Here is a 72,089-nt window from a genome sequence, read left to right as displayed (position 1 = left end):
GATAGGCCAGTAAGGTTCGATTGCCTTGCTGTAAGTTCAATAATTCTAGCTCCGTGGCCTGGCTAGCGTATCGCATATCGAATACCTTAATCATTGCAGATAATAGAGCGTCACAGTCGTACAACAAAGGACTGTTTGATTCGAGTAATGGATTTGCCCATGCTGCAGCAGTACCACCTAGATGCGACAGTATGAATGCTGCTTTAGTGGTCAAGTCTGGGAACGAGCTGGGTCGACATAGGAAATGAAGTTGACACTGGTTTACAAAGGTACGATAGCTCCAACACCTACAAAGAATATCAAGGTAAAAGGATACACGTAGGATCTATTCAAAAGGATACACGTAGAATCTTCCGGAGATGACTCGATGTACAGCGTAATCCGTTGAATTCAGACCTTACAACTGATGTCACTCTTTGACTATTAAGGAGACAGCCAAAGGGAGGAATCAGTGGAAAGGGCGTGTACTGAATAGGAACCACCAGCCTGTTGGAGGAAATACAAAGGAATTTTAGGAACTGAGTGAAAGAAACCAATATAGTTCTGTCTGAAAACCACTAAACTGCTAACTAGGATTGTCTCTATATATTACCCCCACCGCTTTTCATCCATCTATATCCATGCATCTCTATTTCACGCCATAACTATCTCTATGTCCAATATGATTTCTGAAATTAATATATATGCAAGTTTCAAAAAACTTTATTTTGTATTTGGTAAAGTTGGGAGACTTCCTAACCGGCCCTTACACTGGAATGGGAGTAGTCTCAACCATTAGACAAATAAGTCCAAGTCTGTGTAGTCAAAATAAAAAGGTCTATATGAAAAGAAAAAAAAACTAACCTTACCCTCCTTGTTAAATGACAAATGTGTGAAGGGGATATAAAAAGGAAAAATAGTGTGTCAAAAGAAATGTCAGAATGGCTTAGGTAACAACTCCCCATCCCATGTTCACAAATACAGGGCCTCAAAAGTTTCTTAAAAGGATAGGTGGTTGGCACACTTCTATCAATTTGACACACTTTGACTTACTGGTACAATTCAACAGTTCAGGCTTCAAGCTTTTGACAGTTCAACACGTTTTTTAGGCTTCATCCGCCTTGCCACAAATGCACAGTTCAATTCTTAACTTGTACTTTACCAAAATTCAACACAGGCTTCCCTCCGCTGGGCTTGAGCCTGTCTTTCTTTTCAAGAACTTTGGTAATTTCACTTCTCACCTGGGTCTCCCACTGCCAGGCTAAAATCCTCTTTTCTCTTTGTGGGATTCCCTTCCTCAAGTTTAGTTTCATACAACTTGAGGAAGGATTTTACGTAGACCTCTGCATGACCACTTCGACCTCTCTTTAAACTATTTAACAATCTTCATCAACTCTCAAAACCAATGCTCCTTGGTAGTTCCTTGGATTCATAATGTCTTTACTGTACCCTCTTGGCGTGCTTTAAAGTTCATACTTTGCCCTTTTGGCATATTTTAAGTTCATATACTTTGATTTTCCACTTCATCAACTTTCCTTCAGGATTGCAGTGATTCCGCCTCGCAGGACCACTCTGTTACTTTGTATACTCTCATCACAGTTTAGCAATTGTCTTTTCCATTAGGAATGTATTGACACACGCGTCACCTTCAACTCTTGTTAGAGTTTCATTTGCCTTTAACAGCAACCGGGTCTTTGTTGCCTTTGATAAATCACTGGTCATGTTAATTGGGGTTTTTTCTCCAATGCCTTTCATGTAACGGTCAGGGCCATTACCAACACCTCGTCTGATCCTCTCCGACATCGTCATTCACCCAGAAGGGGAGGGGGCTGCCTTGAAGCACTTTGAAGGTATATCCTTTCTTCTCTATCGATTTCAGTCTTGGAATGCTTACAGCTTTCTGAAAGTATGGAATTCTCGTCTGGCTCTCTCTCATTTTTTGCAAGTGCCGATCAGCCCTTTTGCCTTCCAACTTCGATAGCCTGGTTCACGTCAGCCCTGGAAGAGCTGCTCCTTGTCAGCCTTCCTCAGAGTGTGCCTGGATGTTGCACCTTTTATCCTCACAGAAAGTGTTAGCAAGTGGCAGGTGTGTGTAGTTAGTATTACGTCATGACTCTGCCTGATCTCATTAAAGGGACAGAGCCATTGCAAGTCATTAGAGGTAATCTTCCTGGCCTCATTCCTCACCTTCCTCGGCTCAGTAGTGTTGTCATTGTAAAGTGAGTAGGAATTATGGGAGCTGTAGTTTCCCATAAAATAGGTAGGGGCAGGTGTTTCAATGGGCTGTGGGAAAAGGGGCATACCATGTATCACCATCAGGTGCTTCTCTCCCAATCCCCGAGGACCCCATACCCAGATGATCCTCCCTCGCTTGTCCACTCCCAGAGACAGGATTCAAAAGCGATGGCCTTTCCCTGGCCACCTGAGTACGGGATCCCCGGGCACTAGGCTGCGAAACACCCTTAGGTTTTTCACACCACCTTCTCTAGGTGGATAGTTTCCTGCATCTCCGAGGCTTACTCTGTCAAGGTCTCCAACCACTGGAAAGTCTCCATGCACACCTTGCATGCTCTTAGGTAGCCATCCAAAAATATGTTCCCAGGGAGTCGATTGCAAGAGCTGCCACTTGGGTTATCCCGCCAGCCTTCTGTAAGCACTAATGCCTTGACATGAGTTCCAGAGCTAATGCTGAAGAGCAGCCTAACTGTAGGTATCCACTAGTAGGAAAAATGATTTGCACTGTTGATCTACTCCTTGTTTGAAGGTTGTGTTAGTATTGTTCTTAGCAATGCTGTCCAAAGCCTTCTTGTAACCTGCATGGTGGATGCTGTAAACCTGGAGGGGCAGCTCGCTGATAGGGCTGCAGCCAGAGAAGTCCAGCTCAAGTATGACATGCTGTAGTGGTGTGGGAGTGGCTGGTAGAGATGGAGTGAAACAGGACAAGTGAGGCACAGACTCTGCACGGGCGCTGCTGTGACAGTGCTGGTGTGAGCAGAAGGCAGTCGTCCCTGCTCTATGCTTGTGTAGAGTTGATACGCCTGAGCATGGAGATGACGTTGAGGCCTCCTGCTGGGGAATAATGTTCACGCATGCTGGACCACAGCCTGGGTGCCATTGTTTTCATGCTGTCTGGATGCAAGGGCCCGTGTGGCAGTGTTGGAGCTTTCTGGTGAGGAAGTCTAGCTCAGATCATGGCAGCATAGACTGCCTCACATTTCCTTGATCGTGTGCGCTTATTTTTTTCCAGCAACAATTTCTGGAGTGATCATCATGCCCAAGGACAACCACAGCTGTGAGTTTGAACTTGGCTTGTTACTTACTTTTATCATCTGAGCCGCATTATCATATGGAGCAGTTTCCCGTGTCTGTGACTGGTGTCGTTGTCCATGTTGGCCTTCTACTGTTTTTAGAATCTTTGAGACTGGCTCCCCTTCAATGGTGTTATTTTGGGGTCGCATGCTTTTGTCTTGCAATTGTTCATAATGTTGCTTGACTTTCATTTCAATGTTTATTGGATCACTAATTAATTTTCTTTCTTTTTGGCTTTGTTCTGGTTTTTGTTCATTACATTCTGTTTACAGATTGTTACATTATTTCATGTATTTTACTATCTCATTATTTATTGCACATTGCCTTGGTGTACAGTGCTAATGAAGCAAAACAGACCCTGCCCTTGAAGATGGCATGGGGTTGTAAGGTTGTGTGGTCTCTTCAGCATGCAATCTTTATTAATATTCACAAACTATCTAATACCTCTGACTAGGGGTAGGATCTCAAACCCATTTTCATTAAATCTTTTTATATGCAAAAGCCGCAATCTGCCACTTTTTTCCATGTTTTGTTTTTTTTTGTTTACAATGTGAGCTTTATAGAAGTGGTTAAGATTTTCTGCTGATACAGAAGTCACTTCTTATAGGAAATAATTAGACCTAGAGACCGTTTATTAGCTGAAGGGAAGGTGTGAAAGGAAAGCGTCCACCTAGAAGCCTCTGGTGTCGCATCATGTAATGTAGTGACATGTTGAGCGCCCAATTTTTCCACTTTGGGTCAAGGATATCTGAACACAGATTTTCAAGCATTTTTTACTTAGCATAATAACTTGGATTTCATTATCTTTTCGATTGTAATACTTTTTGCGATGAGTACTTTATTACATATGTGTTCTGACTTATTTGGTGGGCCTCACCTTTCCTTCATTTATGCTCAGACGTGCTGTTCCCCTTTCTCCAAGTCTATCCTGTGATGACTGTGGCCGGATTCTTTCGCAAAGCATGCCCTCAATGCAGGTCATGTGGGGAATCTCAGTGCGTGCACAGGTTGTGCCCCAGACACACTAACTTTGCCATTAGAGGCAGACCCTTCTTTAGAGCATAGAAGAGAATATTTTTCTTTGTTTTCCACTAGTTCTCTGTTTTTTTTGTTGATTATTTCAAAGTAATTGCCAGTTCTCCCTAGATATGTCCAGACAAACCAGTTTCTGGTTTGAAGCTTGTACAATTTGCATACTCTTACGTCCCGTCCCCTTTCCTCCATACTAATGTTATGTTATGTTGATTTATACCATGCACAGCTACTACCCAAGGGCAGTCTCCAGGCACTCGCGTGGCTCTGCAAGAGAAGAGGTCTGGGTGTGTTAGTGGAGATAGGATGATGGGATAAGTTTAGAACCAGGAGGAACTTGCGTCTGAGCGTTATCTTGCACCTGAGAGTTGGCTCGGGAGGCCCCTGTGTGTTGTAACTGTATGGGTAGGACTCAGTGCCTCGTATGTGTGCTAGTGTTTGTTTTGGGTGTGTGTCTCGTGTGATGTTAGGATGGGGTTTGTGGCACACTGGTTAGTTGTATCCATAGGGGCCAGAGTCGCGGATGGCTGTTAGGTTTTGAATATATTGTGTTGATGTGCATTTGTGTAGTGTTGATGGATGTGTGGACTATGTGCAGGGGTATTCCCTCCAGTGTTGTTTCCAGAGTCTCTGAGAGTTGTTAGGGTGTGAGCATTAGATTGTATGAATATGGATAGCCCGTAGTCCTGTGTAGTTGCGTTGGTTATGTTGGAGGAGCAGAAGGGGGAGAAATAGGACATTCAGTCCTTTTGGACAGGACTGGAGCACACACAAATTACTGGTTTTCTATGTATGTGAGGGCTGGTGCATGCACTGCCTTGGCTCCACCTTCCTTTGGGCCAGGAGGGTAGTTCTAGGCTAAAGTGTTAGTCTTGGAAGCAAGACAATGCAGTCCTGTGCTTAGAGACTGGTCTCTGGTATTAAGCGCTATATAAAAGCTCAATTTCATGCCCGGTATCCGCAGTTGGCTTTTTTCCCCCCTGTTGCTTAGCCAGATTGTACAGGGTTTGCATTATGTGCTTCCTTCAGTTGTACGTATGTGGCAACCCAGCAGTCTGCCTCGAGTGTCTAGAGCCCGGACTATCGGCGGAGCTTGTGTTTCGTCTGCAACTCCCTTTTGGGAGTTGTGCTTGAGAGAAGACTTCAGGGGTGGGATGTTTTTTCAGTGTACTGCTTCCAGATTGTCTACTGCAAAGCCATGCCAGAATTCGAAACTCTTCAGGGTGCTTGGACTGCAGCATCAGTAAACCCCTACAAATTCTGAGATTACTCCTCCACCAAAGCCAGAGGAATCTTATGTTGATTAATACAGCTGCCATTTGCATGGACTCCAGCTGCTCATGTGGCTCTGGAAGAACGTGGGTAGGGTAGGTTAGGGAGGGATAGGATAAAGGTTGTGTTCTTCTGGTGATGCTTACAGAACCAGGAGAAACTGGCGTCTGTGCATGTCGGCTTTCTGAGTGTTTGTAGCTGTTTGTTCTTGTGGCGGGTGTGTGGCTTTTGTGTATTATGGCTGGCCTTTTGTCAGTATGTGGTACTTGGGAGGTATGCTGGAGAGGAGCAAGGAGCAGTGGGTGGTTAGAAGTTTAGTAGATTTTGGCTCAGCTTTTTTTATTGTCACTTCCACAATCCGTGTTGTCCCATGGGTTGCCTTCGGTCTGGAGTGTGAGTTGTAGGGGTGCCTGTTTTTATGCTTGTCTCTGTGCATTGAATGGCCAGGTTTTCAGTCATTTTCTAAAGATTAGGTGTCGCTCTTCTTTCCTTTGGTAACTAGTTCCACAGTTTGGCTCTCAAATGGAGAATGTGGTTCTTCCCAATTTCCTTTTCTCATAGCGTTTCGTTTCGATGTCGTTGTTTGGTCTTGGGTTTCTTCCTGGTTGGTAGCGGGAGATATTGGCTTTGAAAAATTGGGCTCCTTGTCCAGGTAATGAATTGCGAGCGATGCAGAGGGCTTTGAAGTTAATGCATTTCTTTTAGATGTTGGCTAATGTTTGTGGCGCAAATCACAAACTTGCCAAAACCATTGTTAAAAAAGAGAGCGAAATGGGGTTCGAAGACAGATGTTCAGGTTGGCATAGCAACCAGCAATGCCATGGAACGAAATCACCAGCCACCAAAATCTCTTTGACCAAACTCCTTCGCTGTATTGCCCAATGAGGAGCTTCCTAACCAGATTTGCTGCAATCAGCAGCTTTGCAAGAAGCAAGTCGGTCGGCTTCCCATTTCCCAGCTGCGTAGTGATTTGCCTTTTTTGGGCTATTTGGATATTTCACGTACCTCTTTTGTCCGATGGGCCCCGGGCGTGAGTCTGCTCTCTGCTCTCATGTCTGCCAGCACCATTTTCTTCAGGCTTCATGCTGGAGTATATGAAAGGGGCAAACCTGCCCTCATACGGGCTACCTTTGGGGATCGTGCTTCCTTCTTGCTGTGACTCAGCACTCGGGGAAAGGTGCTCGGGTGCCCCCCTGCCTTTCCCAGAAAAAACGAAATTACAAAATAAGAAATGACCCGTTTGAAACTGCACTTTAAATCCTCCTGGAAATGCAGCTGGCACAAAGAATAGTTAGTTTTGCTACACAAGTAGGGACAGAGGAGGCATTAGCTTGCACAATTAAGTGTGTACCAAGGATGAGGGACTCACAACACTAGTAGGGCAGTATTTCTATAGGTAGAGATGAGGTTGCAGCATACCCATATGTAGAAATGTTATGTGCCAGGCATGCACCAGGTGTTGGTAGGCAGCAAATAAATGCAGAGTAAAGGTGTCCTGCAGAAAAAACATAATGTGCCATTTTTTAAATTGCACTAGCAGAGAATTGAGCGCTGCTGCTTTAAGAAAAGCCCTGTTAAGCACACTTGAACAAATCAGGGAAAATACTGTAGCCGGCTAGATGGTAGCTACATTAAAAGCAATGTCAACAGCCCAAGGTCTTCAGAACAAGAAATGATTGTGTGCGGTCAGCTGTCAGATAAATTGAGTTGCCAAGGCACAGCAAACCGTCTCAAGTTTATGGGACGACCTGGGCATCCCAGAAAGTTAGAAGCAGTTGGCAGATTAATGTCTCTACAGTCGGATAGGTGTGACAGAAGGAACAGGAAGCAATTAAAGAAAAAACAACTAATTACAGCAATAAGATCTTAGCAGGGTAAAAGCAGGATGACTCACAGAATAATTATTCATAAATATGTCAAGAACAGGATGGCGATCATGGATTGCGAACAAGGCCTTGAGCCTCGGTGACTCATGGCATGTGAGTTTAACATGGGCTATTTGATTTAATTAAAATAAGGAGATGCAATTGTCTCTCTCTCTCACCTACATAAATGTGTCATTATGCAGTCAGTTCATGGATAGTGTGATCACATTCTGACCGATGAAACACATGTTTCTTTTTCACTGCAGAATTAATTTAGGGCCTACTAATTCATTTCCAGATATGATGAAGTAGCACTTTTTAGGGGAAGGTCCATGGGTGGGATTTTAGGTAACGATTGTCCAATCCGTAGTTGTACATATATAGGATTCCATATGTAGATTAGTAGAGGGAGCCAATTACCAGGAGTGATAGGTTTTCATAACTGGAACATCAAAATGACTCATTTGTACTATATAAACTCCTGTTTTCTGTTCAAACGTTGGAGAATGTTGGAGTGAGAGCTTGGCTTTTATCTTGCTTTTTCCCCAGTTTATTGCAATAAACTGGTTACCTTGCATTTGGCATACCACAATCACTCTGTGTTGTCTCTTTTTTGACAAATACCAGATAGAGGGCTATTCGGCTTTTTGACCTCTGGTTTCACTTGCTGCAGTGTTTTGGATGCATTGGAGTTTTTTTGTGAGGTGTTCTGACATTCCAAGGTAGAGGCTGTTTGGGTAGTCTAGTCTTGATAATGGCAAGCAAATGATTGAGAGGATTTTGTGCAGGAACATGAGGTAGGGAAGTATCCCTCTAATATGTCCTGTCCCCTTTCTGCCATTCTTGTGGGTGTCCACCAACATGGGGACGGTACTGGAATGTTTGACAGCTAGAAATGTGATTCTCCTTTCAATTTAGCATAGCATGCATAGGAGTGGTTTTGGGAAGGCCCCTGAGGCCGTGCCCTCCCATGCCTCACCTCAGTCCCTTTTTCCGCATGGACAGTGTCGACCTGGCAGCTAGGCACGGTAACCTTTTTAGTGTCCCACGTGCCCCTGCTATTATTTTCTTCTAATTTCTTAAACACCCTTCAGTGCCTTGCCTCCCCCGGCGCAAGTTGGCTGCAGGAGGCCTTATGAGCTGCACATCCTGCGATCAGTCATTCCTGGCCTCAGAACCCAATGCGCTCTGCCTTGAGTGCCTGGGGCCTGACCCCCGCTGGGACGCATGCTTGTCTTGCAGCCCTCTGGTTCACCAATCCTTGAAGAATCGCCTTTCACACTGGAGAGAAATCTACCATTCTTCACTACCTGGTCATCTAAAGGACTTCCTTCATTCACCATGGCCCCCCACCATGGAGACTCCTTTCAGAGACCTCCGGCTGGGAAGGTACCTTGGACTCTGGTACTGGTGGCAAACCCAGGGTCTAAAGGAGCTTTCTGCAAGGTCGGAGCATCTGCTTCTGGTTTGGAGTGCAAACCGTCCTCGATGATGATGGACCGGCTGTCATGCCAAAGTGATGGCGTTTATGGAACAGATGGAAATTCACATGTTAAGTCCCTCCGCGACTATTTTGGAGAGAACCACACTGAGCGGTCTAGTCCTACACCAACATGGCCGGCCGCCACTTGAGGAAGACAATGCTATATCAGGATCACGTGACCAACCCTCTACAAGTTCTATCCATCTTTGGTGCCCTCTGCAGTGCCAACAGCTTTCACACCGTTTTCCTGTTTTCTGCCCGCATCTTGCCTTCCTGTGCTTCCTACCTGGGTTGTTATCTCTCATAGTTCTCTCTGCCCTGTTTCTGCCGCTGTTCTCTTTTTTTTCCAGCATTCCGCGCTAGCTTTGCTTACCCACTTCTGGGTTGGCCATCTGTATCTTGTTTCACCGGCTTACCGCTACAACGACTTGTTTTTCTACTGATGGCTCCATTAGGAACCGTAATTTTGTTCTATCCGGTCCTATCCTTATATCCACACTCAAATTCACTCTTTTACTTACCTTATGCTGCTTAGATCCTGTCTTTGCCTTCTCTGCTCACTTTTCCTTTCTGTATTTGGAGTACCTTTCCTGCGATCCTCTGTTACTCCTTTCCAAACCCCTTTCCGCTGAGTCTGGACATATGCTATGGCCACTGAAGTCTCCGCTGTGGTGTTTAAGGACCTTTACAAGGACTGCATTCAGGGTTTTTTGGTGCCTCCGGCTTTTTGCCTGACTTGGGGTTGGCTCCCTGGGGTTCCCTTTGGCGTGGGCTTTCATCCCTGCCAGGGTGGCCTCCGGAGGAGCTAGACCCTACCTTCATGATAAAAAGGAAATAGGTCAAGAAACCAAAGTGTGAGAGGAGAGAAGAGAAACGAAGAAGCAAACAAAAGGTATCTTCTGGAACCCAGCAAGACTTTCAAACACAGACAGTGAGGAGGGGTCCTGGGAGGGTATGCCAACTCCTACAGTACAGGATACCGGCACAGGGGTCAGCACCTTTGTGCCCTCCCACCCAGGGCATGGTGCAAGGCTCCAAAATGGCAGACAAGCACGTGGTGGAGCTTGCATGGCCAGCGGTCATCTTAGATTCTGATTCACGGCCTCAGGCAGGCACATCGTCTTCAGATTGGGGTCCACAGGGGGCCTTCTGTCCTCTTCCTTTGGGGAGCAGAGTCAGGCCCCAGGCAGGTGGGCCCCGTAAGGGTACATTTATTCCTTCCAGCCATTCGGATACCCCTCCCAGGTTCCTCAGGGTTTTGACCAAGACAGAAGGCCCAGCGCAGCAGAGGGACAATCATCCTCTGGTGACGCTGCAGCCTATGAAGATCACTTTTTTTGAGCGCTTCCTCCTCATGCGCTCACCTCAGATTTCGATGTTTCTCAAGGATCTCATCCAGGAAGTAGTCCCACAGGTTGTGCCTCCAAGGCCCCCTCCCCTCGGTCCTCCCCCAGTTCCCCCAGGGGTACTGGTGCCGGAGCCTGTTCCTCTACGGTCCAGATCCCGCTGGTGCCTCTGAGCCTTCCTTCTGCAGTGCCACTGGTAACACCAATACCTCCCCTCCTCAGTCACCTTTTGATGCTCAGCTGCCTTCTGGAGTTGACATGGGGTGTGCCTCCTCACATGCAGGATCCGGGTTCCCCTCCGTCTGGCAAAACATGCAGGGGACGATGACAACACGCAGGAGGAAGAGCCTTCTTCTTCAGTGAAGGTGTTTCATGGCCATCTTCAAGGCCTTGCTGAGTATTTGGGGGTTCCCCATCTGTAGCCAGGGGTGCTGGCGTAGGTCCTGGATATTTGTGTCACAGGCCGTTCTTGCATCCCCCTTCAGAAATGTGTCCTTTCTTTGGCTAGGAAGGTCTGGGAGAAGCCTCGGGCCAACGCCCAAGTAAACAAAACACTGGGAAGCCGGTTTCGGTTATTGGATGGAGAACCGGTACTCCTGGTGTCTCACCCTCAACCTCACTCTTCAGTTGTGGTTGCATCCTTGTATTCAAAGCCCTCCTCTTCTGCGAATGGGGCCGCCTCCAGCTGCATGTTCAAGGCGGACAAGGCCCTCAAGTCTTTCAGCAGGAGATGTTGCCACAACGATGGGCTGCATCTTCAGCACGCTGACACCCCCGTAGCTGCGGTGAACCAGAAGCTGTGGTGAGAGACTGGGGAGTTCTTGCCAGACCTTCCCCTGTAGAGAAAGGCCTCCTTCAAAGCATAGCTAGCGCAGGGCCACACGGTTGCGCAGGATTTTATGGAGTCCTCAGTCGCCCACATAGACACGGCCAGGAGAGGTCTCTGCCTGGAGTCGAGATGAGGCAGACTGCATGGATGCACGCTACACCATTCTACCCAGATGTGCAGGAGAGAATTCTAGACCTTCCGTTTGAAGGGCGGATCTGTTTAATTCATCCAAGGACAACAAGCTGACAAAAAAAGAAGACCTCAACGCAGATTGCTAAGTCCTTGGCCAGCCTGACAAAGCCGGAGCAAAAGACCTTTCCTCAGACCAAGGACAGGTCAGAGTTCAAACCCTGCTCCTTCAATGGGTTCAGGGACTGTGGTACGTGGTGGCCATACAGGTGCCCTAGCGACCACAGGAGGAAGCAGCAGAGGACCTTGCCAGGCTTTTTTTTGCTCCCCATACTCCGCTTCCGCCTCACACGCCAAAAAGCAATGATGTCTCAGTCAGGGAACACAGCTATCCTCTGGGGGTCCAGCTGGCTCTCTTTGCAGACAGCTGGAAGCATTTTACAGGAGTCCCTGTAGTCTTTTGATAGTCTCCACAGGCTTCAGTCTTCCTCTACCCGCTTCTTCTCTGCAGCAGACTGGGTCGCATGCACTGTTGCGGGACATCCTTCTTCTTTTGGAAATTCAGGCGGTGGACCTGGTACCTCAGTCAGGCAAGGGCTCCAGTTTCTACTACAGGATTTTTGTGGTACGCAAGAACAACCAGGTTGGCCTGAGGGTAGTCTTGGACCTGTCGTTCCTCAACCTGTCTTTTCTGGCGAACTCAACCACCTATGCATGGTGGTTCCAGCACTTTCTGGGCCTAATGGCTTCCTTCATGCTCACAGTGCGGCATGCCTGCCTCAAATTGAGGCACCTCTAGTGCTACCTGGTGGCCAATTGGGACCAGAAAATGGGGCACAGTCAGACAGGCTTCCTATTCATCCTGCCTTCCTTCATTATCTTCACTGGTGGCTTCTGGATGGCAATGTGGGAGTGGGAGTCCTCTTTGCTCAGCCAGAGCCTACTCTGGTTGTGATGATGGACTCCTCACTTACGGGCTGGTGGGGGCCACCCTGGATGTGTCTTTGATTCACGGCGCATGGTACTGTCATGCTGAGAACTTGGTGTCTGCAGAAGCTGCTGAACCCCCGACAATCCACCCAAAATGTGGCACTCTGAGCTGACATGAATATAACTGCTCAGTTTACCTCACCACTTTCAGGGGAAAAGGGGAAGGGACAAAGAAACAAACACCAGGCTGGAAGCTATCAACTCGCTGGTTCTTCACCTGTAGTTAAAACATAAGCATGCAATATACCTCATTACTCATGGGTTAACCTTAAACTCTAAATCCTTAATCAAAATAGTTTAAAAACCATACCTGGTTCTTCTCTTCAGAATGCCCAGAGAAGTGAAAAGCAGACAAGACTTCCTTACTTGTGGACCAAAATCTTATAGATAATTCAGCCTTCTCAGTAGGTCCATGAATGTAAATTAACTTTGTAGTTAGTCTGCTCAAATCAAAGATTCTTGAACAAGGTCTTCAAGTAAGATTTATGAAGTTCTTTTAAGTTCTTGTATTTGTTTTTAATATTTTCTTTGTAGAGAGTCTTTTTCTCAGGAACTAATTTAACTTGCGCTGGAATCTTCACGTGGAAAGCCAGAAACCGCAGGAAGAAAAAATCACGCGCTTTTTCTCCAAATCGCGGGAAATACGCACACGTGTAAAAACGCACTCGCGCTAAAGTCCAAGACGCGATATAAATTTCACATGCTTTCCTCCAAGTCGCGGGAAACACGCACACGCGCTGACGATTCAATTCGCGGGTAAAACGCACTCGCGCTGAAATCCAAGACGCGATAAAAATTACACGCACTTTCCTCCAAGTCGCGGGAAACACGCACACGCGCAGACGATTCAATTCGCGGGTAAAACGCACTCACGCTGAAATCCAAGACGCGATAAAAATTACACGTGCTTTCCTCCAAGTCGCGGGAAACACGCACACGCGCAGACGATTCAATTCGCGGGTAAAACGCACTCGCGCTAAAATCCAAGACGCGATAAAAATTACACGCGCTTTCCTCCAAGTTGCGGGAAACACGCACACGCGCTGACGACTGAATTCGTGGGTTAAACGCACTCGCGCTAATGTCCAACTCACGAATAAATACGTACACGCGCAACATACAAACGCGCTTATATTATCACGCGGAAAAAACCCTTGCGTAAACGAACAGTAAACGCGAGTCCAAAGTACACGCTCGCGCTTCACTCTCACGCGCAGAGACACACGCGCGGGTGAAAAGTAACGGACAAAAAACTCGTGCTAGTTTGATTTGACATGTAGCGATAAAAACAAACGTACGCGCTTCAATCTTTTTAGATACAGATTTCATTTCAATCCCTTAGATAAATATACCCTTTTTACAAGTTCAACAAATCTGGAAAGTCACTTATCTTGAATAAGACTTGAAAACTTCTTTTCTCAGAATAAATGGAAGTTTCTGACTCCTGTCCTGTGTCTCCACCAAACTCCAAACATGACTTCTGTTATACTTTCAGAGCTTCCGCTCAACCGCTAGAAACTTGTCACCCTTGACAAAGTTAAGCAGGAGCAACAAGGCACACAACCTCTCAGCTGGGCAAGGACGATGGAAGGCAGTTTAGAATGTTCATTGTCCTCCCTATAAACAATCTCCAGCCAATCAGAATTTAGACTGAGAACCTCCATCTTGGCTTGGGGCAATCTCCATAGACTGCAATGAAGGTTAAGGGCAAAATTGGCTGTATAAAAAAATATAACCCATAATAACTTCCTAAAACCTTTCTATACTAAATATGTGTCTCCCCTGACCCAATGTAAGTGAGTATATGATACTGTATGTAAAGAATATGTCACTCCAACCTGACAGTACCTGACAGGTCCTTGCCAGAGGCCCTCCTGCATTTAAATCTGCTGAAACACATGGCATTGGGCCTAGCACTTCAGGCTTTGTTACCGGTCATCAGGGAAAAGGTGGTTTTGGTCAGGACCAACAATTCAACAACTATGTTCTACTTCAATAAGCAAGGCGGGACCCATACCCCTCCCCCCCTTTCTATGCATGGATGCAGTATTCATCTGGGAGTGGGCCCTGTCAGAGGGTACATGGATTTCTGCTTTCCATCTCCCGAGAGATAAAAATTGTGGAGGCAGGCACGAGCAGCCGCTTGGGGTTCAGCACTTATGATTTGGAGTTGCATATCAGCTGTTAGTTGCCCGTCTTCCAGAAATGGGGTTTTCCCCAGATCTGCACTTATTTGCATCTCCTCTGAATTCCAAGTGCCCCCTCTTCACTTCATGGGTGCGTTGGGGTCAGGGATCTCTGGGGAACACACAATTCCCCTGTAAGCACTATTCCCTGGACACCAGCTCCAGGCGAGATGCAGAGTTCGGTCAGGAGGTTCTGAAGAACCTTTTTGGTTCTTAAGCATGAGGCAAATTGTCACAGCTCCACCCATTTGTCTTGTTTGTTGGAGTCACCCACAAGGATGGAGTAAAAGGGATGGGACGTAAAGTTATTCACTCTACTGACTGGAGTACTCAAAGTCCTTAGTTCCCTTTCTACCATGCGCCCCACCCACCTTCCCCCGCTAGTATGCCAGTGGCTAAAATGGTCGGCATAGCCAGGTATTTCAAGCGGCCAATATGTAAAAAGGGGACTGAGGTGAGGTGCCCGAGGGCGGGGCCTCGAGGAGTGTTCCAAAGCCCAGGGTGGCATCCCAACGTGCTATGCTATATTTAAAGTGTAGCTCATTGTTCACTGCCAAAGGTTCTGGTACTGTCACCATGTTGGGTATGGGGGAAAGGGGACTAAGGACTATTAGTACTCTAGTCTCTACAGTGAGTAACTTTAATTTTCTTCCCCTTGCTTCAGTGCCTTACTTTCCCGGCGCATGTCGGCAGCAGGAGGCTTCACGAGATGCACATTCTTCAATCTGTCGTTCCCAGCCTTGGACCCCCATGTGCTTGGACTTGAGTCATTGGGGCCCAACAACCGCTGGAAGACATGTGCGGCTTGCAGCTCTCTTGGTCATCGCTTGTTGAAGAATCAACTTTCCCGCTGAAGGGAGATCTTCTGCACTTCACCATTCGGCCATCTGAAGGAATTTGTGGCCAAGACCTTGCATCACGAGAAGGTAGACACTCTATTTTCTAAGGCCCCCCAGCTTGGAGACTCCTTACCAGGGCCTCTGGCTCGGAGGGGTCCTCAGACTTAAACCCAGGTGGAAGGCCCGAGGCTGGCATGGCTACCGGTGCCCTAGCCGAGGGGCTCAGGGGCTATTCTGGCCAAGCTACCGAGGGCCGGTCCAACTCTTCTTCTCTTCTATAAGCAATAAGGCTGAGGGCAAAGAGCCTCCATGAACCCACTCCGAGGTTGTAGCACAGGGGAACAATTTGACTTCCAGTCTGCTGGCTGAGGGGCACAAACAGTCCTCGTCCATGTCAGACCCAGCACAGGTTTTGGGGCCATCACGCACAAGGCATTGAGCAGGCTCCCAAAATGGTAGACCAGAACATGGCTGAGCCTGCACAGCCGGCGGCCATTTTAGATTATGAATTAGGCCTGGGGGGCCCAATCACCCTCAGAATTAGCTGTGCAGGGGGGCTCCAATCCTCTTCCTTCGGGGCACGGTTCTGGGTCCCAGGGTTCAGGCGGATAGTCCCCACAGGGGCTATATTTATGCTACCCAGCTGTGCGGATACCTTTTCCTTTGAATTAGATGTTGAGAAGACGGGAAGCATATTGATATGTACAAGGGACACATGTCATACTGGTCTCAACACAGACCAAGAAATGTATAATTTCCTTTGAAACACAGGTCTCAACACAGGCCAAACAACGCATTATTTCCTCTCAAGACATACAAGCAATGGCATCGACAAAATTAGGTCAATCAAGCAACTTGCATGCCTTTTCCACACTTAATTCACAGAAAGTCTTTTCACACTAATTCAGCAGAAAGCCGCAAATAAGAAAAACCAGTCAGCCTCAGCTCAATTACAAGAAGGAAGAAATAATCATCAATTTGAGGCAAAAATGTTTTATTATCTTGCACGTTTTGGATACAATTTTGCATAAAAACGAAGTAGAAACAAGTTGCTAAAGTAGAGCCAAAACTCAAAATAACAAACTGTAAGCCACAAATTATAATAGCCATTCAGCTTGAGTGTAATCACAAACAAGAATTAAAAATACATTTTAGGCACATTTTCACCACTTTGCTCTTTATTGACACAATTCTGAATAACAACAAGGAGCAAGCATGTAAATATTATGATATGATATTATATGATATTACATCATATTTTATTTGTATTGCGCTTGTAGACAAGTGTTTCAGAGCGCAACTAGGCAAGGGAGGGGAACAGGAAGAACACAACACAACAACAACAATCTTACTAGGTCCAGTGACATTGAGAACGTGCAAGTGCATGGGAATAGGAAAACGGAAAAAGTGCATGGAAGGGGGAGAGTGGAAAGTGCGGAGCAGAGGAGAGCAGATAAATAATAATAAATATATAAATAGAAAATGGAGCCAATAATAGATGGGAGTGCAGCCAGCAAGTGGCGAGTGCTGTGTTTAAGGCAGCAGACTGGGTAATTCTGATAAGTGCAGAAAAAGAAGAAAAATGGGAGGGGGCTGTAAGGGTACAGATACCGTCCCCAGTGCAAGGAGTGGCCAGGAGGCAGTGCAGGAGGGTGGCAGAGTGAGCAGGTACCTGGGCCCACCAGGGGACAGAGGGTGGCCAGGTGCACAGTGCCAAGAGAGAGCAGATCAGCAGAGGTGAGGGGGAGCAAAGGCGGAAGCAAAGAGGAAGGTCTTGAGGTTCTTCCAGAGCCGGAGATGGTTTTCCTCATGTTTTAGATTGGCAGGGAGGCTGTTCCAGAGGGAGGTCCCAGCTTAAGATAGAGATCTACCCCCAGCTTGTTTCTTTGAAAAACGATTGACCCGGAGGGAGTTAGAGGTAGAGGAGCGAAGAACTCGAGAGGGGAAGTATTTGCAGAGGAATAGCTGAAGGTATTTTGGACCCAGGCCCCTGAAAGCCTTGTGGACAATGCAGAGGCTTTTGAATTTAATCATTGCATCCACTGGGCGCCAATGGAGAGATTTCAGGGCTTGAGGCCAAGGACAAGTCTCACAGTCCTGTTCTAGATAAGTTGCAGAGGGCGGAGAGTAGAGGCAGGTAGATTTAGAAAGAGGCTGCAACAATAGTCCAACCTAGAGAGAACCAGAGCTTGGGAGACAATGAGCTTCTGAGGGAAGGAGAGGAAAGGCAGAGTACCTCCGAGGAGGTGCAATAGGATGTTTGACTTTTTAGAAACCTCAGAGATATGGGCGGGGAAGGAAAGTGTGGAGTCAAAGATGACCCCGAGACTCTTAGCCTCGCAGGTAGGGGTAGGAGGAGGGCCAAGGGAGGCCAGCCAGAGGGTGAGGGAGAAGGATGAAGATGGTGTGCCGATGAGGAGGATCTCCGTCTTGCTGGCATTCAGACAAAGATCATTGGTGGCACACCAATCTTGGATGGCAGCAAGGCAGTCAGAGATGAGAGAGGGAGAGGAGGTGGCCGGGGGCAGCCGGAAAATGAGTTGAGTGTCATCAGCATAGCACTGGAATTTTGAGCAGAAAATGGCAAGGGAGTGGCTGGGAGGGATTGAGAGCCTGCAGACAAGGCATTCAAAAGCAGAGTAAATCTGAATCAAGATGATAGTGGCGGGAATCCACTCAGGAAAGATCAGGGCTACGCCACCTCCAGGTCGAGTGGATCTGGGTGCGGAAAGGATCTTGCAGCCTTCAGGGAGTAGAGTGTCAAAGCTTGTGACAGAGCTGGCCATGAACCATTTCTCTTTTAAAACCGAGGACATCAAGGTCCATTTCTTCAAGGAGGTGGCAGATATCAGAGGAGTGTTTGACAGCAGAGCGAGAGTTGAGAGTGGCAAGATGAAGAAGGTTGCCAGCCTTAAAGACATTCCAGGGAGGGGTACAAATCAGAGGTACACCCTGCAGAGTTGTGGAGGTAGCCTGTAGAGTGGCAGAGGAGGATGAAAAAGTGGGCAAGGTAGCCAAGGAGTGAGAGGAGGGGACAGCTATAGATGAGAGGAAGTTGATGAGGGGAGGAAAGCGCCTATCGAAGAGGAGGAGATTGGCCTGAGGACCTTGGACCATGATAGTGCCATTTAGGTAGACATTAAGGATGACTCTGGAGGAGTCGAAAGAAGCCATGAGGACATCCCAGTGAGTGCCACCATTAATGGGAGAGGAGGAGACAGGGCAAAGGACAGAGATCATATGGGGGGCCCATAGATCCGGCGAAGGGACAACAAAGAGGATGTCAGTGAGGGTCTGTTTGGAAGAGGCACTGGTATAGGTAGCAGCGATAGGAAGACCAGGGTTGGAGGCCAAGATATCCTTTTTAAATGTATTTTTCCAGGCTTAGTGAGAAGGGAAGGATAGTTGATAGAGAAGCAGTTGGAAAAGATGGGAGAGACAGAGAGCGCCATGAGTGGAAAAAGAGTGGAGGCAAACGGAACAGTAAGCAAGTAAAGCAGTATTGAACAGTCACTGGGCTAGTAGGTTATAATCAATGGCCAAAGTTAGATGCAAAAAATACACCGAAGTTTAACTTGCAACTAAATGCAAAAATACACTCAGGTAAATAGACTCAGGTTTGACTTTAGCTAAATGCAAAAATACACTCAGGTTTGACTTCAGCTTAATGCAAAAATACACTCAGGTTTGACTTTCAGCTAAATGCAAAAATACACTCAGGTTTGACTTTCAGCTAAATACAAAAATACACTCAGGTTTGACTTCAGCTAAATGCAAAAATACACTCAGTTTTGACTTTCAGCTAAATGCAAAAATACACTCAGGTATGACTTTCAGCTAACTGCAAAAATGCACTCAGGTTTGACTTCAGCTAAATGCAAAAATACACTCATGGGAGACCAGTAGTTAAGGAATTTAGAGTGGTAATCAGATGGTAGAGGTGAGTATAGATAATGCTTGAAATGAATACAGGGAGAGTTGAGAGTACTGTCTGCGAAGGAAGTACAGGTAAATCAAGAGGAAGGAAAGTAATCCAAAGAGAAAATGGTAGGAGAGTCATGGCAGTCCAATAGTCTAGGGGTAGCAGCCTCAGTGAGGGTTTGGCTGTTGCAGTAATCTCATGTTGCAGCCTGTAAAGCAGACAGGGAAGTTGACAGGGACCTTAAAAAGTGGACCTTGGAAGGGGTGGGCTGGCTGAAGCCTGCCGGTCCACCATAGGCCAATATGATACTGCAGGTGACCAATAGGCAGGCAAAAAAGGCAGTTGCTGAAGTGACAGGGTGCCTTCAGTGATAATAAAATATGGCAGCCATGTTTGAAAAGCCACAAGGCCCCAGGAAAGGCTTTCTGAAGTGCCTCTCACCTACAGAATGAGCATGTGGGCAGCAAACAGGAACATTTGCGCAGATGGAAAATGTGCAGGATAAAAAAAGAAATGCTCCAGTTTGCTTTTTTCTTTTTTCCGAATTTTGCAACAAAATTCCGATTTTTCGTTTTTGATTTTTTCGTTATGCTATGGAGCAGCAAGCAATAAAAGGAGCAGGCATTTGAGGAACAAGCATATACATATTATACTTTGAGAGCAGCAAGCAATAAGAGGAGCAAGCATTCAAAATAAAGTAACGAGGAGTAAGCACTCAATTATCATGATATTTTGAAGGAAGAAAATTCAACACAAGAGAAGTCGTTACAAGGAATGAACTCCAAACCAAGTGGAGCCAGAATCTAAATATTAAGTCCAATTGAATGAACTCAATTCAATATCACTACAGGACTGGGCAAATTAGAAAGACTAATTCGAAGTGCCAAACAAAGAGAAGTGAATAAGAGGGAAGTACTCTAAAACAAGTGGAGCAAGAATTTGAATATCAAGCCTCATTGAATGAACAAAATTCAACAGAACTTGGGAAATGCAAATGAACAATTAGGAGTGACACAAAAAGCAGAACAAAACCATATGGGATATTAAATCTCGATGTAATTACCACTTTGAATGAAATTTAATATTTGGCGCAACTAAGGCGGACTTTGAAGTAGTGAAGTAGATTTTTTACTAGATTTCATAGCACTGGTCAGCCTCAGGAATCTAGATTCCGATATTACAGCCAAATTATTCACAGAAATGATTCAAATTTGTATTTTAGTTCTTTAGGGACTTGCCAATTGCTGTTAAAGGCTGGAACAATTTAAATATTTTACCTTTGCCAGGTACCTCAGTGCTTTGAGCACGACAGAAGGCCCAGTGCGTCTGAGGGCCTGTTACTCTCACCTGATCTCTGCAGGGACATTGGGGCACGTTTGGGGCCCTCCCTGGACTTGGCACCCTTGGACCCGGGTTTACCCCCCAGCTGCTGGAGTGTGGACTGCTCTGGTCGCTGGCAATGCCCTTGGGAGAAGGTAAGAGACAGTGAAAATGCTGCGGCTGAATTGCGATCCCCCTCGAACCCCTCGTGCCAGAATGAGAGGAGCATGTGTTTTCCCATACACTCTCACCTGTTGTTTTGTAAAGATGAGCTCTCTGTCCTGCTTCTCTTCAGCAGGGGCACTGCAGATAGACCTAGTTGCTTCACTGGTCCGTGTACGTGATGGCCCAGACCAGCTCCGATGATTATTGTCCGTATGCTTTTGCAATGTCTTTCCCAATGATTCTTGTCCGTAATTCTTATAATGTCTTTCCTTTTCCCAAAAGGTGTGAAGATGGCCACGCTGCGTCGCGATGTTGGAAGCGAGTCCACACGGTGCCAGAAGGGGAATGGAGCTGACCCACTAGAAGGTAAGTAGGGTTTCAAAGTGATACTCAAGGCTTAGGTATTGCACGGCCATTTTTATGCATTTTATGCAAATGTTTATGCATTTTCTAACCTTGTGCGTACCTCTTCTCTTTCAGGGATAGCCTGGCATCAGATGATGGAGAGCGGTGGTCCGAGAACCTGTCAGCGGCTAATAGATGGAAGATCCGTAAGGATGCTGAACGAGAAGAAGACTCCCGCGTAGGTGCGCTTGGACAGGTGAGGATGAGACGAGCTGCAGGCGATAGATTTGCAGAGACAGGTAAGATGTGCGCTGCAGATGCTGAGTTGAATATAGCTGCGCTTCGAGCGATGGTGTGGCTGATTCAGGTAAGATGCATGTTGCAGAGGTAGAGTTGAAGCAGCTGCGCTGTGAGCGATGTTATGGCAGGATTCAGGTAAGATGCGCGGCGTAGAGGTAGAGTTGAAGTATCTGCGCTGAGAGCGATGGTATGGCTGGATTCAGGTAAGATGCGCGCTGAAGATGCAAGCTGGAATCAGGTAGGTGCATGCTGAAGATGATATCCAGGACCTGATGAGAGGCGTGCTGAGCGGGAAACAGGTAGGAGCTTCAGACGGCAGTGAGCGTTACGCAGCACACAGCAGACTAACGTGAAGCCTCTACATGCGGATGGGGCTGGCTTAAATAGCCTGGCCCCAGCCACTCCCCTTTAGCTCCGCCTTGTGGCCCCAACTCACCACTCCCATAGACTTCTGCACGTGCCTTCCAATGCTTTCCAATAGCCACGCCCAGCCTGGGTGCACGTGCTTTGGACACAAAGTGTGCAGAGCATACTTTCTTATGAGCCTGGCTCCAAAGGCGCCATGACCGGGTCCATATGGACCTTTTGGAGCATGAAAGTGATGGCCCTTGATAAGTGGCCATGACAGCACTCCCCCTCAAGGCCCCTCTCACGGGCGGTCCTCCTCCTGGTCCTGGTTTGGTGGGATTGTCTTGATGAAATTGTTTGACTAGTCGTGGAGCATGGACAAACTCGACGGGTTCCCATGTACGATCTTGAGGTCCATAACCTTGCCAATCAATCAAGTAGTACAGTTTTGATCGCACTATCTTGGAATCCAGAATATTCTGGACTTCATACTCTGGTTCCCCTTCTTTGAAATCTGGATCAGGTGGTGTTGAGATTTGAGTGTCAGGTTTCATTGGTTTTAGAAGGGAAACATGGAACACCGGATGGATTTGCATGTTGACTGGTAATTTAATTTCATGGCAGCCAAGTTAATGATGGCTTTGATGGGGTAGGGTCCTAGGTATCTTGGACGGAAGGCCTGAGGTCCCTTCAATGGAATGTTTTTGGACGCCAACCAAACTTTATCCCGACTTTATACCGTGGTGCTTCTTTTCTATGTCTATCCGCAAACCTTTTTTGTTGTTCCTTGGCTCGCTTCAAGTTTTCAGTAGCTTCTTTAAGTGACTGATGATTTTATGTAAGGAAGTGATTGCTGGCATTTCCAATTGATCAAGAGGATCGAAGGAAGATGTCCTAGGATGTCGGCCATTCATTGTGTAGAATGGTGTCTGTCCGGTACTGGTATGGATACAGTTATTGGAAGCAAATTCAGTTAACCAGAGAATGTTTTTCCAGGACCCTTCCGTCTGCTGCAACATAAATCTCAGGTATTGCTCGAGAGTCTGGTTGGTCCTTTCCGTTTGACCATCGATTTGGGGATGGTGACTCGTGGATAACCGCAGGTCGATTTGGGCTATTTCACAACACCTTTTGCAGAAAGCTGAAACGAATTGCGTTCCGCGGTCAGAAACCAGTACAGACAGAAAACCGTGCAATTTGACGATTTGCTCCAAGAATACTGTGGCCAGAGTAGCAGCAGTGGGAAGTCCTTTAAGTGCAATAAAGTGTGCCATTTTGGAAAATAGGTCCACTACGACCAGGATTGTGTTAAACCCCTCACAGGCTGATAGATCGGTAATGAAGTCCATAGACAGTGTGTGCCACAGTGCTGGTGGTACTGTTAATGGGTGCAACAGCCCTGCAGGGTGACTTCTGGGATTTAAGTTGTGCGCAAACACTGCAAGTTATAACAAATTGGGTACCATCTTTTCTCCAGATGGGCCACCAATAATTCTTTTTGATCTTGGCTCGAGTCTTAGCGATTCCAGGGTGCCCTTCCACTAACGATTAATGGTAGTTGGATATTAATTTGTTTTGTACTTCCTTGAAAATAGGGTAAATTGTCTTTGATGGAATACTGGTCTCCCTTACTCAACCATTCTTGTTGGGCTGATTGATCCATTTGGGATTGTAGATCGGCCTTCAGGTCCTCCCAGCAGGCTGTTGCAACAATCTGGTGTTGAATACGTTCTTCAGGAATAATGGCCACTGGTTCAGATGGATTGAAGGCGTCTTTGTCTTCCCCCATGCGGGATAAGGGGTCTGCTTTACCGTTACGCACTCCTGGTCTGTAAGTTATGATGAAATCATATTCAGCAAAGAAAAGAGCCAAGTGAAGCTGACACGATGATTGAGCTTTAGCCGTTTTTTTTAACTATTGCAGATTACGGTGATCTGTGATAACCGTGACCGCGTGTCTTGCCCCTAGAAGGTAGTGTCTCCAGGTTTTTAGGGCCCCTTTAATTGCTAGCAATTCCTTGTCAGTGATTGCATAGTTCTTTTCTGGTGTGGAAAATTTATGGGACCAAAATGCTATGGGATGTAACTGTCCCGTCTCAGGGTCCCTTTGTGATAGTACTGCACCCATGGCTATACTGGAGGCATCAGTTTCAACCACATAAGGCAGATCAGGTTGAGGATGCCTAAGAACAGGCACTGAGGTGAAGGCCTGTTTTAATTTTTGGAAGGCGTTCTCTGCTTCGGAAGACCAGAAGAATTTGTTATTATTTTTCAGGAGACAAGTGATAGTATGGACGATCTGTGAAAAGTTGAGGATAAACCGTCTATAAAAGTTAGCAAACCCGAGCACACTTTGCACTCCTTTGGTAGTGGTCGGGGATGGCCACTGAAGAATAGCATCCACCTTGCGTGTGTCCATATGAACTCCTCGTGGAGTAAGCATGAAGCCCAAAAACTCAACTTGCGTGACATGGAAGAAGCATTTTTCTAATTTGGCAAACAGCCGATGATGACAACGTTTTTCCAGAACTGCCCTTACATGGCCAACATGATCTTCCGTAGATGCTGATTAAATCAGGATATCGTCAATGTAAACAAGGACGCAGATGTCTAACAGTTCGTGAAGTACATCGTTCATGAAGAGCTGGAACACCGCAGGTGCATTGCATAACCCAAAGGGCATCACCTATACTCGAAAAGCCCATACTTAGTTTGGAAGGCTGTCTTCCATTTGTCGCCCTTTTTAACTATCACGAGTTGATAGGCTCCTCGTAGGTCTAGTTTTGTGTAGCTCCAAGCATTCTTCACCTGATCGAGTAATTCGGGGATGGGTGGCAGAGGGTATCTGTTCTTAACAGTGATTTGGTTTAACGCCCCATAATCTATACATGTTCTGAGGTCGTCCTCCTTCTTGGGCACGAGGAAAAGGGTTGAGGAGGCAGGAGAGTTATACGGGTGGATGAAACCGTTGGCTAGGTACTGGTCTAGGTAGGTCCTTAGATGTTGGTTTTCTTGCTCCGTTAAAGTGTAGATTTGACCGCAAGGTATTTGTGCCCCAGGGACCAGGTCGATCTGGCAGTTGTAAGACCTGTGTGGTGGTAGGGTATTTGCTTGTTCCTTTTGGAATACATTGTGATAGTCTAGATACTCAGAGGGCAAGGCACCAGAGAGACCAAGGATGGATTTAGCTGTGACTTTCAGACTCTTTACTCTCTTGTGGTAGCAGCTTTTGGCGCATTCTTGAGGAAAGGTCAGCACTCGTGTCAATCCTGGGGTTATGGATTTCTAGCCACGGCATTCCTAGGATCATCTGGAACTGGGGTGCCCCAATAAGATCAAAAGAAATGTCTTCCCGATGACCGTCCTGACACATCAGCATAACGTTGTCGGTATGTTGCGTTACAGGACCGGATGACAACTCAGAACCATCCACTGCGGTAACGTTTTCTGATTGTAGTTTCTGATGGAGAGGAAGGCCTATTTGTGCGGCCAGATTCTGATAAATATAGTTTCCCACCGCTCCACTGTCAATACACGCTTCCAAAGCATGTACCTTTGATGGTTGCTGGTGGTTGACTACGAGTACCGGAATGACCAGGTTTGAGGTCTGAACAACTTTCTTCATTTCGCTCGACAAGTGGTCCCCTATGCTTGTCGGGTGTTAGAGTTTTCCGGGGTCTGATCTTTTTCATTGTTGCTTTTGTCCATTGCACCTACTATTTTCTTGGGAAGTTTTATTTGACAATCCCGAAGAAAATGTCCTTCCTTGCCGCAATATAAACAAAGTTCTTGTTGCCCCCTTTTTTCTCTTTCAGCTTTGGATGTAGGGGCCCATAATCTCCCTATCTGCATGGGTTCTGTTGGCTCATGAGTTTTCACGTGGTTGTCCCTGGCTCGCATATAAACCAACCTCCCTTCAGTTCTTGTGCGGTCCATCTTTCGGTCTTGTAAACTATGGTCCAGTTGTACCGTCAGATTAATGTATTCTACACAACACTCGGGAGGGTTGACCACTTGGGTGAGTACATCCTTTAATTCCCCACACAATCCTCGATAGCACAATGTGGTTCTCTTTTCTTTGGGCCAGTTGGTTTGTGCAATGAGGTGATTAAAGGCGGCAATATATGTTAGCCGATCATGGCTTCCCTGTCTAAGGGACAACAGTTCGTTATTTAGGGATTGTCCTTGGGTGTGTCTAGCAAACAGCTTTTCCAATTCCCGTTGATATTCCCCAAAATTGTTAAGTACAGGATCATCCCGGGTTACTAATGGTATGGACCAATCTGCTGCACTGCCTCCCAAATATGAAAGTACAAAGGCAACTCCGGCACTATCATTAGGGAAGGCTCCAGGGCGGCACAAAAAGTGAAGACGATACTGGTTCATGAATATGGCATATTTGTTGGGATCACTGGTGAACCGTTCGGGTGCAGCCCCCGGGAGCACCACTTGAACTGGTGGTGATGGCTGTGGCAAAGGGGTTGGTGCGATTCCATGTAAAGGACCTTGCCCAGCATTAGTTTGAAGCATCTGCCTTGCCAGATCGTCAGTTCGTTCTCGAGCGACAATAAGATCCCTTCTTAAGGCATTAGTCTCTTGTCTGCAGGCATGTACTTCAGCCCGTAGTTCCCCCAGTAATTGGGCCAACTGATCAGTCTCTGAGGTTTCCATAATGCCGAGGCAGAGTTTCGGAGAGGCTTTGCATTCTGTTACGCTCACCTGATCTCTGGGGGACATTGGGGGACGGTTGGAGCCCTCCCTTGACTTGGCTCCCTTGGATCCGGGTTTACCCCCCAGCTGCTGGAGTGTGGACTGCTCTGATCTCTGGCAATGCCCTTGGGAGAAGGTAAGAGGCAGTGAAAATGCTGCGGCTGAATTGTGATCCCCCTCAAACCCCTCATGCCAGAATGAGAGGAGCATGCGTTTTCCCATAAACTCTCACCTGTTGTTTTGTGAAGATGAGCTCTCCGTCCTGCTTCTCTTCAGCAGGGGTGCTGTAGATAGACCTAGTTGCTTCACTGGTCTTTGTACATGATGGCCCAGACTGGCTGCGACCAATCCACTTTGGAGGTAAGTGTTCGTAACAATGATTATTGTCCATATGCTTTTGCAATGTGTTTCCCAATGATTCTTGTCCGTAATTCTTATAATGTCTTTCCTTTTCCCAATAGGTGTGAAGATGGCCACGCTGCGTCGCATTGTTGGAAGCGAGTCCACACAGTGCCAGAAGGGGAATGGAGCAGCCCCACTAGAAGGTAAGTAGGGTTTCAAGGTGGTACGCAAGGCTTAGGTATTGCGTGGCCAAGCATTAAATGTTTGCGCAGTTTCTAACCTTGTGCGTTCCGTTTCTCTTACAGGGATAGCCTGGCGTCGGATGATGCAGAGCAGCAGTCCAAGAACCTTTCAGTGGCTGATAGATGGAAGATCTGTAAGGATGCTAAATGAGAAGAAGACTCCCGCGTAGGTGCGCTCGGACAGGTGAGGGTGAGACGAGCTGCAGCCAATGGATTTGCAGAGACAGGTAAGATTCACGCTGCAGATGCTGAGTTGAAGATAGCTGCGCTTTGAGCGATGGCGTGGCAGATTCAGGTAAGATGTGCGTCGCAGAGGTAGAGTTAAAGCAGCTGCGCTGTGAACGATGGCATGGCTGGATTCAGGTAAGATGTGTGACGTAGAGGTAGAGTAGAAGTATCTGCGCTGAGAGCGATGGTATAACTGGATTCAGGTAAGATGCGTGCTGAACATGCAAGCTGGAATTGGGTAGGTGCGCGCTGAAGATGATATCCAGGACCTGATGAGAGGCGTGCTGAGCTGGAAACAGGTAAGAGCTTCAGACGGCGGTAAGCGTTACGCTGCACACAGCAGACTAACGCGAAGCCTCTACATGCAGGTGGGGCTGGCTTAAATAGCCTGGCCCCAGCCACTCCCCTTTAGCTCCGCCTTGTGACCCCACCTCACCACTCCCATAGACTTCTGCATGTGCCTTCCAATGCTTTCCAATGGCCATGCCTTCCCTGGGTGTACGTGCTTTGGACACAAAGTGTGCAGAGCACACTTTCTTATGAGCCTGGCACCAAAGGCGCCATGACAGGGTCCATTTAGATCCTTTGGAGGATGAAAGTGATGGCCTTTGATTAGTGGCCATGACAGGGCCGTGCCCACTCTCGCGACCCGGCAGCCTGTGAGGACTGTTTTTTCAAGCTCTTCCTTCTGCTTATGCGCTTTCCACAGATGGCGGGATTCCTTAAGGATCTCATTAAGGAAGTGGTCCCCCAGGTGGTGCCTCCCACGGCCCCTCCTTTGGGCCCTCCACCAGTCCAGCCAAGGGTCCCAGGACCCAAAGCCTGTGGTCATTCTGGTGCATCTCTCCCCACATCCCCCCACTCTCCTCCCACTCTCCTCCTCCAACTCTTTTGGCTCTGGTCGCTGCACCGCCACCACCTTTGCCCTTGCCACAGATGCATGTTGCTCTGCAGCCTTCTCAGGGGGCGGACTGGGGGGGACTCTGCCACAGCAAGACCCAGACTCCCCTCTGCCTGACAACAATGGGGGGGACAGCACGCAGGAAGAGGAGCATTGTGCATCTGTCAAAGCATTTCATGACCGACTTTAGGGCCTAGAAGAGTTTCCAGGGGTGCCCCATACGTAACATGCCCCTCCTGTAGAAATATAAATGCAACTATGCCGTCTGAATATATGTTAGCCTAAGCCACTCGTATCACTTTTTGCATCATGAAACAATGTCGCAACATGTGAACCTGAAAATCATTGCTTGAGAAGCCATTTTGTGTAAGGAGGACATTTTGAGATTTTGTTTTGTTCTCTGCTCATTGCATATATATATTCGGGTTTTCAGCTTGAGCACAGTAACCGACCGCTGCTTGAATCTTGAGTTGCTTACATAGTTAGGAATGCCAGACTGCCACATGATTTGCTTTGTCTTATAATGAGAGAACTGTGAAGCTGTACATAAGCATGAATAATCTGCAAACCCAGGTGCCGTTCTGTCTAGTTAAGCCATTATAGCAGACAGCTAGAAAGAATTATACATGGCTGTGTGTGCTCCCTCACGGGAGTTGTTTTTAATTTCTGCTTGAGAACTGTCTGACCTTAGCACAGAGAGATATCATTGGATGGCAAGACAAGGAATGCCACCTCATTATAGGGAACATGATATGTTTTGCTCCATCCAGATGCACCTGTTTCTCAGATAGTAAATTGTCTTGGCACTGGCAGCAAGAGTGTAGAATGTTTTGGTATAATGACTAACGCAGTAACCCCTTGAACCCTAGCTTGATGATGTCTGGACAAAGGGGGCTGGACAAGGCCTTCTAATGCTGTGAAGTTTCCTATACATGTGCCTGTTATACTTGTGCTCTCTCTCTCTCCTCACAGTGTCCTTTACACATTGTGGGGCGCTGAGTTCCATTTGATCAAATGCTAATATTGAATAAATATATTTGACTTTAGATCCTCGTGACTGGTGTATCATTAGTATATGGTTGGATGCCTTAATTCCGGTCTTTGATCTGTGAAGATGGCACCCGAATTGGGACCCTCCCCTGATGCCCCATCACAGAGACGAGCGAGGACGAGGTGACCGGACCGAGATCAGCGTGTGCCTTAGGGGTGCCCCTATGCAAAGTGAGAAGTGATTCCTCCGCAGATCTGCGCACAGCCCTTCTCTGGCCGGTAGACTGCGTCTTGCGAGCATGGCAGCGCGGGTCCCAGAATCGAGGCAGTTTGGGCCAGGACACGCCAGACATGACGACTGCATCTTTCAAAACAATTGTTGAAAACAGGTGCGTCGTGCCCCGATAACCGATATCCCCGATATTTGTTGTTGAGAGCTGCCTTGCAAGAGCAAATGCCCAGGTAAAGAGAGAATGGGTTGTAACTATGCCTGGGAAATTGGCATCCTGCTTTGCTAGATTTTTGCATCACGTAAGTCAATCTTTGGAATATGGCCAACCCGCGCCACCCAAAGGGTCGCCGGCATATGAAATGTACGTAAAATATGGACTAGGAGCAATCATTTTTAATACAATTTGGCACAGACAAACTAGGCATGCACCCGAACTTCAATGGCCGAATTACAGCAGTTTTGAGCTAGTCCGCATAGCACACTTAGAAACTGTACTGTTACGCAAAAAGGCTACGCCCGCCACATTTGACACTATCAGGGACTGGAGGAAGGAAGCGACACAACGCTTGCGAAGTAGAGAAAAGCATGCCGTTTAGACAGGGCATTCCAGTTAGAGATACAGAAGATATATCCCTCTCAGGATATGCATGTGTCAGTCGAATTGATAAATAAGATATTGAATGAGCAAAGGTCTGACCCAATTGATGATTCCACTGCACCACCTCCCTATGTACTTCCTCCGGCTGCTCCTCTGCTTGCACCCCCTCCTGTGTTGGCACCTGTGCCAGTTGTTGTGGTCGCTACTCCCTCGCTCCCATCTGCGCCGCTGGTGTCATTTCCTCCTCCGCCTAGCGAGGCAGATTTGCATGTTGACTCTCACCCGAGTGGTTCTGCCCTGTTGTCGCAGGCTTATAATGATTATAGGGAAACCCGTAGTACAGTTAGCAAAGAAAGGAAGATGGAATTGCACCGGTGGGCTGAAACATATGTTGAAGGGGGGCGATGAAGGTGCCACTTTATCTACTTTGTTGGATCATGGGAATTTCACTGACCAAATGGTACTGATTGAAAGAATGGCTTCATATTTGGTTGAGATATGGGGTGATGTAACGGATTAAGTTGCGCCACAAGACTTGCGTGACCAGGTGTTCCTTGCCCGGACTTAGCAGAGCGAAGATGCAAAATTATTTGAGTAGAATATTTGTGTTCAAGAGAGAACTTGATCGCTTACACAAATCACTTGTAGACAAACATAAGATGCAGACATTGTATGTTCAGAAGCAGTATTTCCCTCCTTCAAAACTGGTTAGTGAAGAGATGTGTATTTCAGTGAGAGATCCCCTTAGGTGGATTTCAGATGCCACTATTCTCCCGATTGAAATTCATGATACATTTTGTCAATACACTGCTGCGATGCAAAGGAAAGTGTTGCAGGATGTGGTCCAGTATTTACAGGATGATTGTGTGAAGCGTAACATGTTGTCTGGCTGATTTAATGCCGATTTATAAAAGAGCTTTTTCACCAGAAACCCCATTGACTGCTTTGTCTCTTGATATGGCCCTATTGTTGAATAGACATTTAGACCTTCCCATGATTGACCCGCCCACTATGCAGTATGACTTTCGCTTGATATTTCCTTTTACAAAAATATACTGTTTAATTCATCCAAGTTTTGATTTATTTAAAAACAACCTTGTTCTTTGTCACTAATAAATCAGTTGAATATCTCTGTGATTAATTCCCCATCATTTTTGTTCAAATTATCCACATTAGTGTTCTTACGTTGGTTACCAAGCGCAGCCTGTGTAGATAGTAATTCACAACAATTTGATACCTTTGAGAGAGGTTCCGCCAACATTTGTTCCCAAGATAGAAATTCCAGCCGTTAATGGAGTTGATGCACGCACAATTGAAGCACATTATATTTCCTTTGTCCATGTCCCATTCTCTCGCCAAGAAGTAAATACACTTAAACAGTCGATTCCACATATTATAAAGAATCCTTCTGGATTCGATAAGGAAATTGAATCTGTTTTACATTCATCTGTGTTTACATTGGGAGATTTTGATTTGTTATTTCCTGTTATTTTGCCTGCTGACATATGGAAACAGATTAGGTCCGTGGATGACGGGCCAGGATTAGGCGACACATGGGCTTCCATGACACAAGCAGACAGGGATAGGAAGGCTGGTGAGCGACCGCCGCAGATTATTTTAAGATTGCCTATGAACATTGTCACTAAATTGAAAACGATTGTCCCAGAAAAAAGGATTGATTGGGACAAACTCACTGCTTGCATGCAAAACAAGTCGGAAGGTGCTACAGAATATTTTAATAGGTTTGAGGAAGTGTTTTCGGATTTCAGTGGACAAGATCTGAGCACGGAGCCAGGTAAAAGATTGTTTTTCGACAAGTTTGTGTGAGGTTTATTGCCCGAAATACAGACACTGATTATGACGTCTGAAAGTGCATGGCAAGCAAAGTCACAATCTGAGGTTCTGCACATGGTTCAGTATTATGAAAATAGAGTGAATGCAGAGAAGGATAAGATGGAGAAAAAGAAAGGTGAATTGAAAACAAGGATTTTGCTTCAACAAGTGGCAAGGGGAGCTAGAGGTGGGGGCACACAGTTTAGAGGACAGTACGCACTACAGGGCCAGGCCCAATGAGATCCCCCATCCATTAACCAATGTGCCTACTGTAGGCAAGAAGGCCATTGGCGCGCACAATGCCAAATTCTCCAGCAGAGGGCAAATGGTACCCTATCTAGGTGATCGAGGGGGCGTCCAGGCCTAGGGGGCACTGGAAGGAATAATTATGCAAATAATTCACAATCACAGCCACAGATACAACCCCAAGAAGGGAACCAAAAACAGAATACTGTTACGAAAGGAGGAAGGCAATGAATGTGTCAAGGGAAATGTGCATGGATCGCACAGTGAACAACTTTGAATCTAACAACGTGCATACAATACCCAAGACTCGTGTATACTAAAACCCAGGAGTGCAAATAGAGTGAAACAATAATACCAATATATGAAAAGGGATGTGGGGTAAGCACTTAGAACCTCCTTATGACTGAAAGGAAAGTCGGCAAACTCCTTACCCACTATGCTATTACAGATACTGACAGCGCTAAGCCCACGTAGAGGGCAAGCAAGGACAGGATCTGTGAGCTGACACTCTGGATGATACTGAATAAGGAACTTAGTAACAGTACTCACGAGGACCGGAAAGACCACTTGAATGTCAGTAAACCCAGTTGATCAAACTGGGACCCAGAAGGCTATAACAGCAATGGGTGGAGGATAACTAAATACATAAGACGCAAGTCAAAGGGCAAGTAGGAAATGTGATGATAGAATAGAGAGGAAAACAAAAGGCATTCACACAGGGGCTAGTTCCAACTGCACCCCCCACCTAATAATCAATGGGAAATAAATGCAGAAGTGCAAAGGAAAACATGGAATGGATCCCAAAAGAAGGTAAGGATCAGGAGCAGGGAAAATGATATCACAAAAGGAAACCTTTCCCACCCATCCAAGGAGAAAAGGCAGGAAGCTAAATCTATAAAGGGAAAGACTAATGCATTAAGTTTTTCAGTAGCAAAGGACAGCATCAAAGAAACAGAACACAGGCAAATTGGGCTGCATCAAAGGGTAGAGCACAGAGAAAGGCTGCCTGCAGACAGAGGAAGACAGAAAGGGAAATCCAGAAAGCAGAAATCAATTAAGCACATAAATTCGAAATCCAGGGCAGAGGAACAAGAAACAGGAACTAGGAACAAGGCACAAAAGCTAGGAACCAGGAACAAGGGACCAGTCACAACAGGAACACTGCAACAATGACCAGCGCTGGACTGAAGTAAACTGAGGCTTTTAAAGCTGCTTAACGAGCACACCCCTCAGGTGTGCCGCCTGCTGCACCTGCAGCAACAGGTGTTGCCTATCCTCCACCCAACCTTGTTATGCAAGGGAGGAGGTGAAGCAGTGAGCCAGGCATTCTGGGAAGCATAGTCATTAGATTAAAGTAGCATGCTGGCTGCCAAAAACCTGGAATGGATCCGGAAGGGAAGTAACTTGGAAAATAAGGTTTTAGTGCTCCCAATTCATCACAGCACTGTAGCATAAGGTTCAGAGGAAATGTCCAGTAGGGAATAAACCCCAGAACATGCCCCCAAGTGACGGGAACGGGAGCAAAGGGAGCGAGCCGTGACAAATACAGGTGGCAGGAACATATTCGATAATCCCTCCAATGCATATTACACTGAAGACTTTACATCTGATGATGTACTTTTCCCACAGGACAGCCCATTGATCAAAAAGGGCCATACATAGAGATGAGAATTGGGAATAGGGAGCATGTATTCTTAGTAGACACAGGCGCACAGAAATGCTCAATTGACCATCAGCATTTCCAGATACCACTGTTAGGGCAAAACAATGTTTCTGTTGGGTTCTCAGGTACACCAGTAATCTGCCCTGTTTCAAAGCCGGTACCCATTACATTGGGTATCCTTTCACTGAGCAGTGTCCATTCCTACTGACCAAGAATTGTAGCGAGAATCTGTTGGGGTTAAATTTGTTGAAGAAATTGAATGCTGTGATTTACTGTTCTCCGGATGGAGTGTATTTGATGATCTCACCGCAACAAAATCCCGTTTCGCAGTTTGTATCCATGCCATTGCTAACTGAATTAAGTACAGTCCCAGCATGTCTATGGGACATGAATGATAATGATGTCGGTGTTTTGCAAGTAGAACCAGTCCACATTACCTTGAAACCAGGTGTTTCCTTGCCACGTATCCCACAGTATAAAATCTCGGTTGAAGGTGAGCTGCCTTGAAAAGCATTGTCTCTGATTTGGTACATAGAGGAGTAATTGAAGAAATAAATTGCAGGGAGTGTGTGTAATAGTCTGATTCTTCTGGTGTACAAGACAGGGGATAATGCGATCCCGTTCCGTTTTGTTATTGATTTGCGTGTGATTAACAAGATTGTTGCTCCACAGTTCCCGATTGTCCCAGATGTTACTACGATTCTAACTATGATCCCGGCTACCACCACTCATTTTAGCGTGATTGATTCGAAGAATGCTTTCTTTAGCATTCCAGTGCATGCTGATAGCAGATATTTCTTCGCTTTCACATTAGGTGGGCGCTCCTTCACCTTTACATGAGTACCGCAAGCCTATACAGAAAGTCTGAGCATCTACAACAGGGCCCTGAAAGAACAGTTAGACACGTTAGAATGAACCCTCACATGCACATTATTACAGTACATTGATGACTTACTGATAGCCGCAGATTCAGAGTACGCTTGCAAGGAGCGCACAATATTGTTATTGACACACTTAGCAGAACACAGCCATACAGCATCACTTAAGAAATTCCAATATTGTCGCCAGGAGGTGGCCTATCTAGGATACCTCCTGTCGAAAGAGGGCAGACGCTTGACGCCAGAATGAATTCAGAGCATATATGATATGTCTGTCCTAAATACGCAGAAAGAGGTCAGAGCTTTAATTGGCATGGCCTCATATTGTAGGCAGTGGATCCCGAACTTTAGTTTGATGATTAAGCGTATGTTAGCATTGACGAAGAAGGATATTCCTTCGCACTTGCCATGGAACATGGACTGTCAGACAGCATTCGATTCGCTCCAAGCTGCATTGTGTTCAACTCCAGTTTTAGGCACACTGAATTATGAAAAATATTTTGTCCTGTATGTGCATGAAAGAGATGGATGCGCTTTGGCTGTATTGACACAGGACCATGGGGGGAAGAATAGACCATGCAGTTATTTTTCCTCCACACTGGATCCTGTTGCATGCGCTTTGACGCATTGTCTAAGAGCTGCTGTTGCTGCCGCATCAGTAAAGCAAAGTGAGGGGATGGTTCTGGGTCACTCTTTAACCGTCATGGTTCCTCACTCAGTAGATGTTCTGCTGAATAGAACGCAGACACAACATCTCACATCAGCTCGGCTAACAAGGTACAAGCTGATTCTCTTTTCTCCGCATATCCAAATTAAGAGATGTTGTGCCTTGAACCCGGCTGAATTGCTACCTTCTCCACAGGAGACAGAAAACCGTGACATTGTATCACTTGATTGCCTTTTTGTAACTGAACAAGATACAAAGGGAAGGATTGACCTCACTGACACACTCTTGAGAGAACCAGACAGAGACCTATTTTGTGATGGCTCATGTTTAAAATTACCAGATGGCACATCCACTGCTGCCTATGCTATCACCACTTTGGCTACTGTTGTAGAAAGTAAACGAATCCCACATAACTCAGCCCAAGCCACAGAAATAACCGCCTTGACTAGAGCCTCTGAAATATCTGAAGGTCTTAGTGTGAACATATTTACTGATAGCCAATATGCATTTGGGGTAGTTCATAACTTTGGACGTCTTTGGGCTGAGAGGGGTTTCTTAACATCGCATGGCATGAAGATCCAGCATGGCACTTTGATAGTGCAGTTGTTCTTGGTACTCACACTCCCAACCAAACTAGCAATAATGAAATGTGCCGCACATCAAAAAGTCACGGATGACGTGGGAAAAGGAAATGCTTTTGCCGACAGAATTGGCAAGCAAACTGAAAATGACGTGCACTCCAAAATGTACATTTTAGATTCCGCAAAATGGGTCACTGACACTTGCGTAATGGAGGAAGGGGTTGGTAGTGTAAAGGAGATTCAGACAGAACCTACCCCCGAAGAAATCAAACCATGGTCAGAGGGTCCCGCGGGACTAGACAATCAGGGTTGTTGGGTTGAGCATACCAAACAAAGATGGATGTTACCCAATGCATGTGTTACTGCCATAGTCACCATGTCACATGGACCAACACATATATGTGCAAAAAAGATCTGTCAGCTTTTAGAACCTGTCTGGTATAATGAGAACATCCCAAAGGTTGCTGAACGACTTGTCCAAAACTGTATGGTCTGTCTGCAACATAACACTGGAAAGGGAACACCGACACCAAAGGGTAGTTTTGGTCCTCCCTCCATGCATTTGAAGTGATACACTTTGACTTCATTGAGATGGAGCGTTGCCAGAACTACAAATATGTCCTGGTGGTAATTTGTGCTTTTAGTAAATGGGTTCAGGCCTACCCACTGAAAGATTGTACAGCTATGTCTACAGCCAAATCCATGTTGAAGGAGTACTTCGCCAGGTTTGGGTTGCCAAGAGTAATTTGGTCCAACAATGGCCCGCATTTTGTTGCAGCTGTAATACTGCAAATATGCGCAGGCCTGCAAATTGATAAACTTTTTCACTCAGCGAGGCATGCTTAGAGTGCCTGACTTGTGAAACGTCACAGCGGTATTCTGAAGAATAAACTTGCAACAATATGCGCCCAAAGAAAATTGAAATGGGCAGATGCTTTGCCCTTAGCCTTACTCTCAATGCGGACAACCGCACAATCAAGAACAGGTCCCTCCCTATATGTGATCATCATGGGGAGGCCAGCCAATGTATGCAATATACCTAGGCCCAAGACGTTGAGTGACATAAAATACCCTTTGTTGGCCGATTACTATTATCAGTTGACTCAAAACTTGCGTTTGATTCATCAGCAGGTGCAAGAAACTCTTTCTGCCAAATACGAAGGGCCAGGCCATCGTCCGCAGCGAGGGGACTGGGTCCTTATGAAAAACGTTGATCAAAGAAACTGCCTTGAAGCTCGGTGGAAGGGCCCCTTCCAGGTCCTCCTGGCCACGCAGACTGCAGTATGTATCGAAGGCTGAAAGCACTGGATCCATGCCACACACGTTAAGCGATCCCACTTCCTCTGCCCTACGACAAGTGGTACAACAAAGACATTGATGACTCCACCTCCCAGAATGCATCAGCACTGATCCACTCGCAGAATGCCAAGCCTGGGTTGAATCTACTTCCTGAGCCTGAAGGGCCTGGGGAGCTTGCAGCGCCATCTTTGCTGCCTTCCTTATTGTCTGCATCATCCTCCACCAATGCTGTTGCTGCATCTGTACATGTTCCTGGAGACAACAGCGTTTTGTTTTCTGATCACTCCCTGCCTGGTGCAACCAGCTGCGACGTGCGACCATGTGACAAGAAGAACACTACAACTTTGCAGTAGCCTTTATCTTCGGCCCTGCCACTTGAACGGCCAGGGAGAGGGGCTAGGGAAAGGGAGCGTATGAGCCAGAAGGAGGCCCTGACATGCGTTTTCACAGTGCTTTTTGAAGGTGTACAGTCTTTGGTGCTTGTGGAGACAAGCAAGGTCATTGTTGCAACACCTCTGTGATCTACTTGTGTTCTGTTTGAACCAACGAATTGAAGGATACCTGAATCACGCCAGCCCACTCATCAATCCTCTGCTGGAAGTTCGAAAGAGGGCAAGGGGTTGTCAAGGACAGACAAGCTGCCTACAGACAAGACTAACAGTGCGATCAGGTGCTGCCTATGAAGAAACTGTAAGACTTCAACAGCGAATCTCTAAAACGGACACTGAGAAACTTTTAGAGAACTATCCCTCTGTTTGGGGCCACCCGTACAGACAATGCTGATGACCAGTTTGATGAAGTTAGACATGTGCAAATGAAACGATGGTCCTTGAAGGCCAAATGTATATTGATCACGGTGTTAGCATGTGTTGCAATAGCTCTGATAATCCTGCTATGGTATTTGGAGTACTTACATCCACTTGATACTATGTTAGGACGACCAAAATGGTTACCCCACACGTCCTTTCTCATACTCTCCATCCTCGGGATGTTAAACATAGAGAGGGTTATGACAACAACACCCTCTTACTGATAATGAACGCCACAATTGCCATCCTGAACAAAACGAACTGCTGGGTTTGTTCACATCTACCACAGCATGGGGAGAAAGGGCTGGGTTGGTACATACATCCTCTCCCTCTGAATACTGATGTTATGCCTCTCTTAGGGTGTTCTTTTTTGGAATATGGAATGATAGTGCTACAGGGAACTTTGATGGTACTAACATTAATGACTTTGAGACTTGTATTGACACCATTGGGTTGTTCAATATTTTCAGACAAAAGCAAACCAACATTGCATCCACCAGACCTGCCGATAGGCTTTCCAGACCCTATCAATCTATGATCACTTTCAAGATATCTCCCGTGGGCAACAGGGATGCCATACCACCCTCCTACACAATAAACCATAGCCCTGTTCCGTTTTGAAAAATGACACTCGCCAAATGGGCAATTTTGATTGGTGCACAAATACTGCTGTCTTAGGGCATGAAGATAGACCCTTGTACATAGGGGGTCCCGTTTATTTCGTATACGGGGATGAGGCATACCCATAGTTACCCAGGGATTGGGGAGGTACCTGCTACTTGGGGATACTCTTGCCAGGAGTATATCTTGCAACTACTTCTGAAATTTCCAAAGCACGCCCTAGGCGGAAGACAGATGGTGATACAGCCTGGGAAATTTTTGGGGATGTGGCAAAATCTTTTGTACCCTTCTGGGGACAGACAATCAACTCGTACAACATTAGGAGATTGGCCAGAGTCCTGGAGAAGACGATCAATGAAACAACAGACATAATGTATAATATGATATTAGAGCAAAAGGCAATCAGGCTGGTGGCCCTTCAAAATAGGATGGTGCTTGACGTCATCTTGGCGGCGCGTGCTGGTGTATGCAAATTAGTGGGGTCCACATGCTGTGTTTTTGTACCTGACTCCTCCCCCACAATATTTAAAGCAATAAAAAGGTTGCATCTACTTAGTACAGAAATTCATGTCCCCAAGGGTGATTGGAACATAGGTGACTGGTTGCTAAGATCCAGGGGTTGGAAGATATTTTCATTCTTGGCCATAATGCTCAGCGGCGTACTATTCTGTTGTTTCTGCGTGCAGTGTCTACTCGCCATTTGCACCATGATAGGGGGTAGCTGTGCGCAGGCTGTCACAAAGATCAAGCTGAAACACGAACTGTCCCAAATCACCAACAATGCAATGGTAGCTCAAGATGCCACGATTAAAGAATTCATGTCCATTGACATTTTCGATAAGAATGATTCAGGTTGTTCCGATGACAACAGCTAAGACACTTGGTCTGAGGAAGATGCAGTTTTTGGGTGATTCTCTTGGCCAAGGCCAAAAGGAGGCTTTGTAGAAATATAAATGCAACTATGCCGTCTACTTATATGTTGGCCTAAGCCACTCGTATCATTTTTCGATTCATGAAACAATATCGCAACATGTGAACCTGAAAATCATTGCTTGAGAAGCCATTTTGTGTAAGGAGGCCATTTTGAGTTTTTGTTCTGCTCTCTGCTCATTGCATATATGTATTTTGGTTTTCAGCTTGAGCACAGTAACCGACCACTGCTTGAACCTTAAGTTGCTTACGTAGTTAGGAATGCCAGGCTGCCACAAGATTTGCTTTGTCTTATAATGAGAGAACCTTGAAGCTGTACATAAGCATGAATAATCTGCAAATCCAAGTGCTGTTCTGTCTAGTTAGGCCATTATAGCAGGCAGCTAGAAAGAATTGTACATGGATGTATGTGCTCCCTTGCAGGAGTTGTTATTAATTTCTGCTTGAGAACTGTCTGACCTTAGCACAGAGAGATAACATTGGATGGCAAGACAAGGAATGCCACCTCATTATAGGGAACATGATATGTTTTCCTCCATCCAGATGCACCTGGTTCTCAGATAGTAAATTGTCTTGGCACTGGCAGCAAGAGTGTAGAATGTTTTGGTATAATGAATTACACAGTAACCCCTTGAATCTTATCTTGATGATGTCTGGACAAAGGGGGGCGGACAATGCCTTCTAATGCTATGAAGTTTCCTATATATGTGCCTGTCATACTTGTGCTTTCTCTCTCTCTCTCTCCTCACGATGTCCTTTGCACATCGTGGGGCGCTGAGATCCATTTGATCAAATGCTAATATTGAATAAATATATTTGACTTTGGATCCTCGTGACTGGCGTGTCATTAGTATATGGTTGGATGCCTTAATTCCGGTCTTTGATCTATCACTCCAAGTGCCAGGAGTGCGGGCTGAGGGTTTGGCCTTGGGCTCCCTGTTCCGTTTGGCTATTGCTCTACAAAAAGACATACTCTACTCGGCAAAGAAAGTTTGGCAAAAGCCTCGGGCCAATGCCCAGATGATCAAGAAGCTGGATGGCTGCTCTTGACTCCTGGATGGGGAAACAGACTTCCTAGAAGCACACCCTCAGTTGTTGCGGCTGCATCTTTATATTCACAGACTTCCTCGTCATTTTATGCAGCCGGTGCTGCCTCCAATTGCTTGTCTAGGGAGGACAAGGCACTTGAGTCTTTCTCCAGGAAATGTTACCTCAACGCCAGGCTTCATCTATGCCAGGCTAATGCCAATGCCATACTTGCTGCAGTGAATCAGAAATTGTGGAGCGAGATTGGGGAATTTCTGCCATGCCTGCCTCTGGAGAGTCAGGAATCCATCAAGGTGAGTGTAGCGGAGGCGTGTGAAATTGCATACAATCTTATGGAGTCCACGGTCTCTGATATTGTCACAGCCAGCAGGGGTCTCTGTTTGGATGTCAAGATGAGGCAGACGGCATGGATGCATACAACAACATTTTCCTTGGATGTGCAGGATAGGATCCTTGAACTCCCGTTTGAGGGGTCGGAGCTGTTCCACTCGTCAACAGATGACTAACTAATAAAAAAGACAACATCCACACAGAGAGCAAAGTCCTTGGTGTTCTTAACCAAGCCGAGGCTGAAATCCTATCCTCCGAGCCAGGGCAAGTCAGACTTCAAGCCTTGCTCCTTCAGCGGATTCAAGGGGTTTTGTGACCGTAGAACATGCCAACCGGACAGGTCACCCAGTGAACATAGGAGGAAGCAGCAGAGGACCTTTTGGGCTTCTTTTGCTTCCCTTCCTCCACGCCTGCCTATGACAGCAAAAATAAATAATGCTTTGGTCAGGGACCAGAGTTCTCCTGTGGGGGGGTGGCTGGCTCGCTCTGTTTCTGAGCAACTGGAAGCATTTTTTAAGGAATCCATGGATTCTGTCAGTAGTTTTCACAGGGCTCAGTCTCCCTCTTCCTTTCCCCCATTCTTCTTCTCTTCCACTGTTGAAGATGGGTTCACCTGTGCTTCTGCTGAAGATACTGCTCCTTTTGGGTATGCAAGAAGTGGAACCGGTGCACCTTCCAGACAGGGGCTCTGGGTATTAGTTCAGGATTTTTGCAATACCCACGAACAACCAGACAGGCCCAAGAGAGGTCCTGGACCTTTAATTCCTCACTTGTCTTTACCCCTCGAGCGCTTCATGATGATCACACCTGCTCACATAGCGGAGTCGCTGTGCGCCGGGGATGGATGTGTTCCTTAGACCTCAAAGATGCGTATCTGCACATCTCCATCTTCCAATCGCACCAGGAATTCCTGCAGGTCACGATTATGTTGCAGCGCTTCCAATACCGACTGCTGCTGTTTGGCCTCAACTCAGCCCCTTGGGGTACTCACGAAGCTTATGAACACAGTGGTGGGCCTTCTTTGTTTGGAGGGCCACCACCTAAACCCTTATCTGCACGACTGGCTGGAGAGGGCCATTCACTCCTGCCAGCGGCTAGCGGATGCACTTCACCAATTGTGGTTTTCCCTCAACTAGCGGAAGTCACAGTTAAGCCCCTCCCATGACCTGGTGTTTCTCTGAGTAAGGTGGGACACAGCTGTTCAGAGGGTGTTCCTTATGGCCAACAGGCTATTGTCTCTCTGTAGGGCACTTCGTCACTTCCTGACTAACTTTCAGCACCTGCTGGGCATCATGGCTTCATGCATGCTCACAGTACGGTACTTTGGACTCAAGATGAGGCACCTCCAGCTCCAACTGGGACCAGGAAATGGGGGCACAGTCGAACAGGCTGTCCATTCCCCCGGATCTTCTTCCAGAGATGCACTGGTGGCTCCTTGACAGCAATGTGGTGGTTGGAGCCCCCTTTTTGCAGCAGAAGCCAACCCTGTTGATGATGACAGATCCTCCCTGCTGGGCGACTCTGGAGGGCTACTCGCTTCACAGTGCATTGTCCAGGGTGGAGGCTTTCCTCCATATCAATCTTCTGGAGTTCCGGGCAGTGGGCCTATCGCTCGAGGGTTTCTTGCCAGTCATCAGGGGCAAGACGGTTCTGGTCAGGACCGACAATTCACCAACAGTGTTCTACTTGAACAAGCAGGGGGTGGGGAGACCGGTCTCCCTTGCTATGCATGGAAGCAGTGTCCATCTTGGAGTGAGCGCTGTCGGAGGGGATCTGGGTCTCTACAGTTCATCTCCCAGAGGACAGCAATGCGGAGGTGTACCAGCTCAGCCGCTTGGGGTTCAACACCTACGAGTGAGAATTACACAGCAACTCCTTGTTACCTCTCTTCCAGAGGTGGGGATTCCTGGAGGTGGACTTTTTTTGCATCTCCTAAGAACTCCAAATGACCCCTCTTTGCTTCATTGGCAAGTCGGGCGCATGGGTGTCTGAGGGATGCATTCTAGCTCTGCTGACACGGCCGCAGGTGCTATTCTTTTCCTTCTCCTCCTTTGCTCCAGTACACACTATTCAATTTCCGGGCCTTGGTGGGCTGCAGCCTTATCCTGATCAACCCCCATCTTCGATCCCCAGGAGGGGCTTCCTCACTCAGCGGCACGGGGCAGTGGAGCACCCGGACCCCGCTCAACTGGCTCTCTCAACCTGGCTCCTGATCAGCTGAAACTTCAGCCTTTGCTGTTCTCTGAAAGTAATTGGGAGATCATACAGGAGGCCAGAAGGCCATCCAATCACTCACAGGACTAGTAAGTGGATCAGGTTCTGCCACTGGGCATGTGGGGAGGGTATTGACTCCTCTCTTGCTCCTTGGATGACGTGTTGTCTTTTTCTGTGCACCGGACCCCATTCGGGGGTCCAGGTGGATACTTGCCGCACTTACCTGATGGCACAGCTCCACCCTACTGATGAGGTCCAAACAGACCGAAACACGTGTCTCGGGTTGCTGTTGATACTCATGTTCAGAGGAGAATTGCCTAGCATTTTGGTGCTGGACTACCCAAGGGCAGGACAAAGACTGATATGTTTGGGATATTTCTTCTTTGGGAAAGATGGTAAGTCTCTTGTAACCAGGACTAATGTCTGGCAGAGGGACTCCCAGGACCCCCCTTGTTAATTTGCATATTTAAGCAACTTTGGGTCTCACCCTAAGTTATTAGGGGAATACAGACGTGGACCCCTTGCTCACTATTCTTAGAGAGGCACAGCTACACCCTATTGATGAGGTCCAACCAGACTGAAACACGTGCCTGGGGTTGCTGTTGGTACTCTTGTTCAGAGGAGAATTGCCTAGCATTTTGGTGCTGGACTGCCCCAGGGCAGGACAAAGACTGATATGTTTGGGATATTTCTTCTCTGTGAAAGATAGTGAGCAAAAGACTCTGGGTAAGTCTATCGTAACCAGGACTAATGTCTGGCAGAGGGACTCCCAGGAGCCCCCTTGTTAATTTGCACTTACCTAGTGGCCACCGGGGCGTACAAGAATTTGCTGGATCAGATGTTCTCAGCGGCCAACCCGTTGGAAAGGCCCACCTGGATTTTCAGCCGCTTGTGTGCATTAGAATTACACATATTTGAGCGTACCGACTGGTGTTAATTAATTTATTCATAGTTTGGCACACGTAGAAATAGTGATTGTTAATAATAATAGATCCGTTTACTCTCAACTTATGCGGTTCGCATAACTTACATAAATGCTCAGTGACTCATTCAGTACACACCTGGTAGCGGCACGTCCTGGCCACTGCTGATCTAGCGAGGCTGGGGCGTGAGACGGCTGAGTCATGACACACCCACGGGTGCGTCAGACTCAGGCGTCTCTCGCCTGCTACCATGGCAACACATAAACACAAGTGTTGCGAGGACGCATGCGTGCTCCTCCCAGCACGGCGATTCGAGTGAGACGGTAAACTGTAACACTGCTCTTCGGCGAACTTGTGTAAAGCATTGAAATGGTGTCGCGACCCGTGCACTTACAATGGTACTCTTATTACTTTGTTTAAAGGCATTGGCCGACTCAACGTTGGTATCACGCAGATACGTGTAAACGTGCAAGTAAGCTCAATTATTTTATTTTTAATTGTGTGATTCACATTGCTGATAGTAAAGAAAATTGTGAGGTGACAACGTGATTTCTGATATATACATTTGATCTTAGGGAGGATCTGATTTCTGAATCAGACTAGGTTCAGTGAATTCGACAAGAAAGAAACTAATGAGGTATTTACTTGAAACGCTTTATGGATAATTGAAAAATTGAAAAATAAGCTATGAGCAAAATAATTTGTTTTGATATTTTGTCTTGGTGCTTCGTGTACATTGGGCTTATTTGTACTCTGTTTATTTCCTACTTTTTTGGTTCCTGAATTTCCTTGATCACTACAATTGAATCTTTGGTATGTAGCTTTTAACATATATATATATATATACAAATGTAATTTTTGTTTTGTAATATGTAAATACTATGATTAATATCTAAGGAGTACAGCCCTGATGAAGGAGAAAAGAAATTCTCTGAAATGCATTGGCTATATTAAAGTGATTCTCCTCTGTTTTACATAAACCCCACGTGGTGGTCTATTACTTCCATACTTAAATTACGAATTAATGGATGAAATATACGTGACTACACTCTATGTAAAGAATGAGTACCCAATTGAGGATATATGAATATTATTTTTGAATAAATGATTAAAAGAGCAAACGATAGAGGTATATATATCTTTTAACAACTGAATACGGTAATCTCTGTTTCAGAGGTACAAAAGAGAGAGCAACCGTCTAGCAGGGTGTGTTACACCCCGCTTTCTTTGTTTTTACATCCTCAAACCGACTGTCACAAAGGAGTTGATTTAATCTTCATTAATATAAAAAAGTCAAATGCTTGCAGTTAAAAATTCACTTTGAATTAACTGCAATCACATTTACCACATTCCATTATGCGTTCCTCCAAGGAATAATATGGTGCCTACCCCATCCTCTCACCCTATCATCAAGGCACATTAACGTAACATCAGGAGGTACCACACTGTCACCACTGTGACTGAGTTTGCTGATTGCATCAATTGATCTTTGCTGAAACAGGTTGGAGGGGGATTTGGGCCCCCCATGAGAGCACGGGGAGAAAGGACCCTTCTCTGTATCAAGCTGCATGCAAGAAAGCCCAGATTCCTCATTGCGGCCTCCCTAGATAGTCCTCTGGACTTGGCCAAACTGTCTGACAAGGCTTGGATGTGCTGAACAAGTATTTGACTGCCATCTAGTGGAGGAAAGACTTCTCAATTAAATGCTGTGGTCAATGTGCGTTAATGTTACACGAGGATGAATGAATCTATGAGTATCTGCACGATTTCACTGCTGAAAAGGCCAGATACTTCTCTTATCTGGCAGGCTGCCTCCGGTCAGTGTAAAACTTTAGAATGATAGATTTCAGGGTTCTAGATTTTTTAGAATTGTGAAGAGGATTGAAAGGTGTATGTTTTGTTTATTTTTATTTGCGTTATGGTTGTATTGTGCAGCTTAGAAGCATATACTGGAGGCCTATAGTGTCGTCCTACATAAAATGGGTGATTTATATCGGGATTGTAGGATACATTGGGACTGCAAACTTATTCTGGCTATTAAGCATTATTATAGATTTAACACTCCATGTGGGCCCAATGTTCAAGCATGTGTTTTTTCCAGAGCACAGGCAGTGATTAAAACACATTGGCCTTCATTCCGAGGTTGGTGCTAGTCATGGCGCTATTAGCGTCATGACTAGCACCAATACCGGTACCACCACCAACGTGGTGGTGTGGGGACTTACCGGTCCATTCCGACCTTTGCGGGACCGGTAAGTCCCCATTTGAAAAGCCATTCCCCATTCCCATTTGAGCCCCCATAGGGCTCAATGGGAAGAAGGAAGGCGTCAATAACGGTACTGCAAATTGCGGTACCGTTATTGACCCCGGTATCCCTTTGCCGGGTCCCGTCCATAACGCCTGCTAAAACCAGGCATTAAGGGAGGGACCCACAAAGGGACCTCGGAATAGGGCGCAAAGGGATTACCGGCACCGGTGTCATTACCGGTGCCCGGTATCCCTTTGCGCCCAGGTCGTAATGACCCCCATTGAGGGCAGACACTACAAAGAAGCTCACCTTTCCACTTATGTTTATCTTGTTACTGGGCAAACATTTTAGTAAAGTCGGTGCATGCTTTAAAAATACAAAATCATGTCTTGTAGCAGAATACCCATCTTGCTTTAAACACAGTTACTTGGCAACTAGTATGTGCCCACAGTTTACTTGTATATAACACGTGCATGCAAACAAAGTCACTAAGAGCCTGGCCCTTTCTTCTTTGAGGTTGTTGTAAATTCTGTAGTGTAAAGTATTTCTGGGTATGTTTGTACTCTGAACATTTTGGATGTTGTTAGTATTTCTGGTTATTTGGGAGAATTGCAATAAATATGGTACCTCGCTTGTCCTAGTAAGTTAAACATGTTCTCGATATTATTAGTCGATTTTATTAATGTTGCAGCAATCAAAGTGGAATAGTAATATGTTAAAACAGTTTGTTAACCTAGCAGTAGATATGAAACGTATGGCCATGGTTCCCTTACGCTGTTTTTTTTTAACTGTGCATGCTGTCCGTTTTCCATATTCATGTGGGGTGTAGGACAGAAACGTGACATCAGATATATGTAACTACACTGCGTAAAATGTGTTGTCAATCTATGACATGGCAAAGCGCTTGAAACGGCTCAATACTGTTTGTGGTGTTTTATTGAGACGCAGCAGTTTTTCTGCAAAACAGTGACCTCCTTTTGTACGTACTGATCTTCAGAAATGAGCACATGGTATTTATAAGGGATGCATAGCAAAATTAATAATCTCAAATTAATCAGGCGAGGTAGGATTAATGTGTCCTATATTCCAGGGACAGAGTATGACATCACTGTTGGACCATGGTCCGGGAGTCCAATGATGAAACCCAGAACCTAAGAGTCTCTGCTTGCACAGAGGGAGCGGATAACAAGTACAGTTATTGTCTGATTACATTATGAGTATATATCGGGCCTCATTACAAGTATGGCAGTAAGGGAACAACGGCGCCAGAATCACTACCAGCACCGTTGCGACCGTACCGCTGTTGGGGAGAAGCTGGACCCCCACCAGGGCAGTGGGGGGCCAGCACCCATACCCTCACTAGATATGGGAGACCCCAACACCTCCCATATGGCCCACAGAAATGCAACAGAGACCCCAGCAGGCAGCCACATGTTCCAAACTGCGTTTATTTCTGGGCAGCAAAAAAAGAAAAAAAACACACAGAGCATGGTGCACATCGAGAGTTCAGACGCCGTCTCCCCCAGGGCTGGCTTGCAAGCCAGCTTTGTAATCACACTGCAGGCTGACCTCATAGAATTGGATCAGCTCCCAGAAACCTATCTCCTCCTGCTATTGGCTGCTGAGTAATAGGTTACCTATGTAGCCCTTATAGAGAGCCTGATAATTGGACATTAAAGTTTTGCATGAGAGGGTTGGTTTAGCTGTGCCAGCCAAGCATTACCTAATTCTAGCTTGTTGCATTATGAATTTGTTCCCATAACTTTTTAGCTGAAGCAAGCATTTCACACCTGAGCTCTGAGTGCTCATTGGCTAGGCCTGAGCCATTCTTGTTACAATTATGTTTCAAATGTTGTGCGAGTCTTTGCGAAAATGTCTTTCTTTCCCAGAAAGAAAAGAAAAAAAAACACACTGGGTTGCCATGGCTTTCTCGCATTATTGGAGAATTAAAAAATGTTTGTCTGCAGAAAGCAATGTTATCTGACTGCGCGACCTTGGCTGCTCGTGGGTTTTGCAAGGAGCATTGCTGATGGCTTCTGCAGCCAGTGTTCAGTGAGAGAAACGAACTTGGCTGTAATTTTCCTGAAACATGGCTTTACACTGTGCAATTAGACCATGTTAATTCATATAGGCATTTGCAAGCCTTTAAACAGGGATTTTTGTGTTTGTAGATTCTGATATTGCAGCATTGATTCTAATGTAGCATGGAAGTTGCACTGTTGGTGAAGTGGGTGTGTTTCAGCATATTTGTCACCCATGGGTGCGCTGGGGCCTGGTTCAAATGATAAGTGCGCTCCTTGTTCTTCCTGCTGTTCTTCTGTATATGCGCCTGGGGTGAGGGGGCATGGGTTTGATCTCGATTTCCCCTCTTCAGTCCCCCCTCTGGTCGACTTTGTCGACCACACCACCAAGCAACATTCACCTCCTTCCGGTCTGCATATCTTTGTCAAGTTCTGCTCGCGGGTGTCCTTGCAGCCACCATGTCTGACCTAGTGGCCGTACCAGCACCCGTGAACAGACCGTTATTAGCGGTACCAGTGCTACCACCCTCCCCATTCCCATTGAGCCCTGTGGGGCTCAAATAAGAATGGGGATGTACTGGGCCCGGAACCCGTGAAAGGGCATTTACCGGGTCCGGCTGGGCCGAATAGCCCGTTAATTGCCCATTCGCGGGTGACCAACCTGGATGCGAGTTTGGAGGTAGCCTTGCCGTTAAAACTGCCAAGGCTACCTCCAACCTCTTAATGAGGCCAATTGTCTTTATGTCTTGCATTATTGACAGTAATTAATTTGTGTATTGTTTATATTTACTATGTTGTGCATTATTGAAGATAATTAATTTGTGTATTGTTTGTATTTACTAGAGACAGGTTATTATTCTACATTGTAGTAATTAGTGGTATGCAGACGCATGCAAACATCTCTCATACCTGCACACAGAATCTCTGCTGCGCAATTCAGCTCAATTGTTAGGGGAGGAGTTCGAGGGACATTTTAAAATCTAATGAAATATGTCAAGTTTAACTCCCAACAGTTGCCACACCATCTGCCACAGCCGGCTGCACCAGTGATCAACACTCAGCAGCTCTGCAGCAACTTCACATTTATTTTTTCCCCCTGGAATTTGTGTTTCATCACTTAGATGATCAACGAGATACCAGCACTAATACTCATCCGCAAGAACAAGACCATAGTGGAGACCAACTCCAGGATCAAAAAGATGAGTAGCCATACAAGTCTTGTGACATTTCATAGAGTTGGGCATCCATATATGCAAATAGACAGTTATTTCTTTTTCTTCAGCCCCCCAAGAAGCAGTTTGCAGGAACAAGAAGGTTGTGTTGTATATCTGTCTTTTGGTTTCCTTTTTTGTCTCTTTTGTATTTGTTTTTGGTTAGGGGTAATGAAAATTGTGGGGGTTGGAGAGGGTAGGAATGCAAACATTTATTATGTACTTGTGGAAAAGCCTGTGTACACGGGCGAATGTGATTAAAGGAAGAAACGTTCAGATTGTAACTATCTTATGTGGTGTATTTTAACCTAATTTATGTTAATAGAAAAAAAGAAATTCTATAGGATCTTGCACCTTTTAGGTGGAGGAGTAGCAACCTCAAACAAAATCTCACAGAATCCATTGAAAGTTCAACATAGTACATACAACCAATTCTTGCATCTGCTCATCATTGTCTTGGATTGCACTTAAGAATTTTGGATTGAAATATATAATGTTGAAGTATGTCAGAGTAATGCAATTCACGTGCAGCATGACTCAAAGTAGACATAAGATCATAAAATAAAGTAAATTGAAGTCAAATAAAGTTTAAAACGTACATGAATAATATAATTGATGTAATAATACATACCAAGAAATATTACAATGAATAATTACATAATACATAAGTACATTAAAAAAAGGTAATTTATTTTGTTAGAGAAATAGTGCTTAATGAAATGAATTTCTGTTTAAATGTGTTTTTTAATGTAATTATGTTTTTAGTATATGCCATTTGATGTATGCTGTTACAGTGGTACCCCTGTCTTGGGCTTTTTTTGCAGCTAATTGTATATTACCATTGTTGAAATGCACATTTTGTTCACGTGGAAGATGAACTTGAAGTCAGTTTGTTTTATATACGTAAGGCAACATCTCCCTCTAGCAGTGATAACAGGCGAAGCGGGCAGGATGGCTTTGGACAAACATACATCTGGCCCTTTATTATATAGTACGATTTGTCAGTGTTATAGAAACTCATAAAATGTTAAAACTCTGAACAAAAAGAGATACCAACCCAAATGGGCTTCAATACTATGGTGAATGTGCATGGATTTGCTTCTGATAACTTGTGGTATGGGTACATGAAGAGGGTGGGGAGAGAAAAGGTAGCAGACTCTGTTTGCTCATCCCCCCATGCTTCTGGTGTTCCAAGAGTATTTATTCCTGACAAGGAGTCACCACAGGTAGTATAATGTGTGGTGGATCTATATTTGTGCAGAGTGAGGGGCTTTTATCAGGTCCAAGCAGTTCAGGCTACTATCATACCAATTGATGAACATGAATGGAGAAAGAAAAAAGGGAGCACAAGGAGATAAGATGTAGTCTGCAATCACAGTTGAAATTAGATGGTTTTGTACACAAAGAATGGGAGCAGGGAATGAAGACCTGTAAAGCAGGAGGAATGAGAACATTTACTAGAGAACATCACTGAGGAATGTTCAGAGATATGGAATGTATAAAAAAGTATATTGACGTGGCTGAAAACACAACAAAGACCACACATTTCTTCTTGTGTGTTAGGAGCGATGACACCAAACCAGTCGGGACTAAATGCTAAATGCTAACAATACCATAACTTTGCATGTTGCAGACTTGGTCAGTGGGACCTTTTTAATCCTTGCTTACTACTTGGTCTATGGAACTCTGGCTCACCTTCAACTGCCAACAAAAAGGAACCAAGCACACAGGAACCAAGACACATGTATACTAAAACCCAGGAGTGCAAATACAGTGTGACAATGATACAAATATATAAAAAGGGATATGGGGTAAGCACTTAGAAGCTCCTTATGGTTACAAGGAAAGTGGGTGAGATCCTTACCTGCAATTGCTGTTACAGGTACTGACAGAGCTAAGCCCACGTACAGGGCAAGCAACGACAGGATCTGTGAGCTAACACTCTTGATGGTATTGAATACGGTAACTTAAAAACAGTACTCACGAGGACGAGAAATACCACTTGAATGTCAGCAAGCCCACGAACCCTGTTGATCAAACAGGGACCCAGAAATGCTATAACAGCAATGGCAGGATAACTAAATACATAAGACTCAAGACAAGGGGCAAGTAGGAATAGTGATTACAAAATAGTGAGGAAAACATAGGCATTCACACAGGAGCTAGCTAAAACAGCATACCACACCTAATAATCAATGGGAAAATAAATGCAGAAGTGCAGGGGAAAACCTGGAATGGATTCCAAGAGAAAGTAAAGGAACAGGAGCAGAGAAAATGTAATTACAAAGGCAGACCTCCCCCACCCATCCAAGGAAAAAGGCAGGAAGCTAAATCTATAAAGAGGAAAGACTAAAGCATCAAGGTTTACAGCAGCGAAAGACAAAGTCAAAGAAATATAGAACACAGACAAACAGGGCTGCATAAAAAAGGAAAGCACTGACAAATGCTGCCTGCAAACAGAGGAAGACAGAAAGGGAATCTAGGAAGCAGAAATCAAATAAGCACATTCAATTCGAAATCCAGGGAGAAGGAACAAGAAATAGAAGCTAGGAACTAGGTACAAAGCTATGAACCAGGAACAAGGAACAAAGGACCAGTCACAAACAGGAACACTGCATCTATGACCAGCGCTGGACTGAAGCAAAATGAGACTTTTAAAGCTGCTTAACGAGCACACGCCTCAGGTGTGCTGCTTGCTGCGCCTACAGCCACAGGTGTTGCCTATGCTCCACCTAACCTTGTCCTGCAAGGGTGAAGATGAAGCAGTGGGCCAGGAATTCTGGGAAGCATAGTCATTTGATTAAAGCAGCATGCTGGCTGCCAAAAACCTGGAATGGATCCGGAAGGGAAGTAGCTTGGAAAATAAGGATTTAGCGCTCCCACTTCATCACAGCACGGTAACATAAGTTTCGGAAGGAAAGTCCAGTAGGGAATAAACCCCAAATCATGCCCCCCAAGTGGGTGGAATGGGAGGTAAGGGAGCGAATCGTGACAGTATACCCCCTCCTATGGCCCTCTTCTGGTGCCCGCCACCAGCACGAGGTATCCTCTTTCCACGATCGAAGTGCTTTTTCTGTAGAGGTGGGCTGAAGAAAATGGTGGCCTGTGGGCAAATGCAGATGGACTGGAATGCACAGAATCAGGCTGCAGTCTAGAAGAGTCACAGGCAGGCTTCTCGTGAGGAAGATACTCATGGGTCGAAGAAAGGCATGAACGACTTGCAGGATCTGAAGCAGAGTTGGAAGGCCCAGGAAACTCAGTCATTGGGAGCGTACACTTATAAGTCTTTGAAGAGGAAGGCAGGCTAGTGCAACATGCATTAGACAATGGTAGAAGCTCTGTTAGCCTTTCTGCCGAGAGCGGACACACGGGAGGTGAGAAAATTGCAGGCTTCAGGAAATGTTCATGTTCAGCAATTAAATAAGGTGGTGGCTGAGGTAGAGGTTTGAGTTTTCTTCTGCCATCCATCTGGGAAAAGGCTTGGGGTTGAAAATGACTGAGGTTTGACTGCACATGTTCTGTGCCTTGGAGGCCTGGAAGTCCAATGGGTTGTATGAGGCTAGCACTCCTGGTGACAGTCGTGTGGCCACTTTGTTGCGCGTGGGATACAACAGCAGGGACGTTTGGCATACTAATAGGAGTGATAGACGCAGTACTTGGTACATCAGGTACACTTGCAGCAGGAGTGATAATAGCCACATTATGAACTGCAGCAGTCATTCCCATCCCTTGGCTACCAGCCCCCAACTGGTGCTGCTTGGCGGAATTCTGTTGCACGTAATCTGACTGTGTTAAGGGCTGGTGTTGCCCCTGGGGTTGATGGTACACAAAGTGCTGAGTTTGGCTCACAGGGATGGTGGACTGTGGCACAGACATGCCCGCCTGGGGCAATGCCCCCATTTCATTGTGTCCAGGCACTTGTGGCTGCATGGAACCACTGTACAATGCCCCGCCCGCGGGCTGCTGACCAATGAGGAAGTGCTGCTGCTGGGGGGGCCGTGCCGGTCCTCCCTGCCTGGCTCATGTGTGGTCCGGCACCAAAGGAGTTGTCAACCGGCTGATCCGAACCAGGTCCCGGATGCGAACCGCCCAGCCCGCTATCCCGGTTGGCTACTTGTTCGGTGACTAGGCCATGGTGGATGTTGTCCGTCTCGTAATACTCCAGGGAAGTCCAGCAGCCTCACCTGTAAGGCTCTCCCGAGCCGTGGTCCAGCTTGATGACTCTGAAGCGGGAGCTAGCAAAAGTCTCAAACTCAGATGCTGCATATTCGGGAGGCTCTGATGCTAAAGTCAAGCAGTTGGGAGAATCGTCTTGTGTAAAAGGCAAGCATTCTGGTGATCCCCCTGAAGCATAAGAAGGGCAGGCTGGACGTTCATCTGCAATAAATGGTTGGGATTCAGGAGGAATCTCTGGAGCAGAAGAAAATGCAGCAGGATCTGACGGTGTAGACAGGTATACCTCTGATATTGGTAGCGAGGCTAAGCAGGATACAGGTGTCTCATGAACTGAAGGCAAACAAGCAGTAGGCTCTGGGACTGAAGACATGTACCTAGGATGGACTACCGGAGGCTCTATGGCTGAAGGATGATCTGCTGGATGAGTCACTGTAGCTGAAGGCAGGCATGCCAGAGGAAACTTTGAGGCTGAAGGCATACAAGCTGGAGCAATCTCTGTAGCTGAATAAAAACATGTCAAGGTCTTTGGGACTGACCACGTGCATAGTGGAGGCTCTTTCGTAAATGGCAGATATGGCAGCGGTTCATTGATTGAAGACATGTGTGCCAAAGATGACTACAGAGCTGTGGACTGGATCATAGAAGAGTCAATGGTTGTAGGAGGACAGACAGAAGTCTCAGAAGTCGACAGACACATTTGAGGCTCAGGAATAGAGGGCACCTTTAGGGCAGTAGACTCCTTGGCACCAGTAACCAAAGACTAAGCTGTACCCTTGCAGTCCCTTTCCTTAGTGGGTGACACAGAGTCTCTTTCTTTGTAGAAGTCAAAATCAACCAGTGGAATCACCATAGTAAAGTCTCTGTTAATCAGGATTTTGTCAATTGTCCATTCATCTTTCTTAGCTTCTGAAAGTGACAGATTAACAATCAACATTTCAGGAATCACCTGCCGGGTTTTTGGTTCTGTGTACTGTGGAATGAGTCCATCAGAACATGAGATTTGTACTGTCTCTGACTGTTCGTTGTGATCAAAATTGGCAGAAGGAAGAGTGAACCCAGAGGTAGCATTGTTTTCCACATCAGCTTGAACATCTACTTCAGTCTCAGCAGCTGTATCAAGAGCAGGGCCTAAGCCTACTTTAGTGACTGAATCTGTGTATGCCACCATTGTGGATTGTGTTTGGAAATCAGAAGCTTGCATGTGTGCTAGCCCACGGTTATGACGAGCTGCTACACTGGAGACCTTAGGTAAAGGAGTGCCTAGTAAATCTTCAGCTAACTGCAATCCCTGACAAACAGCAGGACAATTGTCAGAAACTGTGCCCAGATTAAGCGCTGTGCTAGAAGAAAGACTTTCACTCCCAATAGATCTTACATATTGACAAATAACATGGTTTACCAAAGTATCTGCACTCAGGGGCTGTACAGTGTTCACTTCATCAACATCAACAAAGTCTGAGGTGTATTCCATAAAGACTGCAAGGTTTTATTCTCCTCTTGTAAAGAAATTAATTCTTGTTTTAACTCCTCAAGCTTAGCTTTTAGCATGCCCTGCATTAACTGTACATCACTATCAGTAGGCACAGTGGGAAGCATGGTGGCATCAGGGCTGGATCCTGCAATAGAAACCTGGGTGTTCACATTGTCATTTACTGCTTGCAGGTTCTGTGATGTATTCTTTCTCTTACCAACTTGCTCTGTGTTTCCTTTAAGCAAACTATTGATATCAGACCTCTTGGCATTCGGGACTACAGTATGTACTTGTGCAGAGGAGTATGCTATAGACTGAGGGTAGAAAACATAAGTTATGCAAGGAACCCCTCCATTCTTTATGTTTGTATCATGAAACTGTTCAATCTGAGGTGAAGCACAACTGGAATCATGAGGTGTAACAACAGAAGTACTCTTGTGTAATAAGCCTAACAGTGGGTTGCTTTCTGCTGCTAAGGCTTGTGCTGACATAGAATCTGGGTCAGAATAAAAGATCGAGCTAGGATCAGGCAATGTAAGATGGGCCATCCTGTGGGAAAAATACTCTGCATGTAAATGCCCATTAGTGACAAGAAGTTCATTTATGTCAGGACTAGTGATTTGATTGTCACAGGTAAATGTAGGGGAAACTTTCTGTACAAACATATTTCATGCTTTGCTGCCTTTCTTTCTTAAAGGTGCCATATTCAATGGGAATAGTGGGCTGGTCATTCTGTCAGGTGAGTACAAAGGCAGTGAATATGGCAAAGGAAATGTGAACAAGATCACACAGTGAATATCTTTGAGTCAAACAGCATGCACACAGGAACCAAGACACCTGTATACTAAAACCCAGGAGTGCAAATACAGTGTGACAACGATACAAATATATAAAAAGGGATGTGGGGTAAGCACTTAGAAGCTCCTTATGGTTACAAGGAAAGTCGGCAAGCTCCTTACCAACAACTGCTGTTAGATGTACTGAGAGCGCTATGCCCACGGACAGGGCAAGCAATAACAGGATCTGTGAGCTAACACTCTTGATGGTATTGAATAAGGAAACTTAAAAACAGTACTCACAAGGACAAGAAATACCACTTGAATGTCAGCAAGCCCATGAACCCTGTTGATCAAACAGGGACCCAGAAAGGCTATAACAGTAATGGGGGGATAACTACATACATAAGACTCAGACAAGGGGCAAGTAGGAATAGTGATTACATAATAGTGAAGAAAACATAGGCATTCACACAGGAGCTAGCTACAACAGCACACCACACCTAATAATCAATGGGAAAATAAATGCAGAAGTGCAAGGGAAAACCTGGAATGGATTCCAAGAGAAAGTAAAGGAAACAGGTGCAGTGAAAACGTAATTACAAAGGCAAACCTCCCCACCCATCCAAAGAAAAAGGCCAGAAGCTAAATCTATAAAGAGGAAAGACTAAAGACTAAAGCATCAAGGTTTACAGCAGCAAAGGGCAACGTCAAAGAAATATAGAACACTGGCAAACAGGGCTGCATCAAAAAGGAAAGCACTGACAAATGCTGCCTGCAAACAGAGGAAGACAGAAAGGGAATCTAGGAAGCAGAAATCAATTAAGCACATTAAATTTGAATTCCAGGGAGAAGGAACAAGAAATAGAAACTAGGAACTAGGCACAAAGCTAAGAACCAGGAACAAGGAACAAGGGACCAGTCACAAACAGGAACACTGCATCAATGACCAGCTCTGGACTGAAGCAAACTGAGGCTTTTAAAGCTGCTTAACGAGCACACGCCTCAGGTGAGCTGCTTGCTGCACCTGCAGCCACAGGTGTTGCCTATCCTCCACCCAACCTTGTCCTGCAAGGGTGGAGATGAAGCAGTGGGCCAAGCATTCTGGGAAGCATAGTCATTTGATTAAAGCAACATGCTGGCTGCCAAAAACCTGGAATCGATCCGGAAGGGAAGTAGCTTTGAAAATATTGATTTAGCGCTCCCACTTCATCACAGCACAGTAGCATACGATTCGGAAGGAAAGTCCTGTAGGGAATTAATCCCAAGTGGGTGGATAGGGAGCTAAGGGAGCTAATCGTGACACATAAGGACACTTTCAAAGTAATACGCATGTTTTTATAGAAACTCTGTGCCTTAAAAGATGTCATTTAAATGCATTTATGTATGAGTTTACAGGCTGTTTGCTGCAGGGTACAAGGACCGTCATATCTCCAAATTTGAAACTAACCTCCCTCTGTTGCCATGGAGATTCAGGCCTGGTTGTTTTCATCCATCATTGCCCTTCCTTAAAAATACAAGCAGGAATACTTTTTAGACCGAAAATGCGTGGAAGACCAGATAGGCCCACCTCTGTTCTTGCAACAGGATTGACCTTGAGGTCACAAAGCCCATAAAGCGTCCATTGGGAGCTATTATCAGGACATCACATGCCTTGAAGGAGTAAGTTAACCTGAATACAGGCCCAGGTCTGCAAGTCCAGGCCTACAAAGAGAAATGAAACTTTTAAAAAACTGGGGGCAAGAGGGTGTGAGACCTGTGCAATTACAATTTGCTATAATGGGAGAAACACATTTTATCGCATAAAAGGGGCTGCAACCATTTCACAGCGGTCATTGCAGGCTTTTCTGAAAGGTGACAGTCAACCTCTTTTAACCATGCTAAAATGATTTTGGTGGGATAAACACAGCTAAAGTTATTAATGGAAATGGGATTTGGGCCTTCCCGTGATTCCAAGAGATGTAAAAGTTGGTAAAGGCATGCCAGTAATAATTAATAATGATGACTGTAAAATGGCATATTTTTCACTGATATGGTTCCTGAGTAAATGAAGAAAACTGTATCTCTGCATAGAAAGGGTCTGCAGAGTCCAGACTAGTCTTATCTGATTCGCCTCAAAATATAGTTCTAAAAAATGTATTCATACATGTTCAAAAGTTAACAAAAATCACACTACTTGCCATGTTGAGATATTATGTGAGCTCAATGCAGCCCGAGCCCATCTGTCAAAGTGAGATGATGAAGCTTTCTCCTCCCACAGCTATTCCAAAGCACTCCCTCATGCCCTTGTCCTTTCAGCACACAGGTGGGAGGTGGGTAGTGATCATTAACCAATCCCTTTTGCGGGAATTATGACACGCTAGTGATGTCATTTGCCCTATAAATAAGCCAGTTTTCATCAGAGCTGGGACTTATTCCAATAATTCTGAGAGGCGACTTGCTGCTGAAACCTGGCGAATAATATCCCAGTAGAGAGGCCTAGTTTTGCATCTGAGACAGGAACCAGGAGACATAGAAGCTGATTGGGATGCCTTGGAGAACTCAGAGGCGATCCTAGACTGACCCATTGTAGTCCCAGTGATGCTCTGATGTTCCCTGGTGCCAAGTCCAGACCTCTCCTGTAATTAGAACTACCCCAAAGCCAGAGATGGTGTAGGCCCTGTATTCTTCCAGCTTTGTGTTAGTTATTTCCCCATTGAAAATATTCTGTTTGTTTGTGCAGATCCCTAGCATATTTGTCAAAGTAAATCAATTAATTCCCCTATTGAATTCACAGGATCTGTATTGTTGGCATTCGAAACCAACAATCTTTTCCCAGTGTGTTTTGAACCGGTATAGACATAAAGAACTGCCAAAAGAATTAATCCCAAGCACTGTTCCACGTGTGTGCGCAAGGTAAAAATGAAATTCCCCATTGATCCCCTTCATCTTAAATCAGAAGTGGGAAGCCTAGTAGTGCCTGTGCATATACAATGTGCAAAACAAAGTTGCCCTGTGTACCCATTGTGCTCTGCAAAACGAATTTTCCCATTTTGCATTTTCTTTCTTCCATTGCATCTGAGATTCCAACTGTATAACCGATTTTCTTCTGTTCTGACTAAAACCCCAAAGCCTTGCCTGTTCTTTTTAGGTGGCAAAACGAATTTCCATTGCTTTTCTTTCTTTCATATCGGTTCTGTGAGTAAGCCCCAAATCTGATTTTCCTACTGTGTTCCCACTCCCTGCCACTGGCCTTCCATTCAGAGAAGTCAAGTCAAATTGATGTGTGGAGAGTGTGAGGGTTCCTGGGAGAAAAGCATAATCCTGTTTGAAATCCCTGTGTGTTGAATTGTTCTTTTCTTGTATTGGTGGGTGATTTAAAAGGAATTTATCATGACAGCCTATCTCTATGTTGGTGCCTTTATGGAAGTTATTTTGTTTTGGCATTGCCACAACATTGGTGGCTGATGTAATCTATTTGTAATATTTGGCAAAAAAATTAATGAATAAATATATTCTTACTACGGACCGGCCTGGTTCCTACTCCATTGTGACACCGGGTATTTGTTGGGATTGTATGCGAGATGCGTTGGAGGCCTTACCGAAAACAACCTGAAATAAATCAAAGTGCTTTATTGTGCGCCATATTCATTGTGGGGCAAGGAGCTCCCTGATTTGGGTGTGACCGTGTAATAAACCACGACAAAACTGAGGGCTTGTGCCGTGATTGGTAGAGTGTTTTCACTCGTGACAGTGCAGCATTAGCAGACTATTCATTGAAGGTGAATTGCATTTAGTGGATAGAAAGTTGTATTGCATTGTGACGTCGCCATCCAGACCTGCACCCTGGGTTTCAGGGCAATGTGTATAGATAAAAGTAATCATTGAGTTGTCATTTCCGATATAAACTAAGCAGGAGCAGGTTTGGGGTGTTGCCCTTGCATGGAGAGCATATTAGATGTAGAACACATTTCATAATGAGCACTGTAGAAATCAATCTGGCCAGGAGGCACCTTCTATCCAAATTGTTTATTAAAGGGGAATGGGTAGACCAGGAGCATGGAATGTGGCAATCTAGAATGATGCAGGAGGATACCTCTGTAAATGTGGATATGTGGCAGGATAATAGTCTGTTACATCGGGCCCTGGCAGACCTTTATATGAAACAGACCACTAGAGATGAGAAAATTAAAATGGCTCAGCTCACAGCATACATGTACTTCCATATGATCATCATGGAAGAAAGATACCAGGTTAGTGTAGCCTCTGTACAAAACCAATCTGAGCTTTTGGATCAAGTACAGAGAGAGTTGAAGCAAATAGAGCGAAAAAGAGCAACAGAGTCAAAATTCGGAGTTAAAATTAGAAAGCATTATTCAGCAGCTAAAAGATGAGTTAGTGGGACAGCAGCAAACGAATTAAGAGAGAAAGCCCCAATTTTCTGCAGTGAGAGAGGAACATCAAGAAAGTGTCGAAAATCTGAGAGTAAACAGAAATTACGTGAGCATAATCAAGCCTGTTTAGAGGTCCATTTTGCCTTTCAAATGCAGATTAAGCAACTGAAAGATGAGAATAGTCAGTTGATCATTAGGGAGGCCAATTCCAAGGTGGAATTCAATCAAATGCGACAAAATCTAAGTGCTCTGAAACAACAGAGAGAGCATTTCAGCAAAGAAAATAGTAAATTAGGTCAGGAGAAAAGTGCCCTGTGTCTGGAAGTATGCAAGTTAAAGAAGTACATGGAGAAAGGTGAGTTATGTTCTCAGGAACTGACTGACATGAGGATAGAAAAGGAAAAATTAATGGGACATGAGAGGCAAGCAGAATTTGACCTAGAGCAGGCAACACAGGCCAAAAACAAACAAAGTGAGGGGATTAGTCTCCTGCAAAAGAAGAGGTCTGAGTATGCACAGATAAGACAAGTGTCACAGAAGGAAAATGTGTCTCTTTGTGAGGAGAACAAGGGACTCAGTGACCAAGTAGTGGCACAAAACAAAGTAATGGAAGCTACTCAAGCCCTGCTAGCAGAGTTGGAAACTCAGGCCTCTATGTATCACCAAGAGGTATTGGCTGAGGAAAATAAATGAGAGAGATTGGAAAAGGAGATGGCCTGTACAAGAAGACTTCGAGGCACCCTGAGCAGTTAAAGTATGGAAGGGCACCCTCGACCATGGTGTGATGACCTCCTTACCAGGGACCTCAACCAAACACACCAAATTATATGCACAGGGTGCTGCTAATTTCATGCCTTCCAGTTTTCAAGAACTCGGAAACATGAGGCAGCTGGACTTAATCAGGCCTAGTATAACTGAGCCGGAAGGCCAGTCCCTATCAGATATTGACGGATATTCATCTTTATCCAGATTTACAAAATACCCTAGCAGATACTTCTGAACAGGAGGGCTTGTATGATGAGAAGGCCAGGGAGTTAGACTGGCCAAAACATAAGTTGCAAAGGGACCACCTGTACGCTTTGCAGACAGAGAAGAATCAGAGTCCAGGCCTCAAAAGTGTATTTTGAAAACCTTCACACATTCTGGGAGGTGGCGGGAATCCTCCACCACACCCGGAAGAAAGGATGTGGAAGATGAATACTCCGCTGTGCAAAAAGGGGAGCTCATGGGAAGTGATGAAGAGATCGCATGGTACCACAGGGGAGAAGAGACCAACCCCGTCATTCTTGGAGGGATTCACAGTCTCCTGGAGGCAGGCAGCACCTAGAGGACAGGGATTAGACTACCAATAGTAGCAGCTCTGAGTCAGAGGGCGAGTGGACTCAGGTGCAGCGGAAAAATAAGGCTGCCAAACAGAAGAGAGGTCTTGTAAAAGACCCAGTATAGTAAATAAAAGCAATCAGAAGCTTTATGACACCATATCACAAAAATGCCACATACTCAGTATGGGAGCATCTAGAGCTGTATGACCAGATGGTGACCTCATTTGGCATAACAGATTATCACAATTGCATGCAGTTTGTCAAATGGACATTCTCCTCGGAATACTCCAGCTTCCTTGCAGGCTGGATGATCAAGATCACCAAAGATGGTCCACCTATAAGGCGGCCATCTTAAAGCATTTCTCTGTGCACAGGAAACCTCAGGAGGCCCACAATGTGTCCTACAGCCTGGATTGTGGAGAAGACCAGGCATCTCCACAAGAGTTCATCTAGAGGCAGGCATCTAGAGAGTTTGTGCAAGAACTGAAGCAGGCATTTTCCCAGACCTCTAGAAGGGTGCGCACACATAGCTAGAGTTCATTAATACTTATTTCCATGCACTCCCAAAATACATAATGACACAACTGGTTAGGGACTTCCATGAGAGTAGGACCCTGGATTGGGTGATAGAACAGACTACCTGGATTTATGAAGTCCAAAAGCCATCTGAGAACAAAAATAAACCCCAAAACCCCAAACCGTCTAACACACCCGCTGCTGCAAAGGTAGCGTAGGTGAAAAATACCCCCATTTTGGACTTGGAAATGGAGGGGCTAAAAATACCCCTCCTACTAATCAGCAGACTGAGATGCAGAGGAGACTATCTGGTCCAACACAATCGGGTGGTAGCAGGCAGGGTATCCAACCAACTCTTCGCCTGACCCTGCCACCAATATCAGCCCGAGATACAAGGGTAACAGACCCATCTTGGGGTATGTATGGACTCTCCCGGCACAAGGTTGGGGGTCCAATCAGGAAAGTACTGCCCCAGGAAACCTCCCTCAAATCTTCCCTCAGAGCCTTCCTCAGGAGGGAAGAAATACTCCATCCTCCAACTTAAGTTTCTTTCCCAGATACACTCCAAACCCCAATTTCCAGAACAATCCTCCTCTCCCTCCCCACTTTCAAGACAATAGATTCCCAAATCAGGGAGAAGGGAGACCAAGGATGGAGGGTTATCAGGGAAACGCTAAATACCCGAGCTTCTCTGGGCAAAGGGACAGCTACCCTTTCCGAGAGCAGCAGAAGTATAAATGTAGACCCCCCCCTTGCAACCAGAAAGGATGTCTGATCTGGAGCGCCAGGTTCACAGTTTGACACAAGACGTGGGTCGCATGTTGCTGCCCAGAACAGCTCAACACCCGGGTCGGGTGCCCCGGAGCATGGACGGGAAGAAAATCCTGACAACCAACAGATACCTTAGGAGGAGGACCGGAGGAAGGGGGATGCAAAGCCCTAGAGGTCCTAGAGGAAACTTCCTTTCTCACCTGAGAAAAACACTTAGAAACCTTGAAACCTGAACATGAATTTCCTTCCCCCAAAAAGCTGGAACCTAGGGAACAGAGGGTAAGTAGGAGAAATCAAAGGCCAAAGAAAACCCATTTTGTAAAGGAGGTCTGCATCATCCCGTTTGAAGTGGAAGCAACCCTGTAGGATCCAGGGAAGAAAATCCTATCTTTTAGGGAATGAGGGAAAAATGGTTCGAAAAAGACACTAATTGAGACTGGGTAAGAATGGAGACTGACCCAGAGCAATCAATTCTAAAACTTCAACAATGTCACCCAAATGACCTTGAAAGTGAGGAGGGATCCTCCCCCCAAACATGTTTGGGAGACTGTCTCCAGGAAAAGGGGGACAGCAAAGAATCAGGGGAAAAAGGAGATTCCCCAATCCCAGAGATATATGGGTGAAAAATATTCTTTACAGATTCACAGGCTCCGACATAGAAAACTGTCCAAGTTCACACAGTGTCGGAGTTCAAAATAAAATAATTAACTGCCAAGCTGCCACAAAATGCACATTTTCTTTGTCCCCTTGAAGAGAGGGAAGGGAGATGTTATGCCTCAGTCAAGGTACAAGGTCAATGTGCATTCTCAGCGCTGGTGGATACTGGATCCCAAGCCACCCTCCTGTCCAAAAAGGCCTTTGACCAAATGAATTCAGGAAGGGGGTGAGTCACCAAATTCCCCTCACACCTCTTCCTGGACAACCCCAAAACTTCCATGGAAATGATATTTCCATCCAAGGGACTGTGGATCTGGAGATCAAAATTGGACGACGTAAGGTGAAACACTTGGTAATAGTCATCATCCAGAGGGTACACCTTGTCTACTGGGGAATTACTTCCTTCGGAGGTTATCACCCCTGATTGACTGAATGAACAAGGTCCTCTGGACTCAAACTAACCGGCCAATCAATTTAAAACAAAGTACCAATTATGTGAGTTTAAATGGCACATGTCACATGATTGAACAGCAGTCTGATCAAATAGAGTTTCACTTTCGGAACAATCAAGTCCCAGACATCACTGTCATCTAAGTAGGAGAGCAAACTGGTGATGGGAACCCTTCTCCATTTTTGAAAATTAACCTTCCTCACAGTTTTAAGTGGCATAAGAGACTCGAAGGGAAATACCCTGAAATTGTATACCAATCCACCATCAGAGAAGACCCCAAATCCCATGACAAAAGGTGAAAAAAGAGCTCAAATCTTGACCAACATCCCGAAAAAGGGAGAACAGCTGTTTTTCCCCATTCACATAAATGGGGGTGGAGGGCAGCCTGTTCCCACCAGAGTATGCCTGAATAAGGGAAAAAGCTTAATCAGCAAAGCATTATTCAGGAAACTCCCAAAAGATCAGACCATTCCCACATTTAAGTTAATTGATAAGTGAAAAATGGGCCTGGTAACTCCAAATTCCAAACATCACCTGTCTAGCAGGTGTATGCCAAAAAATGTCATTGGCAACAAAAGCATAGAACATAATTGTTGGGTTGTGAAAGATGTCCCCTCCACATTTTACTTAGGTAGTGATATTCTCAATCGATTCGCAATTAATTTGGACCTAATTAATTACAAAGCCTGGTCCCGACTGGGGGGTAATCACATGGGCTTTGACAACCCTGAGAAAGCATTTCGGTCAGCTCAATTGCTGCCGTATGCAGTTAAAATTCAAATGGGAGAAGAGGTCACCATCCCAGGATAGGTACGATAATTAGCAATTCCTCTAACAATTAAGCGAGGACAGAACCTCAAAAATAAGGAAGCTTATATAAATGTGAATTATTACCTCCAACAGCAAGGTTTGCATTTACATCCAACACCCCTAGTTGACCTACAATACGACACCATTCGAATATTGGTGGATAACAGCGACTCTAGAAGTCTCACTTTGGGTGCAAAAACCTTCATTGGAATGGCGGTTGAGGCCCAACATTATTGTATTGACTTAGGGAATGAGATCGTGGGACCAATTCCAAATATTACAATCGTGATGACAATATCCCTCTGGAAAAGATTTTCACCCGGCAATGGAGGAATTTCTTGGTGCACTCCTCCTGTCCTTATGGTGGGGAAGAGGTAACCTGTGACATCAGGAAGGGTGAGGTGGTATTTCAAGTGAACAATGACTACTTCCCACCCTTGAAACCTCATGTCCAGGCCAACACCATAACAAGAGATCTCTCCATCAACTGGAGTATACCGCAGAAATTGCAAAACCCAAGGTATTTCCAGTCTTTAAGCAGATGGTTGAGGAATGAATCAACCTCGATTATGCCTGTGAGACCGAGGAGCAAAAGCATAAGCTGAAACAGGTTTTTTTGGATTTTCAGGAGATCTTTGCTGTGGACTTATACGACTGTGGGCGCACAGAGATACATTCAACCTCCATACCAACGGACCCTGAGGTGGCTCCCATATTTGTGAAGCAATACCGGTGGTCTCTCGTCTCTATGAAGTCACTCACGGAGATTATAAAAAACGGAATAATTTGTCCAGCCCACAGTATCTTTATTAACCCAGTACTGGGGATACTCAAACCCAATGGCCAATGGAGACTTTGTGCAGACTTTAAGGAGTTAGATGAATGGGTCCACATGTCAAGATGGCCCCTTCCCTACATCAATCAGTGACTGGGCCAGATCCAAGGGTCAAAGGTGTATACCACCATTGACCTGACCAACAGTTACTGGACAGTACCGGTGAGTACGGAAGACCAGTACAAGCTTGCCTTTACCTCCGGGGGGCAGCAATACATGTGGACCTGAATCCCCTTTGGATACATAAACTCCAGAAATTAATTTAACATCTTCCTTCATAAGGCCATGCCCGACTTGGGCGAAAGGGGAAACCTACCCTATGTAGATGATGTATTAATCAAAAGCTCAACTGTGGAGGAACACATAGTTGAAATCCGCTATGTTCTGACCCAGTTGAGGAAATCTGGAGCAAAACTGTCCTTTCAGAAGGCACAGCAGTGTAAGGCCCGCGTGACTTCTTAGGGCACAAAATCACCCCTGATGGTCTCAGTCCCAAGGTGAAAAAGGTGGAAGCCTTACTGAAATTAAAAGACCCTACGAGTCTGCGTGAAATAAGAAGCCTTCTTGAACTTACTAATTATAGTAGGAAGTTCATAGAGGACTACTCAGAGGTCACACGACCCATTGTCCATTTAATAAAGGCCAGGGTCAAGTGGGAGTGGGGTACAGAGCAAGCTGAGACAGTAAAACAACTTAAAAGAAGCCTTTCCCAAGCACCTTGTTTGGCTTACCCCATAAAGAACAAGGATTTCTTCTTGGAGACGGGGTTCTCAAATACTTGATTAACAGCAGTATTATACCAAGAGCCAGACAAGGTCAACAAAGTGATCTCGTATGCGAGCAAGACTTTGTCCTCTGTGGAGGAAAAATTCAACAATTGTGAAAAGGACTCCTGGCAACAGTTTGGTCGTTAAAGAATTACCGCCCGTTCATCTAGGAGGAGCACATCATTGTCGAGACTCCTCACCAGCCCTTGCAATATTTCCAAAGTGATCGAATCCAAACAGGGAATGTGAGTAATTCCAGAATTACTTCCTAGATTCTGTCAATGCAAGGCTTTCCTGTGGAGGTCAGATATGGCCAAAACAAGAAGAGTCCTCTAGCGCAAGGTTTGGCTGACTTGCATAACTGTGCTCAAGAAAACTGCCTCAGAACGAAAGTCTGAACACCCAAGACAACATGGAGGCATACCTTTCTTCCTCTATGAGGAAGACACGTGCCAGGGGATACCCACAGTTTATGTGGATGGGTGCTCCTGCCATGTTGATAATCACAGGGAAAAAGAACTAGTGGCTGGCGTTGAGAATGCCTGGGTGAATGATGCCCCAGAGCCCTCTGCTGGTACAAGATCGGTCCCCGAAGTAGTCAGGTGGCAGAGTTGATGGCGGTTCATCAAGCCATCCTCATTACCATGCAACACCAACTCAAAGAACTAGTCATAATCACTGATTCAGATTGTGTCAGGAATGGGTTCGTGGAGCACCAGATTCATTAGAAAAATCAAGGCTTGCTGTGTGCGAATAACAAACGGCTCAAGCATGAGAAATTAATCCAAGCAATTGATGATCTGGTCACCTCTAATGAGATGACCATCTATTGGAAAAAGATCAGAGGCCACTCCAGAATAGAGGTACTAGACAAAACGAGAAATGTTGGCTGACCAGTTGGCCAAAACTGGAGCCATCCACAGGGATCTCCCAGAAACCGAATCCCTGTAGGGGGAAATCCCGGTCGCTGCTGTCACCAGGTCGCAAACACATGCCGAAAATGAACTCTCAACTGCCCAGTGGAGTAAATAAACCCCAGATGCTGATTTGATTATGGCACAAAAAGGGGACCCGATTATTGGGAAATGTCATCAACATATTGCAGACCTTGTGAATTTTCCTCTGACCAAAGTCTGATTATATCAGGAAAGAGGATCTCCGGGTGTTGATGAAGTTTTCCAAAATTTTCCAAATCCAAGACGGCTTGATGGTACGGAGATCCATCTCTGGATGTGACCAGTGGGTGGTCTACCTCATTCCGAAGCCTGATGTTAAGTCACACCCATGACGCGGCCACTGCCAGTCATAGGGGGTTTCATACAACTTTAGAAGTCTTGCGAGAAGTCACATACTGGCCACACATGGGTCAGGACCTTGACCTCTACTTAAAGGGGTGTCTTGTGTGTGCTCAGTTTCAGCCAACTTCCCTCACACACCGAGCTCCCCTACAAAAAAGCGGAATGATACTGCCTTGGTCGGACTTGCAAGTCGATTTCATCTGGCCCGTGATTCGCTCCTCTAGAGGAAACAAGTACATGTTGGCCGTAACATGCTTGTTTACCAAGTGGGTGGAATGTCTCCCAGGCCCCAAATTGTAAGGCAGAAATAGCTGCTGCCCTAATGATCAATCACATCTTCTCATGTTTCGGCCTTCTCCAAAGGATTGAGTCGGACCGAGGAAGTCATTTTACCAGTGAGGTGATTACAATGATGTGGGAGATACTCGGGGTAAAGAGAAAAACTCTACATTTCCTACCACCAGCCTCAAGTGGGGGAGTTGAGAGGTACAATAAAACGACTGTGGGAATCTTGAAAAAGTTAGTGGCGGACTCAGGACCTAGTTTGGACATCCGATTGCTGCTTGTTCTGATAGCCATTAGGTCTACACCATCTTCTGCAACAAATGTTTCACCATTCGAGCTCATGACTGAATGCAAAATGGTGCTACAACACCATCTGCTCTACAGAACTCAGGCGCAGACCCTGATCAATGCATCCATGACCTATGAGTACATTGAGAATTTACAAAAAGCCCTTCAGCACGCTTTTGCTTATTCTCATTTAATTCTCGAAAAAGTCAGCAGAGGGGATGAAAACCCAGTACGACTTAAATACCACCAAGAAAGAGTACCAAGTATGAGACAGGGTCTACCTGTACAATTTCCAAAAAAACCAGACCAAAGAGCAGAAGTTCCTCCCCTCCCGGCGCGGCACCTTTGAAATTGTAGATAAAATCTCACCTGTCGCCTATAAGATCTGCATCCGTAAAGGAGAACAGATGGAAGAGATATGGGTTCAAATCAATCAGTTGAAAAGCTGTCATCCCAGACAGAACTTTAAACTAATTGAAGAACCCACTGAGGGTAGAGCCCAGGAACCATCTGAAGACTAAAGGTAAAGAATGGCAACCCGGATGGAGAAAATCACACATTTACAGGCAGTAGAACAACTCATACTTATTTTTAAGTTATTACGAATAATTGTCATATTAAAAAATTGTGATACATAAAATGTCAGCTGTATCTTGTTGTTTTGGTGTCAATTTGCATATCAATACTGATGAAAATAGTACTGCATGAAATACTTAACCTCTCCTTTATTCTCAGCAGGATAAATAACTCTGTGCCTCTACAGGCCAGAGGTGGAGCTACCGGAAAGGGAGGAGTCCAGGAAAAAACCCAAAATCTGAAAAGAGTGGAGTGCAGACCAGAGGGCCACTCCCTCAGGACAAGGAAAAGAGTGGGCATGCTCCTAACAAAATCCCTGGAACGACCCACGCTACAGGGAAACCAACACCCCACTCTCTCCTTGCTCTTCTCTCTGTATCATTAATCAAAGAGGGGGACTTGTAGGGTGAAAATATACCCTGGGTTGCCAGAAATACAAAGGCCAGCACAGAAATGAGGTCGGACATAAGGCCTATGGAACCTAAATTATAAAGGAAAGAAAGTGGGCCTGAATCTGAAAATGATGTTTCAATCCATGGAGATCTGCACTTATACATCAGGAAACCACAATGTGCAGTATCTTCAATGGAATACCAGGGTTATGCTGAAAGCAGTGGAAGTGAAATGGAGCATTTCATGTGTATTAAATAAAATAATGTAATTTTTGTTTTTCCCTCCAAAGTGACAGTATGCTAAGCGGAATGCCCACTGGACTTTCAAGCTTGGGCATGATGTTCTCATAAAACATAAGGACCATTTCAAAGTAATACACATGTATTTTTGAAACTGTGTTCCTTATAAGATGTCATTTAAAATGCATACATGTATGAGTTTACAGGCTGCTTGCTGCAGGATACATGGATGGTCATTTCTCCAAGTTTGAAACTAACCTCCAGGACCTCCCTTGGTTGACCTGGAGATTCAGACCTGATTGTTTTCATCCATCATTGCCCTTCCTTAAAAATATAAGCTGAAAAACCTTTTAGATCAAAAATGCGAGGAAGACCAGATAGGCCCATCTTTGTTCTTGTAGCAGCATTGACTTTGAGGTCACTAAGCCCATAAATTGTCCATTAGAGCTGTTATCAGGACATCACATGCCCTGAAGGGGTAAGCTAACATAAACACAGGTCTGGCTCTGCAAGTCCAGGCCTACACAGAGAAATGAAACTTTAAAAAAAAGGGGGGGCAAGAGGTAGAGATGCCTGTGCAATTGCAGTTTGCTTAAATGGGAGAAATACATTTTATCGCATAAAAGGAGCAGCGTACATGTCACAATGGTCATTGCAGGCTTTAATTAAAGGTGACGGTCACCCCCTTTTAACCATGGTAAAACGATTTTGGATGGAGAAACACAGCTAAAGTTATGAATTTGGGCCTTCCCGTGATTCTAAGATATGGTTACGGATATGGTTCCTGGGTAAATGAAGAAAACTGTATCTCTGCATAGAAAGGGCGTGCAGAGTTCAGACTAGTCTTATCTGATTTGCCTTAAAATATTGTTCTTAAAAATGTATTCATAAATGTAAAGATTTGAAAATTCAAGCTACTTGCCATGTTGAGATATTTTGTGAGCTCAATGCCGCCCAAGCCCATCTGTCAAAGTGGGATGATGAAGCTTTCTCCTCCCACAGCTACTCCAAAGCACTCCCTCATCCCCTTGTCCTATCAGCACACGGATGGGAGGTGGGAGGTGGGTAGTGATCATTAACCAACCCCTTTCGCGGGAATCATGACAAGTTAGTGATGTCATTTGCCCTATAAATAAGCCAGTTTGCATTAGAGCTGGGGCTTCTTCCAATAATTCTGAGAGGCGACTTGCTGCTGAAACCTGGCAAATAACATCCCATCAGATAGGCCTAGTTTTGCATTGGAGACAAGAACCAGGAGACATAGACTCTGATTGGGATGCCTTGGAGGACTCAGAGGCGATCCTTGACTGACCCGTTGTGGTCCCTGTGGTGCTCTGATATTCCCTGATGCCAAGTCCAGACCTCCCCTGTAAGTAGAACTACCCCAAAGCCAGAGATTGTGTAGGCCCTGTATTCTTCCAGCATTGTGTTAGTTATTTCCCCATTGAAAATATCCTGTTTGTTTGTGTAGATCCCTAGCATATTCATCAAAGTAAATCAATTAATTCCCCTATTGAATTCACAGGATCTGTATTCTTGGCAACCAATCATCATTTCCTAGTGTGTTTTTAACTGGTATAGACATAAAGAACTGCCAAAAGAATTAATCCCAAGTCCTCTTCCGAGTGTGTGCACAGGGTGTGTAAACAAAACTCCCCATCAATCCCCTTCATTTTAAATCAGAAGTGGGAAGCCTAGTAGTGCATCTGCATATACAAGGTGAAAAACAAAATTGCCCCTGTGTACCCATTGTGCTCTGCAAAACAAACGTTCCCATTTTGCATTTTCTTTCTTACATTGCATCTTTGATTCCAACCCTAGAACCGATTTTCCCATTCTGTTCTGACTAAAACCCCAAAGCCCTGCCTGTTCTTTTTAGGTGGCGAAATGAATTTGTATTGCTTTTCATTCTTTCATATTGGTTCTGTGAGAAAGACCCCAAATTCCAATTTTCCCATTGTGTTCCCACTCCCTGTCACTGGCCTTCCATTCAGAGAAGTCTAGTCAAATTGATGTTTGGAGGGTGTAAGGGTTGCTGGGAGAAATGCATATTCCTGTTTGAAATCCCTGTGTGTGTTGAATTGTTCTTTTCTTGTATTGGTGGGTGATTTAAAAGGAATTCATTGTGACAGCCTATCTCTATGTTGGTGCCTTTACAGAAGTTATTTTGTTTTGGTGTTGCCACAACATTGGCGGCTGATGTAATCTATTTGTGATATTTGGCTAAATAAATAAATTAATTAATATATTCTTAATGCACACCGGCCTGGTTCCTAGTCCATTGTGGCACTGGGTATTTGTTGGGTTTGTGTGTGAGATGGGTTGGAGGCCTTACCAAAAAGAACCTGAAATAAATAAAAGCGCTTTATTGTGCGCCATGTACATTGTGGCGAAGGAGATCCCTAATTTGCATGCGACCATGTAATAAACTGTGACAAATCTCGGGGCTTGTGCCGTGATTGGTAGAGTGTTTTCACTCGTGACAGTGCAGCAGTACCATACTATTCATTGAAGGTGGATTGATTTAGTGGATAGAAAGTTGTATTGCATTGTGAAGGCGTCATCCAGATCTTTACCCTGGGCTTCAAGGCGGTGTGTGTAGATAAAAGTAATGATTGAGTTGTTATTGCAAGTATAAACTAAGCAAGAAAAGGGTTGAGAT

The 72,089-nt window shown here is 45.5% G+C and overlaps 1 long non-coding RNA gene across 1 annotated transcript; it reads left to right on the top strand.

Annotated features, from left to right (window-relative positions):
• The first annotated feature begins 44,253 nt into the window (after positions 1-44,253).
• Positions 44,254-71,686, top strand: LOC138526933 (uncharacterized). The gene is made up of 2 exons (XR_011283779.1): positions 44,254-44,415; positions 68,955-71,686. It is a non-coding gene; the product is annotated as an uncharacterized lncRNA (long non-coding RNA).
• Positions 71,687-72,089: the final 403 nt, after the last annotated feature.

Source organism: Ambystoma mexicanum, chromosome 14, assembly GCF_040938575.1.
Source record: "Ambystoma mexicanum isolate Mex_15411 chromosome 14, UKY_AmexF1_1, whole genome shotgun sequence".
NCBI lineage: Eukaryota > Metazoa > Chordata > Amphibia > Caudata > Ambystomatidae > Ambystoma > Ambystoma mexicanum.
Note: the sequence above shows the minus strand (reverse complement) of the source record. Positions and strands in the feature narration are given on the sequence as shown.